General features: G+C 42.6%; 1 protein-coding gene and 2 long non-coding RNA genes across 4 annotated transcripts; 1 reads left to right on the top strand and 2 right to left on the bottom strand.

Annotated features, from left to right (window-relative positions):
* Window positions 1–17244: 17244 nt before the first annotated feature.
* LOC135444133 (uncharacterized) lies at window positions 17245–27373 on the bottom strand. Of its 2 annotated transcripts, XR_010439174.1 has the most exons (5): window positions 27061–27373; window positions 25434–25664; window positions 23015–23093; window positions 18120–18158; window positions 17245–17931 (listed from the first exon to the last, which is right to left on the bottom strand). It is a non-coding gene; the product is annotated as an uncharacterized LOC135444133 (long non-coding RNA). The 2 variants fall into 2 exon arrangements; XR_010439173.1 differs by lacking the exons at window positions 17245–17931; window positions 18120–18158 and adding an exon at window positions 20567–20772 and having other exon boundaries at window positions 27061–27370.
* Window positions 27374–27748: 375 nt separating this feature from the next.
* Window positions 27749–51958, bottom strand: PXDC1 (PX domain containing 1). Its single transcript, XM_064705359.1, has 5 exons — window positions 51440–51958; window positions 38614–38705; window positions 38210–38327; window positions 35390–35501; window positions 27749–29374 (listed from the first exon to the last, which is right to left on the bottom strand). The coding sequence occupies exons 1-5, from the start codon at window positions 51693–51695 to the stop codon at window positions 29257–29259; spliced, it is 696 nt and encodes a 231-aa protein (XP_064561429.1). The 5' UTR covers window positions 51696–51958; the 3' UTR covers window positions 27749–29256.
* LOC135444135 (uncharacterized) lies at window positions 48151–58739 on the top strand. The gene is made up of 3 exons (XR_010439176.1): window positions 48151–48267; window positions 57652–57750; window positions 58561–58739. It is a non-coding gene; the product is annotated as an uncharacterized LOC135444135 (long non-coding RNA).
* The last annotated feature ends 13350 nt before the right edge of the window (window positions 58740–72089 follow it).

Below are 72089 nucleotides of genomic sequence, written 5' to 3'. Positions count from 1 at the left end.
CTCAATGACTGGCAGAGATGTCTATCAGAAGATATTTGAGAGACAGCTACATCAAAACACAAGGGTGACACATGCACAGTGCCTTTTATGATATAAATAGGATGTCATTAAAATTCTTTGTTACATGCAATGACGAACACACTACTTCTGATTCTTAGCAATTCAGATTATTTTCATTACCACCATGGGTACAGGAGAAGAACCCAGGGCATTTCCCCTAAAAACTCCAGATGCTGACAGTGTTCTGTAGCCAGGGATTGTTTTGTATTTCTTGTGTGTTTCACAGTTAAAGAAGAAGATAAGGACAATCTTTGGAGGCCTGCAAGCTCCTGATGAGCTTGGTTCTGTGGTGAGAGTTAGTGGGGCCTGATGCCTTCCTTGAACAGTCTCTATCTGTGCAGTGTGTGCACAGCTCAGTGAATTTACTGAGCATGGACTGGGAGCACATCACACTGCTTCCCACCCTCCATCACGGACTCCTCAGAAAGTGACACCCATCCTGTCCTACATCAATTTAGGGAGAAGGTCCAGGCTGACAGACTGTTAAAAGGGCATGGTGTCTTTTACTTACTGCAGTGAAGTTAATCTTGCTCATTGAAATTGTTTAACTGTAAAAAAATTCCAACCAACCACCAAAACAATGAAACCAGAGAAGGTCAGAAGCTCCTAAATCCTTGCACCATAGACAGAATGAGTATGAGCTGTCCAGATTCTCACTTACTCCTTCCCTGACTCAACAGAAATTAATCTTTATGTCAAATCTATCACAAAGCTCCCTGCCAAGAGGGCTGTCAAAGGTGACAGATAGCAGTGATCAGTGTATGATCTGTGTTTCACGATCTAAAAGAGATTATGGCATTTTGTGCTAGCTGATGTGATGGCAAACTCAGCTTCAAGGTGCACAGACAGTGCTGTAGAGCCCAAGCCTGACGTGTGGAAGTCAGGCCCGAGGAGCCAAATTTTGGGTCCTCCCAAGCACAGGGCTGGGTGCAGGGTCAGAGCCAGTGTGGGTCTGGTACATGGGCCAGGCTCAGCTGGAGTCTGCCCTAGGAGCTTGCATCTGGTGGGGAAGGTCAAGTTGCTCTTTGCAAACAGATGATTTTGTGCCCAGTAAACCACACCTTGTTTACACCTGAACATGATAGTGAACAGTTGTTCCCATTACTATCAATATTCAAGAGGAAGTTTTGAACCCTATCCATCTGGACGCCTAAGGGAATGCTATCTGACCAATACTCTCCAAAAATGCTACAAACTGTATGATCTGTGCTCTCACTGCCACTGCCTTAAAATATTTGCAAACTTTTCCTGCCCATACACAGCAGGAGCACTGAGGACATTTTTCTGTTCCACATCACTGACTTAAAGCTTTCTTTGAAATCCTCTTATCTCTCCAAGGAAACTATACCACAGCACAATATGTGTGTGGCACAACCTACACAACTTCAGTCAGGGGACAGTGGAGTAGTATAATGCATACCCTGGTTGCTATTTCTGACAGAAACACATTTCTGTCAGAAGGAGCTGGTGCACACAATGCAGAATTTATACACTTGACATCATAACCAGATCCAGAAGCATCTTCCCAGATGGCAAAGACAAGCAATAATTGCTCTACCAGAGCCTGCTGGAAATTAGATGCTACATTAGTATGTTTCTAGGAAACTGGAAGCAACATAATTTAGCCATACTGCATTAGCAGTTTGTGTCACTTGGTAGTCAGCATTCTTGATATGGTTTATGGAAGATCTTTGTGTCTTTCTAACAACAGCAAAAGAAATGGTGCTTTGCTGACACACATTAACCTCCTTGCAAAGCAGATCTATGTGAGAAGCTCCAAACAGCTGTTGATGTTTCTCCTCAGGTACTGCTGTGTAACTCTTCACCTGATTCACTGTGAAACCTCCCAGCCCCAAGGACTGGTTTACACAAAATAGTTCCTGCCAGTTTAACTGCAATCAGTTACTAAACTGATTCACTTAATCCCTCAGGAACTCATTTGGGGACACAGGTGTAATAATTTATATCAGTTATGACTTAGAGCAATTTACCTTTCAGCTGGTAAGGTGTCATATCAATTTAAAACTTTGTTTCAGGTTCATAAACTACAAAATTAACACCTAATTGCTATCAGGCAAAACACTGTGTTTCCAAGTGATGTTTTCCACAACTGATTACAGTTGAGTCAGTTCAACTATTTGTACAGATCAGCCCAAAATCCCCTGCTCCAATTACATGGCTTTTGGTTTCAAATGTTGAGCAATGCACAAGTGAATGATCCATCTGTTCCAGTGGTAAACAAAAGGGTAAGGCAGGCAGCACTTGACCCTGTTTTTAGAACAGCTCAACATGCAGAAAATGTGTTGAGGAACCAGAGTGAAATGACAGCAGTGAAGAATTTGACACACAGACATGCCTTGCAGCCCATCATCCCACAGCTCCTCAAAGACCCCCAGCTTTAAGTCCACTGTTGGGTTTCATGTACATATTTCTCTCCTGTGGTTGTCCCAGACACTAATTGTGGCCTTGTCTGTGTGGTGTGGCTACTCTTATGATACACAAGGGAATTGGTTCATGTTTCCAGAAGCTTGGAGCTGGCATTGCTGAAAACAAGTTGAAACAAAAGAAGCAGTTCACTAAATGCTAGTGCTCCTGGTAGGGTGGTCATCCCACTAGTAAAACTAGTTTTACTTCTAACCACCAACTTGAGATTAATTACCTATAAAACCTAGTTGAATCAGGCAATAAAATTAATTTTAATAAAATTAAATAACATCAAAGAAAAAAGGTTTCCTCTAAGATTTTTAGGATGGGAGAGGAGCACCAGGGAAGATAGTCCCTATGCTCTTACCTGATGGTTCTGCCAGTGCAAAAACAAGCAGTATCAAGCCCTTTTGCTTATCTATCTGTTGTTCAATCAGACCATCACCTGTTGCAGACTCAGCAAGAAGCAGCCTGGAACTCACTGGCAACCAGTTTGGGGAGGAGGGTGCCCTCGGGTCGGGCTGGGGTGCACGGGACAGACAAGCCTGCGTTGCCAGGGGGGCAGAGCAGAGCCTGCTGCTGGCACACCTCAGGCTCCTGACACTGCCCAGCTGCTGCCAGGGTCGGGGCAGGGAGCCAAAGAGCTTCTAGAGCTGCTTTCCCTTGCAGACCTGTTCTTAGCTAGCAGAGGGAGGAAGCAAGGAGCAGGGATTGAAGCAGGCTGAGTGACAGCATGGTGCAGCACCCAGCAGGGTGGGCGCAGTCTCAGGAGGGGCTGATGCTCGCAAGAGAACAGAACAGCTTCTCAAGAGGTGAACAGCTCTGCTCGGTTGTTCTAGGGCACTTGAATTGCACCTGCCCCAGGCCAGCACTGCTGTGTAGGGTGATATCTCCACCTGCTGTCCACTGCAACCTCCTCTGCTTGTCCCTATAAAGCATTTTAGGCTTTTTTTGGTACCTCATGGGGCACTGGACTGAGTTTGACAGCTTCTTGGAGGGAGTGTGTATATTTCACTTGGGTTGTATTTTAGCTCAATGGACATATGATAGGTTCTTTCTCAATTTCATCCCCAGTGGAGGATTTTTTTCCATTTGATGGACAAAAGTTTTTAAAGCCCTCTACTATTTTGGGAGGACACCAGGTGTCACAGCTATATGCCAAGCTATGTTGAATTATTTTGTTTCAGCTAGGTCTCTTTACAGAGTTGAAGTTAGCCTCAATTTTTCCTGGATTAATTTCTTTATCTGGGGTTCCCTTTGTATAGTCTATGCTGTCCAGGCAGAGAATTCAGTTTCATTGCTACTGTTTGCTTTCCAGTGCATTATTACTGCTTGGCATGACAATTTCATGAGCTCACCAGATGTAAATCCAGCAACCTTGCTTTTGTTGTTCTTTAGCTTTTAGTGTGCCACTTAGTAGCAGTAAGTGGTCTATAAAGTTTAGAGTGTAAAACCATTCTCATTGTCTCCTACACAATGTCAGCCTGCACTGCTGGAACCTGCATTGCTTCTTACTCACCTAGTGTAAGGCAGTGTCATAGAACACTAAAGAAAGAGATGCTAAAGCTAAACCCTCTCCTTTCTCAGGGCCCCTGCTCCTGCACTGCTCTCCACACTCCACACTCTTGGAGCTGTACTGCTGAAGGCCTGAAGGATGGCCCCATGTTGGAAGCCATGGACATCTCTCTGGCTGTCCTAGGGGGCTCAGAGACCTTGGCACAGAGCCCAAGACACACCTGTGACTTTGATTTTGACCCATGGAGCAAATTTGCACCTTTATATGAAGAATTACAAGCCAAGAAAGTTTAAGTAAAATAATAGTTAGTTTGTCACAGGGTGAAAAATAGATTTTTGGAGTTTTTAGAATGGGGGCTCGGGGCCTCAAGATGGAGGAATTTGGGCATACCCTGTCCTTTCTTCTGCCTGGGCTCCATCTTCTGAGTGATGTTGGCATTTTTGGATTGGTTTAAGGTAGAAGCTCACTGTCTAACATAGGTGATAGTTATTGGGAAGTTATTGTAAATAATGTAGACATAGTTTTTTGTGTAAAAGACAACATCGCCTTCAAGGGCGGTCAGTGTGCCTCAACCTGACCTGCCAGATAAATAATAAAGAACCTTGAGAACAGAAGAATCCTGACTCCTTTTTCAGTTGCCAGGCTAAGAAAAAAGACTTCTACATATCTCAGAGTCACTCTGACCAGCAGAGATTCCAAGAGTCCCATGCCCATCCATCCCGGCCTTTAAATGCCTTTCAAAAATCAATTCAGACACAAACAAGGGGGTCCCTCATTTTGCAGGCTCAGTGGCACGTCTTCAGCAGGAACATGCAAGGTGTCTCAGGGTTAAAGCCAGCCTTGTTTTAGCTTTGCAACCATTTCATCTTTCATCTGTGACTCTTGTCAAACCTCATTAACACTCAATCCCCAAGAATGAGCCTCCATGCTCTCTCACTCTCTAATTATACATGGCATTCCCTCTCACACCCAAACCCTCCCATGTTGGTAAACAAATACACTGACACCCAGGCCAGCCTTTTACAGATCTGCAGAGACTTCCTGCACCCCTACTTCTCCTCTGCAGCCCAAATCTGCTGGACAAAGAAGAACCCAGGTGTCAGATCTCTCTGTTAAGCCTAGGCTGAGAATGGCTCTTTGATGGCAGGAGAATAAATAAGTAATACTCCAGGGGCAGGTGAACCACAGCCTTGCTGTTCCTGTCATGCCCTCTGGTCAGCCTGAAGGCAATTCCTATGAAAGCTGCCTTTGCCAGCCCTGCACAGCTGTGCTAGCTCTTCTGAAACAGGGATTCTTCCCAGAGCACTTCTGCAGCCCCTTGCTGCCCACTGCACTCACATGAACAGCATTCCCTGAATGAACTGGAGAGGTAAGAAAAGAAGAGATAAAAAAATCTTTAAGTGAGGCACTTGTACTTTAAGTGAGTGTGCAGTAAAAAATGAGAAGCTCTGTGTCAAAGTCCATGGCGGTGATTCATTTTGAGGCAGCACAAAGAGAGAGAGAAAAAGAGGGTTATTTTTCCTCCAAAAGCCCAAATGCAAAGAAATCTTTGGCTTGTGTAAGAATTCCTTGAAAAGACAAGGTGCTCAAGAAACAGGATGAAAGCCAGCAAGCAAGGATAATAAGACTTATTTTCCCTTGGAGACATAGACAGCAGATATTCCTGAAGCACCAATCCAGCATTTAACCAGCCCTGAACAGTTCTTGCCACAGCTTTGTAGCCTAATTCATAAGGCTGCCATCATTCACAGGAGGCTTTTCTTTGCCTCCTGAAGAGAAAAGCAAGACCCAACTGCTAAGTGGTTCAGTATCCTGCATTGCTTGGTATCCATTTGTTAGGTCCAAAGAGTACAAAAGCACCAAGAAAGAAACAGACACCAGAGAGATCCTTCCTAGGGGACCAGCATTGAGATGGACAGCGGGAGATACCACTGAGAGATTGTTTCCTGCTGGGGGCAGCAGTGGTGGAGGGTGTAGATAATGCCAGATGGCACAGAATGAAGTGTACTGCCTTCCCTTACAGCACAGGGCTTTGAATTGTGCCTTCAGGCCAGCACCCACCACAACACTGTCAGCAGCACTACAGGATTGCCAGAACGCCATTTCAGGCCCAGAGGCTCTTTATACAATGGCTGGTTTCTGCCAGGGCCTGACACAGCTGGAGGAAGGAGACTAAGCAATATGATCTCCTCTGCACAACAGAAGGGGTTTGTTTGCTTATCTGCCTCCTCAACAAACACAGTTTTGAGACATGATTTCTCATGGCCTGGTTTTCAAACAGATTGCAGTAGGAAATGGATCAAATGAAAAATGGATGGACTTCTGCTGATATGACTTGGGTTTGTAAGCCTTTAAAAGAATTCTAAATGACTGGCAATCCAAACCCAGCAGGTTTGATGGGGTTTCGGGTTCAAAAGATCTTGTTTTATTGTCTGTATTAAATAGGGGATTCAAATAATGTAAACAAGAAGAAAATTGCCATTGTAGATGGTTACAGCATTGGGACCTTGCAGTAGGCTTGGCTCTGGATCTGTTTTCTTCTAAGCAAAAAGTAACAACATTCAAACCAAAGGAGAAAGCATTATTCCTCACCTAAGCTCAGTCTCAGCTGCCACCCAGTGGAATTAGAAATCTCTGCATTATACCAGTGGTTCCTACTGCTGCCTCTCACACATGTCTACAAGATTTTAGTGACCAACCATAAGATTTGGTTTGTCTGCAGTGTTCCCTGCCAGTAGATTCATGTAGCGCTTCAGACAAACATCACCATTTCTATTTCTCACAAGAGAAACTGAGGCACAAGAGCCAAGGGATCTTACTGGTCATACTGCAGGCCAGGAACTATATTTGGGATAGACCGTGTTTTTCATTATAATGCCTTAAACATGGTGGGTGCTGATCCAAAGAAGATCCTGTGGATTCATGATGTGAAGCAGAGGCAACAGTGCCAAGCAGGGAGAACAGATGAAAACACAGTGGAGGCTGGAGGTGGGATGGAATCTGTCACTTAAAGAAGAATCCTGTTCTTATCCGGCTCTAATCCTTATAGAAGAAGCCAGTTCCCTTCTCTTTGTGGTGTTGTGTGTTTGCTTAAACTGAAATGAGCAGGCAGTCTGGTTTAAAAGATGTCTGCAGGGATTTTGCAAGCTGTCATGAGTTATCTTGCACTCTAGGAGAGCATGCTCTGGTTACTGCAACACAAACCTCAGCATATGGCAGGATGTAGAGGTGAAAGACAGAGCTGTCTGTACATCTGGAGGGCAGCTCCTGGAAACAAGTGGTCAGCCAGAAAGCCAGAGGTACTAGGAATGCAGAGCAAGTGCCACACAGAGGCAGGCACAGCCCTAACAAAAATGCAGACAGGAATTGTCCTTGCTTTAAGCTACGACCACTTAATATGCAAAGGGAACACACCATACCTATCAGGTCTCATGGGAGACCTGTTATTCAACAATCCCCCATCTGTCCACCCCCAATTAACATCAGTTTTAAGCCTTTATGAGTTATTTCAGTGAAAGAAAATTAGGAATAGCTGCAATGTTTCTTTGCTATCCTAGGCACAGCTCCAAGCTGCAGCTCTGTCATAGCAGGGACAAGAGCTGGTAAATGCCATAGCCTAGAATGTATGGAAAATGTACCCTAAAAATAGGTAGTGGCAGAGAGAGGAGGCATTTATTTCTAAAGACAAAGTGTATGCATGCATACACTTTAGCATATGTGTATGTATGTAGCTTGCAAGATTACAAACAGTGTCATATTTACAAGCAACAGAGATTCTGAAAGCACAAGCGAAGCCCAACCTTCTCTGACCTGAATTACAATGTCAGGATAAACACTTGAACAAGTTGTTTTTTAGAAGAGGAACACTCTGTGCCTTCTGCTGTGCTCCTGAAGAGCACTCAGCAGAAGAGTATCACGAGTAAGAAAAAAAGAACTTTTCTATAAGCTTTTATCTTGCTCCTTAAATAGCTGGATTTGAACATCACATCCCCAGGCATTCAGATCTTGGTAGCACTTAACACAAAAAAGTGACCACTGGGATTTACGGGATCCAGGGGAGACTGCTCAGCAGCCAGCAACTCAGGCTATTCCTACTCAAATGAGAGGCTTCCTTTTCAACCCACTTTGCAATTTGCTCTGCCTTTACTCCTTTTACAAGGAAGAGTGAGGCAAACACAGAGCAGGAGGTGAACACACATGTTCAGCTCATCTCCAAAGTCACTGAAGACCAACTGTAGTTTCACAATACTCTCACTTTGCTGCTGAAGGCTCACATCACTGAAAGCCTGCTTCAAAGCAAGAGCCAACAGTGACCCAGTGCCACAGAGTAATCCCAAACTGCAGTAGCATTATATCTATTTGATGGCATCATCAAGCAATGACAAAAATACCCCTAGCTAGATTTACCAAGTGGATACTATTTCAGGAGATTTCATTTTCAAGCTTTATATCTTCAGGATAAAAAATGACCTACTTAACTTTTCATCATACCTCTGGAAGAAAAGACACTTTCTAGTGCTGTGTGAGAGAATTTTAAAACAGTTTCCATAAAAAAGTAAATCCCTGACTGGAATGTGCAGCAACAACAAGCCTCCCTTGGTACTAACTACTTAACCTCATGCACCACTACATCAAAACCACAACTGGTGCAAGCCAGTGGCTGACTGATTTCACCAATCAGATGCCAAATAATACTGATAAGGAAGATGAAGGGAATGAGCTGTGGTCTGAGACACAGGCAGCCTCATGCAGCCAGATCTAGGCACAGACAAGTTCAAGCAGAGCAACTCCATGGAAGTGCCAAGGTTCAGTGTGGGGGGAAGAAATCTGTGTAAATAGAAACCCCATTTACCCAACTATCTTTGTTATCTCATCTGCTGCTCTGGTTTCCCTGCAAATTAAATCCAGAGAATATACTCTGCCAACCAATCATGTCCAGGCACACAAGCTGCTAAATTGCCACCAGCCTTCAATCTGGAGCCATAAAAGACACACAGCTGGGCTGATGGGCTTGTCCCCTCTCTAAACAGGCCTTGACAGGGAAGACACCATCATGCTCTGACTAAACAGCTGGACATGCAGGCAGCAGAGTGATGTATGTGCTTCATTTGGCCCAAGAACTCCACAGGATCAAGCCTCTTCAGCATGAGGGAATACCCCCTGTTCAGCTTGGTGTACTGGACAGAGTTGCTGCAGCAGCTGCTGTGGCTGTTGCTACAAATGTTTAATCCCAAAGCAGAACTGAGGGATCAAGACACCTCAAGAAAATGACTCCTATATCCTCTGGCCAGGGCACTGGGCTCTGTTAGCAAACATCACTTTGAGGGTGTTCCTTTCAGACCTGCAGGTCCAACCTGCTCCACACAGCAAGAAGAATATGCTGCAGGGGTCTCGGGGACCCTCCCCACCCCTCAGTCTATCTTCCCATTCACACCTGGATCCAGATTAGCTCCTTACCCTGGTACTTGCTGAGGATACTCCAAACACAGCCATTCCAAACCCCAAAATACAGGGTTAGTGATCAGAAGGAGAGTGGGGTTTCCAAACTGATTTTCTATGACAGTAAGAAGTTAGTTAAAATAAAACTACTTCAAGTCTCAAGCAATCACAATTCTCCCCAGACTGCTGTCAACTAGAAAACTGACCTGTACAGCACTACATCCTTATTTTTGTTCTGTGTCAACCACATTATAATGAAACTATAGGTGAATGTCAAGGTCATTTTAGGAGCCTTTTCTTTACAAATACTCATTTTTTCCTCCTAAAACATTAGTGGCCTTTTCATCATACTCAGACCCTAGGTATATGATCATTTGTTTATAGCTGTAAAAACTTAGAAGCTCCTATTTTTGAGACTTTTCTTCCTCACAATCTATAAACATGTTTGAAATAGCAAAAGACTGCCTCAGTACATTAGTTTATGGCTCAGCTCTCTCTATGCACTGATCCTTGAATGAGAGCTATAGATAACATTGTTAAATATACCAATGAAATCTTTTTTAAGGCAACAAAGCAGTGAAACACAACCCACACAGAGTAAACATATCTTAGATTTGAAAAAGAAGAAGACACCACAAGCATTTAACTTTCTTCATGAAGATCACCCCTTCAAAACCACTAGAGTTTTGAAGTATCTTACTTTGGTTCTCTCCATTGTCTCATAAGATATTCAAAATTGGCAGTTTAACATATCCATCAAGAGTCCAGCTTGATCTATTAATTGAAAGGTGATTTTCAACTTTACCTATGTCCAAACAATCCAGGTGGTCTGAGACTGCAGCAGCCACCCTCCTGGACCCAGTCTCTGTAGATGTGGACATGATGTATGAGGATTTCAATTCTCAGCTAAGATTTGTTCAAAAACTCTCTCTGGACAACAGCCTATGACAATTCATCTGTCCTTTCTTCTATTGTCAACCTGCCATTCAGTAGGGAACAGCAAATGAGAACAGCTAAGTGGAAGGGAAAGCTGAGAAAGTATTTAGAACATTCAGAAGTGAGTATCAGGAAATAAGAGTTTCAGTGTGTGTTTGTAACATTTTGCTTAGCACAAAAGAGTCATTCTGAGGATACAGAAAATGTCAGAGTTGCTCTTTGGAAACTCATATTCCAAATAATACATCAGTATTTTGCAGTTTTTATGATGTCCCGGCCAAGAGGAAGGACTGACTTGTATTAGCTTTGGTACAATATGATGGTTTCTGCCTCCAAGATGTTTAATGAGTCATTAAATTATTAAACAGACAGGCTACCAAGAGAACCAAAATAAACCCCACAACAACAAAAAACCCAAAACACAGGGAAAGGGACTTATTTGGTTTTGCTTTTGAAAATCAGTGTAATAAATGAGAAATATCTTGTCAACGTTAGTAGCAAATGCCAAATCTATGCCTGCATGAATTGAAATTGCTGGCAAGATTAAGAGAGAAAACTGTTTCTAAAGAACTGTTCTGGCTTGGTCCAATATAGGACCTCTATAGGAGAGTGGCTTGTGGTGGTGTTCACAGGGGTCCCAGGATGAGGGAAGAGATGAGAGCCTTGACTCTATGTTTCAGAAGGCTGATTTATTATTTTATTATATATATTATATTAAAGAAAATGATATATTAAAACTACATTATAAAAAAAGAAAGGAGCCATCAGAAGGCTAGCAAGGAAGGGAATGGAATGATGATAAAATCTTGAGACTGACCAGAGTCCCAACACAGCCAGACCTGTGATTGGTCATCAAGTAGAAACAACTCACATGGACCAATCAAAGATGTGCCTGCTGCATTCCACAGCAACAGATAATTATTGTTTTTCTTTTCCTCTGAGGTTTCTCAGGAGAAAAAATCCTGTCAAAAGGATTTTTCATAAAATATCTCCATGACAGTGGCTTATCTCTGGAATCCAGTGGGATTTCTTTGCATTTCAGGGAAAAGAAGATGGCGTTCTCTTGTAGCATTCCTATGCCTTCCCTATAAAGTGCTTGTCTGCTGGATGCAAACCAGAATACAAGATCACCATTCCTATACCTGCTTTCCCCACCTTCAGGACAGCTGCTTTGGGGACAAGCAATTGGTCAGATTCCAGCATACAGAGATTGCCACTGACTTCTCAGTCTGGAGAGCTGCAAGTGGACTTCTCAGAACAGGTTTCCTTTTTAGCTCACTTTTGCATCATCCTCAGGCCATCTTACGTTTTGGAGGTTGTAAACCCCTTTTCATCTCTCAGTTTGACACTGATCTTCATTTTTATTCAAATTACTATGCTCACAAAAATACCTGCTTCTGGTAGATTGTGGCGAGAATAATGTCACATTTATCACTGAAGCACCTGGAATGAATAGGATGATTTCATTGACTACTTGAATCAATGACATGATTGCTTTTCCTCCTACAACTCCCATTACATTGACAGTGTCCTAAAGCTATCACAAAGACCAATTCCTTCCATAATAACAACATTACCAATCTCATCTAATAAAGAGCCATCAGCCAGTAGAGGACTACCAAAACAGCCTTGCTTCTTGATGAAAGGTTACAATTTTTCTCTAAATTTCTCTGTTAAATTCCAGGTTAGTTCCTGATAGCTAAGTGCCCTCATGCACACTGCTATTGCTTCATGTCAGAGCACAAACAACCTCAGCAAAAGCAGTACCTTTGAGAAATTCCATCAGGCCCCTGCCTCTGTATGCCTCATGTTTGAGGAAAGATGTTAAGTGTATTGGTTGAGTCTTAAGCTCCCTTCCACAGGGAAGAATGAAAAGTGAGAAGCAACCAAGAAACAAACAGGGACAGAGGTAATGAAAATACTGATTTAGGTACTCACCCAGAAACTGTATCCAAATTTTCAAAATCTTCATTTAAAGTCTGAGCCTTGTTCAGCATATGGAAATGTTGGTGACTATTCAAATATAAATGTGTGTATATACACATCAATATACATGTATGTGTACATATGTTTATCAAATATTTCTAACTGTCTTTATGAAGCATTTAATTCCTTTAACCACACTAGAAAAGGGCAATCCTAAACAAATTTTCCCTAGTAACAGCACTACACCACTAAGAATGACATGGTGGATTCTTTCCAGACTGCCACATTGTAATCTTGATTGCATAATTGCAAACAAGAACAATGTGTAATCACAATATTGAGTACATCACCTAAAATGTTCAAATGTATATTTCTTAAAAAGCTGAGAAAATGTATTAGCTAGGAGAGGGGAACATTCACTCAAGAGCCCTGGCTATTCTCACATAATGGGCACAGAAAGCTGGAGGGCAAGCTAGAATGGGGAATACAACTACTGAACAAATGGATACCTGCAGCAAGGAAGTGATCTAAGTGTTTATTTTATATTTATTTAATAAGTTACTGTCCTGAAAAGCCATGTGTCAAATCAGATTTGGAATTCCCCACTTTCACAACTGATGAAAGAATGGCCATTTACAAAAACAGCTTTACATTTTTCCTACTAGGCAGCCACAGTAGGCTCAAAGCCTCCAACCTAAGAAATGCAGATTCCAATTTTCTTATGTAGTAGATTTTAATAAAAGGCTCTGTCTAGCATGAATGTGGAAGGCATTAATATTTATGCCCAGTTGAAAGAGGGCTGTTTGTCACGTAGTGCCATTCTACCACTGAACACCTTAATCTCCCTAGTCACTACCACTCATATTTCTTGTCTTTAAATTTAACTGCCTTTCTTGCTGTGACCTATTTTCTGGAGAACATATACTCAGCTAATGCTGGTAGATCAAATCAAAACTGTAGTTATGATTCCTTTGAACAGAGTTACATCCTTTTCACTTGAAACATAACACATCAGGGCTTTTTCTGGCATTTATTTCTAAATGTACATGCTAGATCTGTTTAGCCAGGCTCTTCTAAGCCTACCTTAAACTGGAAATTATTTATCCTTATTACAGCATCAGAAGCTCATTTTTTTTCTTCAAAACAGGCTGGACTACTTCTACTAGTAATTCAATTGCTATCTTACACAATAGCCACACGTTTCACAATGCTCAATAAAAATCAGATGAGAATAGCATTGCAGAGCTGATTTTTGACACATTTGAACCATTGCTCTACCTCTGTGGATTTGCTTGCTGCTTCTGAAGCCTCACCAAATATAGTAACTTAAGTGATAAAGCTGAAGCCATAGGGAGGGAATGCCTTTGCAATTTTCCCCATCAGCTCAGCACCAGACATGTTCAGCTCTGCTTCAGCACCTGGTTTCAGCTCAAAGTCTTTTTACTCTTTAACCTATTGCAAAAGATTACTTACCTTCATTGCCCAGCAGCAGCCCATAGCCCACACAAAGTGTATCCATCTGTGTGAACCCTGGGATGACCAGGAGTTCTCCCCATCAGAGCACTTTGGGGGGAGCCCCACAGGCTGTGCTGCCTCTCACTGCAGGAGGGCTGCTGAGCACCCATGGGAGCTGCAGGAGCAGATTCCAACCCTCCTGCACAGGGACAAGGTGCTGCTGCCTGGAGCTGTGAGGGGCAGAGGAGGCAGCCTGATCCACAGCAGCAGGATCCTGGGAGAAGCTTGCAGCAGGGTAGGGCAGCACAAGGTCTTCTTGCAGGGATTAAGCAGGAGATGGGATCTTACTTCCTGCTGAAGCCAACTTCTCCCAAGAAATGCCATCTTGCCTCTCAGCTATGACTTAGAGCTTGTCCTGACTTCACTGGCTCCTGGTCAAATGGTCTAAATTGTGCCTCGTGGGGATCCCCAACTTCAAGAAATCACAAATTTTCCCCAGCTCCCATGACAAGGAGGCCATGCATTAGAAATGGAGTTATGGGTTTTGGCAGGAAAGTGGGGACAAGTTTGTGTTTGGCAAAGCCAGACCTTTGTATCTCCCACTGTTGAGCTGTATTCTTGGTGATGTTGCCACATGGATGGTACAGATCCTTCGTGGCTCTAATGGAGCAATTTTTTATCATTATTTAATAACTGCTCCTTGAGCCTGTGTTTGACCTGCCTTTAGAAGACCTGCCTCTACTACTACTCCTAAAGACTGATTTTTATGGGTTGTACAGAGGTCTCGACCTCCACATATCCAGATTTGTTGTCATCTTATTGCAGGGGTTCCATACTGTTGTCTCCTTATTACAAAAGTTTGACACCTTCTTGGTGGGCAGCTCCTCAGAGCACTGACTCTTTCTTTTTTCACAAAGCAGCCAACTGAGTTCAGTTCCCTTCTCACTCAGCCACCCCACTCTTTTATAGCACTCTGCTTCTTGTGGGCTGTGGCCTGTTAAAGTTAGGCCTGTTCCTAATCTTTGATAATGGGCCCAGCTGAAACTCCTTAGGGGTAAGATTACTTTCTACACTGTCTTTATTTTCTTATATTCTATCCTCTTATATGAATTTACTTTAAAAACACCTTTTTCCTGTCCCCTGCAAAAGGGTATCTGTGTCAGACTATGAACTGCACACATTAGAAGACAAAGTTATTACACAGACCAACAAGTCAGAGCAAACCTAACTACTAAGAAAGGCTCCATTAAATCTTTTGTCATGGGCCATCTGAAGCTTTTCTCACATAAATGGGCATCTTTCCACTTGCTGCACTAAGAGCTGGATCAAGACCTTGGCTTTTGCCCAAGACTCAGTTTTCAAGTGCAACACTTCCCCAGAATAGTCACCTGTGTTTCAGGGGAGAAAGCAAGGCACAAGAAAGGAAGGAAAGGGAAAGGAATTCCACCACATCACCCCACTGATAACTAAGCTCCCTACAGCAGAATTAACAGATTTAAGCTAATCAACACTTCTAGTGCAGCCAGGCCTGTGGCCCAGTTTAAAGAACAGCCACTGCTACTGCTGCTTGCATGACATTTCAGTCCAGCAAAATGCTTCTCTAAGCTGCTTTTGGCAAAGCAGATGTAAGCTCCTCACTCACTTAGATATTACTGAAAATCTACCCTGCTCACATTAATTAAAAGGAGAATAACTTTCATTACACAGCCTAATTAGCACCAGATTCTGCAGAGGGTATCATGTATGTGATGTTTAATGAGCGTGAGGCAGATGTTACTCATCTCATTTAACACACAGCTGGCAGAACTTCTTCTCACAGAGTACTATGGTGAAAAAGAACCAGCTACAATAAACTGTGCTTTGCAGAAGTATTTCTGGCTTTCTCATTTGGGTTTTTTTTGTACCCTCCACCATCAGTTCCTGAAGATCCAGCTTAATTTTTGTGGAACTAGAAGAGCCCCACATTTTTCTGGGATGGCTGCATGACTATCAAAGAAGAAGGCAAAGCTGGAAGAGGTTATTTTTGTGAAGTAAAAGCGATAGAACACCACAGAGCCAGGCAAATGCTAGTTGACAGAGGTACACACACAATTACTACTGCACATCTCAAAACTCTCTCCAAATTCGGTGTGGCTACAGCTGTGCCCTATGACTGCCAGCAGCATTAAAAAGTTATATCATGGGCTTATCTGTCAGTGGATTAAGAACACCAGCAAATATCAGCCACAAATTCTCCCCATCAAGGGGCTGCTGCCCTGTCAGAAGAACCTTGTGGCTGGCAGGTGGCTGTTGTGGTGGCCGAGCATCAGCAGCAGGCTCTGCCTGGCTGAAAGCCATCCATCATGGCAAGCAGTCCTTCAGCCCTTCAGGACTGGCAGCAGTACAAGAGCATGCTAATAAATATGAATATCTCATGGTGTTAAGCTGGCACCCTGTATAAATAGCAAGGCATTCATTTTAATAATTTTATTGGAATATGGAAGCCTGGAAATACCTTGCTTTGGGATTTGAATATTTATTGCCTTTTGTAATGTTCTATTGCTTGGTAAGCTTCCCTAAATGGCTAGATGCTTCTTCTATCAAAAACTCCACTTTTTACATAAGAAAAATTTTATTTTTCTTAAGTACTGCAGAAATCTAGTGGAAAAGTTGCAAACAAAAAGACATCTGCAACTTAGGCATTATAAGAAAAAGACATTTTAAAAATGGGGTGGATTTTGGTGCCTATTTTGCCAAAAGGCTCATTTTTTACTAATGTAGTTAACGGAAGGATTTCTAACAATTAATGACAATAAAACAAATCAGAATAAATCCTTTGATAGTCTTGCATGGAACATCAGTTAGTTTGTCCCCTGAGTGTTTCTATCAGCATCTACGAGATGCAGCTGCACTCACCTTGAAAATTGTGTTGATGCTTGTTCAGATAAGTGATTCTGCATTAAAGAACTACAGTTAAAATCTGTGGAGGAAGAGAGCAAGAGAACCCACCAAGTTTAATTTCTAACGTAGGATTTTGCTTTGTTTATTGCTTTTTCTCTTCCCTACAGTCAGGTCTTGTAAGAAGGCCTTAACCAAAGTTACCTGATTGGCAATTACCACTCCAGAATAAAAAGTTTTCCTGAAGAGTGGCTCAGTTATCTCCTAGCTCCTCCCACCAGGCTACAAGCATATGCAGAGGCTCTGTACTGACCTTTTCAGAAAGACATGCTAATTCACCTTCTGTATTTGTGGGGAAGGCCTTCTCAAATTTTATAGCAGAGGCAGTGTGTTCTTCAGTGCCAGTCATGGGACAAGGCTGCCTTCAGTTTTACCACAAACTTTGTCTCAATGCAGCTACTTCATAAGAAGATCTTTGTGCATGCCCTGCACCCCTGCGGATGTGCCCAGCATTATTCCTGGGTTCATCCAAGTGCCCTACACAGCTGGTCAGAGGCATGAGTATTTGACAATGCTGCCAAAGAGTGCAAAGACAAGGGGAGAACCATTGCTCCTGCATTTTCGTCCATTTTATTTGGAGGAAAAACAAAATGTAAGTGTACAACTCTAATAAGAGAGAAAAACCCATTTTCCTTCTTACACAAGAAAATTGCACAACTTGGTTTAGTAGCTATTTTGCAACATAGCCTGTTTCCTGCCCTTTAGTACTCAAGGGACCACAGAAATCAGAGGGCTTTCAGCAATCTAAGACGACTTAATGGTAAAGGAGAGTGCTACATTTCCCAGTAAGACAAGGGGGTTAAGAATAACATCTCTTTTTCCAATTTCATATCTGCTTCCAACTGGGTTGGAATGACCATTAAGGATACAAAGCACATTTACCCTGTCCCAGATGCAATTGGTTTTTCTATTTGCTCTCTGCAGATTTCCCACTCCAAGAGCAGCCGTATCCCTGTAACCATGGAAACCACTCATGGCAAATTCCCTCAAAATGCAAAAGCAGAAGGATGGAAAGGAACAAATATTTTAAGAAGGCTGCACATGAACAGGAAGACAGCATTCTGTCTTGATAGATGTAAGACAGAATAAAACCACAGTATTCTCATGCTGGAAGGCTTGCCATTGGATTGGTGACCTTCCTCACCGGACAGCTGGCATTAGACAAAGTCCTCTGTTTCATCTCTAACACTGCTGTTGTACTCTGAAGATTTGCACAGTGTCAAACCTTTTCTGAAGATCTGGGAGATCAAAGAACAAAACAGTGAATTTTCATGGCAGTATATGACAACTTTGCATCATGCCTAGGACAGATGTTCTTTGAATTTAAAACAGTAACTTAGACTTTTTACTCCAAAAATAAAAAGTAAAGATAGGAGCTAAATCACAGAAAAGGTAGCATTATATCTGAGCATGTTGTATCGCAGACCTTGGTCCATCTAGTTCAGTTTTCTGTCTCCAACAGTATCTGTAAATGAAGTAAAAAACAAGTGCCACTTGGCAGATACTTTCACACTAACATTCACCCCAGCCTTAAGGGACTACTTTAGCCTGCTGTGGTTTATCTAGATAGTAAGACTCAAAGAAGCTCTATTCCAAACACTTTTCCAGGCTCCTGTCCAAACCATCCTTTGGCAACCAGTACAACAAGCCTCATTCACTTCCCAGGAACAGCCACCTCCTGTTTGCACTGAGCCTGCCTCCCACCAGTGTCACTTGATGGGCCATGGTTCTCATGCAAGAAGAAATAAAAAGTCAATCTCCATTCCCCTCGTCTGTATCACTCATGATTTTGTAGATCTCTATCACACCATCCACCCATCCTTGGAAAGGGGCAATGTAAATTTCCTACTTAACTGTTCCTTGAAAGATATAATCTCATACCTTTGCTCAAATTAATTACCTTTCTTCAGATTTTGCTGTGATATATTCGAGAGGAGAGGATCAAAACTGCATTGGCGGGGGAGTGACCCTTGAAGTCAGACTTTTTTATTCCTGCTCTCTTCCACAAAGTAATAGTATCCAATCTTTTATTCCAATGCTACTGAGTACTATCTGATGGTTTCATGGAACTACTACAAATCCACAGTTTCACTCTTACATAAGAATAACAAAGTGTTAGCTCAGAATGTTATATGTGAAGTTAGGATTAATTTTACCCAAGAGGTACATTGACATGCACCAAATTTCATTTCCTATTTTACTATCCATCTCTCAAATTCAGGAGATCATTCTTCAGCCTACCCTTGAGCTCCTCCAGAACACCTGGGTGATTAGTCCCAGCCCTGGCAATCTGCTAATTTTCATGTTGTTTATTTGTACCTCAACCTGTTCCAGAATTAGTTCAAATTTCAGGCTGGAGGTTTGCTGAATCATTGCTAAAAAGAACAGAATAGGGAATCGCCCCAGCTTCTCCTACAGTGAGCAGACACAAATAATAATTATCTCTGCAGCAGCCTTATCCACATGGTTAACAGATGGCCCTACCAGCCTTCTGGTGAAAGTTTTGTTCTTGGTGTTGAGCCCTGCAGCCTCTCCTCCCCCTTAGAGGGCCACTGCTCAAGGCTGGCTCTGAGATGGTCCAACTGCATGACCTGACTGCTGGGAGCAGAGATGGAAGACGCTTTTCTAGGGCTCTCTGCACTTTCCAGTGTATTAAGCACAAGCCCTTGCTCTTGGTCCCCACCCAAGCTATGCTGTAGATGGCCCTGAGCACCCAAATCTGACTCAATAATTTAATTTCCCAACCCTGTACCTCCCTGTCACAACAGACTCGTGTATCCAGCTGGACTCCTGGCTGGCCCTGGTCACCATCACCCAGTCCATTCTGCTCTCTCTGCCTGGGACCCACCATGAGGGCACTGTCCCATCTATTTTGCTTCACCTTCACTCCTGGCTCTGTGCCCTGTCCAGTAGCCTCATCTCCATTTCTACTTGGCAGACAGGATGGAAGGACAACCAAGTCCTTTTCCTATCTGAGTCTCATATTTGTACTATAGTATTATCATAAATTTCAAACCCATGACGAGCAAATCTAAAGAGTGGTTTTGAAAATAGATGTGGAGAGAAGGGAAAAAGGGACCTCCAGTTTATTCTGGTGTTACCAGAGGAGGCTCAGCCACTGCATACACCACACACAATCCCTGTGTGTGACCTCAGACTGGTTGTTTAACTGCTCCCTGTCAGTTCCTCTTGCTCTTAAAGGGGATTAAACTTTTCTACTGAGAACAAAAGAATGCTCCTTCCTTCCTTCCTGTAACAACAGCAACAGCCCTGACTACAGCTAGGAAAACTTGGAAGATTGCCATTAACTTCAGCAAGTCAAGAAAGAGGCTTCATTTACAGAGCAGGGACAAGATGAGCTTTTCTGTAGAAAATCTACCAAAAATGGTCCTCCTCTGTGTTTAGCATGTATAAATAAACTAGCACATAGTTAGGCATCAGATATCCCTAAGTCTTGTCAAGATATACTCAGAAACTTGAAGAAAATAGCTTTTCATGCTGAAACACCTAAAATATACTCATGAATATAATACATCATATTGTGTCAATGTAGCCAGCTAATAGCCTCAGCTAGCACATCTTCCTTTTTAAAAATCTCTATTTTGGCAACAATTTTACTATGCCAATCTACAAAGGAGATGGCATTTAGTCTTCCACTGATTATGCTTTAGAAAATTCTCCTCTACAATACTAATTATTAAATAGCTTTCAAAAAGAATGCTAATGTAGTATTGATAACTCTGTGTTGAAATACATACAGAGGTACAAAAAGTTAAAACCAAAAGTCAATCTAAGTTCTATAGCCACATCTCAACAAGGTATAGGTGAACAGCAAGGGGAGCAGAAACAGGAGGAGCACCTCAGAAAGACAGGTTTTCAAAACAGCAGGTTTTATTGGTATAAAACCCACCCCGATACTAAAATATCTTCTAGTTTCTCCTGATTCTATTTAAGAAAATTAATGCAGTTTTATGGTGCTCTGCATTTTAAATTTAGTTTTCCCCCCTTCTCTCCTTCCTCTGTTTTGCTGCAGCCTTCTTGGTGGTAGTGACAGGAGAACAGCAGGGAGAAAAACAGCCCTACAAACATCAGGGGAAAGAAAAATCAGAATATATCTTATAATGAAAATATTTGGAGTAAAAATTGCCCTAAGAAAAGCCTTGCCATAGTGGCATGTATAGAAATATATAGTAAACCAGACCAGGAGGCGGAGACAATATTTGTGGCTTGTTTTGTTTTAAAACCATTATGTTGGTAATAATTTTAGGAACATAGTAATTCTTATGAAGGAAGACTGTATCTAAAATTTCACCCTCCCTCCCATCCATATTATTTCCTGTTAATATAACTAATCTCTGTATAACTTTTGGCTCCTAAAGTTGTCATGCCTACTAATGTTTAGCTCAGCTGCCTAAAATTTTGATCTTAAATCAGATTCCAGTGCCATCTCTAAGATTAAGCAGCACTGGTATTAACAGAGTAGAATGAAAACAAACATAGTAATTGTCTCACTTTCAGCTTTTAACATTAATCCTGGTTTGAATGTCCTGACTTGGCTTCTGAACAGGGAATTTCATAGTGTCCACCCAGAGGATAGGAAAGGTTATTGATGATAATAGTTACAATGGATCACAAGACACTCCTCAGCTCTGAATATTTAATGGAATAAGGACTTGGAATCCTGGTCTAAAAGGCTCTCAGAAAGGGCTTTTTCCACATAAATGCCTCAGACTACATAAACCTAGGGTACAGGCCACAGTTAAAGGACGAGAGCCTAAGGAGTCAGTATTTTTCATTGCACATCATGTCCTTTCTCCCAGGTCCTTGCCATTCAAAAGGTTTAAATTGTTGCGCTGGACCTAAAGAGGGAGAGATACAAAATCCATACCTTGTATCTGCAGGCTGGTGCATGAAAGGTAATGCATTTAAATTGGATGAGTAGCAGATCCTGCTACAGGACTTGTGCTGACACTAATTTAGAGGCGAGTTACTTGGGAATAGCTTGGTATATAAACACCATGCAGAGCAGAGCCATCTCGAGTCCTGACCTAAGCAGAAATTCAATTTCACCTCTTCTTGAAGTGTGGCAACAGCCAGGTGGGAAGCTGCTTTTCCCACCTGGGGAAATCACTCCTATGCTCTAGACAGCTCACTACAGGCTTTAATTGCTCCAAGTCACACTTCTTCAGCTGTGTGCTGTGCACATCTGCTTTATCCAAGAATTCCACATCCAGGAGTGCTGTAGAAGTCTGTGTGTCTAATCTGCAGTCATGCCCTCTGCTGCAGCAGTAAGCAGTGGGCAGCTATTTTTAGCACAGCAGCCCCATAGGATGCGTGGTAGGTTGGAGGCTGCTTCAGTGACTGGAATGACAACAGGACTGTACACAGGGAGCATAATTTCCCTCTTCAGGCTAATTAAGTGCATTAGGGGAGGCTTCCAAGTGAGAGCATCTAACTGCATATAGAATGAAAGATATTAATCTTCCTTTGCAGCTATTAATGAATTACCATTTAGATGCCTAATAAACTTGCACATTAAATTCTAATAGCCTCCTGCTTCCTTCATTAACCTGAACCACTCTATTGGTGAAAACCCCCTATTCTTCTACGAGGCACTACAGTGCCTGATACTCCCTGATCAGGCTAAAACCCTAAGTCTGTATCTGCAATCTCAGAGCCACCTAAAGTGGTAATACCATTTTTTCTATTTATCATGTCCATTTAACTGCTCTGCACCTCTCCTCTGACTCACCGAGATATGAATGTTGAAGCTCTGTTGCATGCTTCATAAAAATCCTGCCTGGCACTGTAGCCCTATAGAAAATAATACCTGTTTTCCACTTAAATGCCTGCAAGGTCTTGAGCCAAAGCCCTGTAGGTTCACAATATATTGCTATAGTGCCTGTTACTGTATCCCTTGACTGGCATTCTTGCTCCTGTTCTGCTGGTGTCTGCTTACACCTATTAGCAGCCAGCCTTTCCTCCCCTCAGTCATGCATCCAATCACCCATCCTCCACAGCTGGCCTGCCACCTTCATCATTGCTCAGGTTGTTAAACACAAAGGAGACAAATTGAATTACAACTCTTTTCACAGCTCAGAAGCTGCAGTTCTGCACGTTTCAGTGCATATTGAGTAAATGCCCCTGTTGTCTCCTCAACTTGAGGAATGGGACCGCCAGCCCTCTTCACCTGTCCACAACTAACCTCAAGGATATTATGATATTAAGTAGAAAGGAGATGAATTTTTTCTTTCTGAGAAACTGATTGCTTGCACATTGAACACACCCAGCACCAGTGCAGGCACCATGGTGATGCCCCACCTATCAAACACCTGACTTCCATGGGTCTTCTGCCAGGGAACACCTCCAGTCATCCTCTGGTAATGATCATATTCACCACCTGGAACCACAGGTTATATGACCAAGATCAGTTCAAATTTGTAGTTATAATAATGTCAGCTTGTTTATTGGATTAGATATTTACTAGCTTTATAGAGGGAAGGTGTCAATAAAAAATTTCAAGTAAACTGCCCACTGACTTCTGAAAATGGTTGGAATCGGAGAAGAAACACAAGAGAATCCCATAGCCTTCAAAGCCTTGTAACGTGATTATTTTTGGAAACTACACGTGAATAGAAGTTGTTGTTTTATTCTAAAACCCAGGGCAACATTAATTTATCATAAACACCAATGTCACATCAGTGCTTTCTAGCAGCTGAGTCATCAAGCAGCTATACTTTCCAGAACAAACTAACTTATACTCTTAACTCACGTGTTACACAAAGAATGTATCCCCAGGCATAGAGTCTCTATGGACATTTCGGGAAAGCATTTCTCTAAAACAGGAAAAATCATTCTAATATCAGGAAATGCTTGTAAAGATGAGGCTTCTCATAATAAGCAAAACAGGGGAACTCACTGTGAACAAAGTAGGGTGATCATCAGTCACCCAAGTGAGCATCAGGCATGACACAGATCATGCCAGAAAGCAGCCCAAGGAATCCCTCCAACAACTCAGGAGCAGGACTAGAAGAAACCACTCTTGTAGTCCACTTAAAAAAATGCTAAAGGTCCTGGATGGAGCTGAATAAGAGCCCCTGGTTGGAGGGTGTGAGTGAGGTCCCAGCTGATGCTGGTCAGGGCAATCCAAGCCTGTGAGGGCCCCCATGGCCATCACCTGCAGCTATCTGCATTTTTAATCCTACACACATGGGCACAAGGGCACGCAGAGTAAGGTGCATGTGGGAATAATTAAAACAGAAGCTGAATTCTTAAACCATTTACATGAGCTGTGCAGTGCTTTGAAGTGGCAACCACAATCAATTTTGTTGCTGCAAAATATCTGTTTCCACAAAGTTCAGCATATTCACTTTATACAAAGGCACCTGATCAGACACGGACATCTCCTCTCAACAAAAGCAGCCAGGGCTGGCAACATTCCTTGCAGGATACTGGGTGAGGAGCAGTATGATTCAGCACCCAGACAGTGCCAGAGCAGAGCTCTCTGACAAAGATGAATTACTTCAGCTTCAAGACTGAAACTATCCCTGGAGACCTCCTCTGTTTCTCTGTTTGCATTACAATCCTTCATCTATTTCTCATTCCTTCTCCTTCCAAGCTATGCCTGTGCCTCCTGCCCTCCCTTTGACCTACACCCACCACTTGTTTTCCTCTCTGAAGGCCACTGTGACATAGCTGGATGTACCATGTGCTATCACAGTGCTTAACCACTGACGCCAGCTCCCATAAGACAAAGGGAAACTTCGCAAAATTTGGGATATTTCTCTTCTGAAATGAGCCCATGGTCATTCAAAAGTCATGGAAGCTGTTCAACCTAATTTTAATGGCTACAAGGGAAAATAATAGGAAATGGCTGCTTTGCTGGTGGTGGTGCTGATGGTGAGGGTTTTTTTCCCATTTTACATAACAGAGTTGGCTTCTGGTACATGTAATTATTTCTATTTCCAGCCTGCCCAGTACAAGGTGATACAGCTAAACAAGATTACTTGCAGATGGTTTCCAAACTGCAATGCTAAATGGAGCTAACTTACTAATGGAAATTATCAAAGCTGCTTGGAACCCCCAGAAAGCTGGAGGAATTTTAATGTGGCTGCACAGAGATTTGTAGAGTTGACAGGTGCCTCCAAGGAATTGAGAGTCTCCTGTGAGTTGCCAGGGGATCCAAAGGAAGCTCAGTACTTCACACACCTTACAAACACACTTGCTGCAACTGTGGCCAAGCATTGATTTTTACCAGGTTGTGTCAGAAACAGGTGTACCAGAGGGACATGCAAGGCCTTATACAGAGTGCCAACAGATGCTGTAAAACATTTTAGTGAAGAATCTTCTCATTTTTGAAGTGTACTGGAAAATACATACACAGAGCTGGTGCTGGGATGCTTTCAATCAAGAATCCCTGTTCACATTTGGGTTTTCTTCTTGCCAGTGTATCAGTTGCCATTTCTAACTAAAAGCTTCTGAAAATTGTTTAGCAGAATTTGAGGACTAAAAGAAAGATGGTTAAAGGCATCTCCGCAGCCCAGGCCAGGGCTGGGTACTCTAATCCAATACTTTTTGGCAGAAGTGGGCATTTGTGCAGCTGAGAAATGATTTCCTACCAGCCAGTTCTTCAGTTCAGACATGTAGGTAGCCTCACAGGACAACAGAAAATTAACTTTACTACTCTGAAAAGTTAGACAAGGCATCTTCAGAAAATAAGGAGATTTCTCTAAATCCTTACCTGAGCAGGTTCCCTTAACAGCAGTCTGTGAAGAATGACAACCCAAACCCCTGCAGCAACTCCTATCTTGCAGTGCAAGGCATCTGCGTGCTAGATGTCCTGCTTGGACAAAAACTAAGCACTCCAAAATTCTGTCTCAACTAGCTCTTGGTGCTCCATCTTCCCTTCTGTGATACCAAAGTTCAAGCTGTTCTTTCTCCCAACAGAGCACAGTGGGGTTATATACATTAACTGTAAGAAACAGAGGCATGATAACAGAGTTTGAGAAAGCCCAGGAAAGTCTGATTCATACAGCTCAATTGGAAATGCATCCCACCAATCTTCACAGCTGCTTTTAGGTAAATAGGAATTCTCCATTTCTTACATCTAGATATAGTATGTTTATTACCTTGGTATTTTGCCCTTAGCTAAATCCCCTAATGTACGTATTACTAACAGAGCTAATTAGAATGAGAATGAGTTTAGAGCAAGAAGAAATTATCTGACAGCACTGAAAACAGGAATAGTTTGTGTGCTATAAAACTTGAGAACTGCACTTCAGGGTGTGAATATTTCCACAAGAAAGCAATTACATTGATGAAAGCTGATCAGTAAAATAGCCTGAATAATTTGTGTATGTATAGGGAAGGGAGTTCAGAGATAGCTGACTAGAGCAGGAATGCATATAACAGGAAGCAATTACAAAAAGTTATTTTTTCCCCACTTTTTTATTTTAGGGTTTGATACTGAGCTACAGATTATTGCTGCTATGTAGAAGTATGAAGAATGCACATGGAATCCAAGACTGAGTTTTTAAATACTAGTTGATGCAACCAAAAGAAAAAGAGACTGGTGGACAAATCATAGCATAGTGTGATACACTTTGTCTTCCCTAATTCTCCTATGATTTGGCAACACTATAATGTCAGCATATTTCATGACTCAAAAAATAAAAACCAAAAGATTTTGTCATTGCTGCTCCTGCCAAGAGACACATGCCTCCCGCTCATCCCTAGATACCAGCACACTCCAGCCCTGCTCAGGCAGCTCATAGCAAGCACTGGTACACATGATCCCCACGATGCGTGCCAAGGGCAGAAGCCAAAGGTGCAGAGAAAACATAGACCAGCTTTTCAAGGATAAGCCTCGCACAGGAAGTATCTTGGCATGGTGTGGAGAGGGGTTTGGGGACAAAATCCTTGTGCCAATGCCTTCCTTTAGAATCATGAATAGGTTAACTAATTAATAATGAGGCTAATTTTTTACATTTAAAAATTAACAATACTTATCTATTTATTTTTTAATTCATGCAATTTAAAGTGTTTTAAAAGATAAGTAGCTACCATGTGGTCAATAATTCATCAGAAAATTCATATGAATTAGGGGACAACATTGCATCAAAAGCCAACAACTCTGTTTTACAAAATATCAGTCAAGGAAAACTCGGTGAAAAGGAGATGAACTAGAATTACCCAAAGCAATGTGGTAGGCTGACAGCAAGGTCAGGCATTGAAATAAAATATTCCAGTATGCAGTCCAATACACATGTCTACCAGATGCTATTTCTACTTCATCATGGTTAACTAAGAACACTAGCAGAAGAATTAAAACTAATGAGCATTGTCATCATATTGCAAAACTCTCATACCTTCTTGGTGATTTCTCATGGGCCATTCCTCACATACTGACCCCTTCACAGCACAGCCAACAAGCTCCAACTCACTCCTCACCCAGCTAAACCACTCTTTTGTAGCACTCTTCTTATTGGACACAGCTGTGGCCTATTAAGGGCAGGCCTGTTCCTAATCTTTGGTGATTAGCACTGCTGCAACTCCTCAGGTGTGAGACTACCTTCTGCACTATCTTTAATTTCTTACATTCTATCCCTCCACAAATGAGAGTAAAACAAACAAAATTAAAAAAAAAATCTTCCCAATTCTAATTGAAGAGGCTGCTCAGAAAGTCTTTGAGTGAGTAATGACATATTCCTTTCCACTACAGAAATTTACCTTGTAAGAATCTGCTTCATCTTCAAAAGCAATCATGTCCAAATTTGATTTCACTGATGATAGTGAAAATACGGAAATCTTCCTCTAAGCTGAGTGGCATTTAACCACATACACCTGGACCTAAGATCAACAGCTAGGCAGAGGTTCCGTGGGGATACACACCACGTCTACAGTATAAATAACACGTGGAGCTCAGAAATTGCTATTACTGTTTTTTTCAGAAACTATGTGGAAAAGAAAGAGGATGCAAAATATTTGGGAAAGTGTACTCAAAACAAGACAAAAAAAAAAAAAAAGAAGGCACTGTTTGAAGCTGCAGAAGTGTACTGAAGGTGAGTTATATTTTATTTTATTTCATTAAAATATATTTTAAAAACATACTGTGTAAAAGAATTAGGATTCTCAATAATTTATTATTTACATTAACAAATTCTGCTTGACTGTTACTCTATAGATAGAAATGAAAAGTCTGCGGAAGGGAGTTGTATAAGCTTCTTGTCCAAGAAACATGTCCCAAAATGCATTTCTTTCCATTTCAGTCCCTTCAAAATAATATTTGCAAACAGATGGCAAAAAGCTCAATGAAAGGTCATGCTGGTGAGTGTTGAGCACTCACAGTGAGAGCTGGGAATTCAGGGTGCTCTCAAGGGAGACACCCCAAGGAGACATTAACATTGCACTGCTCAACAGTCAAGAGGCTGCAGGGTCCAATCCCTGCTCCCACTGTCCTATCTCTGCTGAAATCCATGGCATTACACAACAAAGAGGCCTGCACGTGACCTCTCCAGGCAGATCTCAGAAAGCTGGACAAACTCCTTGAGACAGGGTGGCAGTGGAGAGACTGTTTTTCCTACCACTGTAGGCACACTGCAGCTTATCATTCTTTTTCAGTCCAAACACAACATAAAACTCAGTGTCTTCCTTCCCATCCTCTGGGAAGAAATATGCATAGGGAATTATCTCTCTGATGTAAACATCTGTAAGCACCATTCACAAATGCTGGTCCACATGAAAAGAAAAAATATTATCAAAGTGCCTGCTGCAGCCTTGACCCTTCTTAGTGGAGCAGCTCAGCTTTCCCATCGGCTTTCCAGACTTCCGAAATCATCTGGCTACCCAAACATCATGCACAGGTCATTGCATTGCCAGTTGCTGTCTGCTTTACTATTCCAGGAAAGAGCAGTTGCCCTTCCAGTGATTATACAAAAGCCCATGATTAAAAGAAGTAAAGCTGTCAGCTCGTGTGTTCTGTGTCCTGGAGGCACTCAATGGTATTTCTGACATCTCGTGTAAGGCACCAATCATCCGGTAGCTGAGCAAAAAGTGACCCACGAGACCTCCATTAAGCAACTGCAGAGGGAACTGACAAAGTTCAGCTGGTTTGCTTGTCTTCTTGCTTACAAAGCATAAAAAGTGTGGTCACGCCATCCGAGGAAGTTTCTGGTGATATCCTAAAACGGGAACTCAACTTGCAGCACAAGGAGCACGGGTGACTTGCGCCTGCTTCAGCACAAGTTTCTGACAGCTGTGTGAGGGTGGCAATTCTCATAGACATAGCAGAGATTTCCTTGATCCCCAGGAAGCCTCTGCTGCCTTGCTTTCACAGAAAGTGGGTTTGTTGTCAGCAGCAAAGCAGATACCTCCTCACAAGATGTCTCCATAACACACACAGAGGACCACACCTACAAAACCAGCTTTGTGGTGCTCTTGCTGCAGCTTCCCTGCTGTTGGTGTTGTCTGCCCAGCCTCATTCACAGAGATGCAATGCCAGAGATAGCAGAACCTATGGATGAAGAGGTTGGCTGGATGCTGGCTGGCTGCACCCCTGAGCAGCCTCAGTCCAGAATGTCAGTCTCAAATGGGACCAGGTGGTAGTATGTCAAATTGGTGACATAAGCTGTTGGATCATCACTGTCTTCCAGCTCTGAGGTAAAGTCACTAACACTTTCAAACCTAAGGAGAGATGAAAAAAAACCACCAAAAGGCATTAAGTCATTTAGAAAATCAAAGGAATTGGGGAAAAAAGTACTAAGGGAGTGGGAGAAGCACTTGGAGCTGATTTCATCCACACCTCCGTCATCTCCTATACTCATGTGTTTATGACTAAACCATGGGCCAGTGAGAACCATTGTGAATGTAAGCAATTAATCTTGTCACCCCTGACTTTCAAAGCTACTAGTGAGGAAGGAAGGAAGGAAGAAAGCAGCGAGTCTTGTAAGAGTGAATCACGCTGTTGAAGTCCACATCTTTCTATTTTGTTCCCACAGCATGTGTCAACAACACATGATGCCTGAATTCTCACATAAAAGTGAAAAAGAAACTGCCTTTGTTTCACATCTGAATTTGGACTCTCAGTCTTTCCCTTCACAGGCACCTTCTCTGGGATTAGCTTTTTAATAGGCCAAGTATCTAACATAGGTAGGAAAAAATGACTAGACTGTCCTTCTTCCAGAGTCTAGCTGTACTTCCTACGGTACAAGGTTCAGATTTTGACAATCAAAGGATCTACAAATATAAAAAGATTCCCAAATTTAGTTTCACTTGTTTTGGTATTTTCCTCCCCACTTCCCAACACCGGTTTCATAACCTGCACTTTTGCAAGAATTACCTACTGTCTCATACCAACTCTCAACCAGAAGGCATTGAGCTGTTAAAACCTACACTTCTCACAGTTACACACATTCCCATTTCAAGAAGGCTTGAATTTCTGCAGTAAGAAACATTATCTTCTTCCTAGATAGCCTAACAGTTAAAGGCAGTCACTGCAGGCCAAGGACTAAATTTCACCTCAGTTGTAAAGGGGATTTGAAGAACTTTCAAAGTTATTTTTCAAGTTTCAAACTTTTCAAGTTTCTTTTTCTCAAACTCTCTCTTTAATATTTTGAAAGAAATTTCATTCACTATGACAGAGTGAAAAATAAAAGGAAGTAGAAACTGAAAAATTGTACAAGACGGAAAAAGAAATTCTAACCTAGCTCTCACTTTTACATGTGTCTCTAACACCTTTATCAGCCCAGCTGGCCTACTGAAGCTCTCTGAATGGCAGATAAACAGATGAGCTTTAAAATAATTAATATTTAAAACTGCATCTCATCTATACATGAACTAATTAGACTCTTTAGATAAGTCAACTGTGGACATCCCTGTAACCTCATCCTAGAGGGGGACTTAAGAGCTGAGTATTTCAGAGGACCTGAAGAAGGATGGCAGGGCAAACAAACAGATAAGTCTCCCACTCCCATCTCTTCCCAAAACTTTATTTAGAACTATCATGGGTTATAGGATAGCCTGGTCTATACATCCTGCAATGTATGGCCACAGTTCTGTCTTTTTCATACTCCTTCCTTATCCTTCGGATCTCTTTTTTTTCAACTATGAGCGCCAAAATAGAGAACATTTTTTTGAGCAGAAACTCATGGATTTTCTCCTGCAGTGCTGTGGCTTTGCTCTTCACTTTAAATGAAATGAGACTGAACTTTCAATGTTTATTACCCTCATTCCTCTAGTCCCTCCAGGCTGTTTACTTTCCTGCGTGTGTGGGAACGAGTGCACAAGGGAGTTGACTTGGTATCTTGAAAATACTTCACAGATCACGTTGTGTTGTCTTATGGACTGCAAGTGATCCAGAAACAACAGATTATGAAATACCAGAGGGGCAGATAGAGTGAAGAAAGTGGAAGAGGAGTCAAGAAGGCTATTCAGATTCTGCTCTGTTTCTCTTATCAGCATAAAGCCACATTATTACATCTGAAAGGTCCCACAGATTTTGTGGTTCTCCAGCCTCACTGATAGGTTACTACAAGCAGAATGTGAGGAGCAAAGCAGTGGACATCAGATGCTGTGGTTAAGCAGAAAGCTTTTATTGCCACCAAAAATGAAGTGTGCGCACAGCAGTCTGCAAAGCACTGCTCTGGAGTGCTCACACAAAACCAAACTCAATAAACCAGGACTGTTTACCACAGTCAGAAGCTGTGTATGACATCAACAGTCAAAACGCTTTTGTGCTGTTACCAACAGCTCTTTCTCTCAAAACAAATTCTGCAACTCTACTGTGGACCTTCAGATTCCTAAATGCCTGAACTGCTGCCCTTATTTTTTTTCCTCTAAGTACCTTGATGGACACACTGTCTTTTGCAAGAGCCTACTTCTTGTGTTGTAAGACAAAATTCTTTATCATTTTAATCTATTTGGTAGTCTTTCACAAGTAGTGTTTTCCTGGGCTCAGTTTTGGGGCCAGTCCTGTTGAATATCTTTATTAATGGTCTGACCATGGCGATCAAGTGCACCCTCTGTCAGTGCGCAGGTGACACCAAGCTGAGTGGGAGTGCCAATGTGCTGGAGGATAGGAAGGCTTTCCCAGAGGGATCTGGACAGGCTGGATTGATCAGCTGAAGGCACTTGTATGAGCTCCAACAAGACTAAATGCCGGGTCCTGCACTTGCGTCGCAACAAGTGACCCCATGCAGAGTTACAGGTTTGGGGCAGAGTGGCTGTAAAACTGCCTGGCAAAAAATGACTTGGGTGTGCTGGTCAGCAGTGGCTGAACAGGAGCCAGCATGTGCCCAGGTGGCCAAGAATGCCAATGGCATCCTAACCTGTATCAGAAATAGTGGCCATCAGGAGCAGGGCAGGGATTGTCCACCTGTACCCAATACTGGTGAGGCTGCACCTTGATTCCTGTGTCCAGTTCTGGGCCCCTCACAGCAAGAAGGACATTGAGGGGCTGGAGCACGTCCAGAGAAGGGCAACAGAGCTGCTGAGGGGTCTGCAGCACAAGTCTAATGAGAAACACCAGAGGGAGCTGAGGTTTTTTAGCCTGGAGAAGAGGAGGCTCAGGGGAGACCTTATGAGTCTCCACAGCTGCCTGAAAGGAGGGTAGCCAGGTGTGGGGTTGGACTGTTCTCCAGGTAACAAGTGACAGGGCAAGAAGTAAGGGCCTCAAGTTCTACTGGGGAAAGTTTAGATTAGATATTAGGAAAAATTTCTTGACTGAAAGTGTTATCAAGCATTGGAACAAGCTGCCAGGGAAGGGGTTGAGTCACCTCCACTGGAAGTATTTAAAAGATGCATGTATCACAGAATCACAGAATGGTTTGTTTTGGAAGGGATCTTGAAGATCATTTAGTTCCAATGCCCCTGCCATGGGCAGGGACACCTTCCACTACGTCAGTTTACTAAGACCCCATCCAGCCTGATTTTGAATGCCTCCAGGGATGGGGAATCCACAACCTTGGGAACTTGTTTCAGTATCTCACAACTCTTATCTAAAGATTTTCTTCCTAACAGCTAATCTAAACCTACTCTCCTTCAGCTTAAGGCCACCCCCCCTTATCCTATCACATGCCCCCATGAAAATTCCCTCTACATCTCTCTTGCAGGCCTCCTTCAGGTACTGGAGTGAATTTGCCAAAAAGGCAGCTTATCCAATGCCACAGACTCTGCTGCCGGCCTAGAAGACAGAAGTGGAAACAGTCTTTGCAGAGAAAGGTACCTCTGTAACAAAACCAAACCATGAATTCAAATGCATTTATTTACCACCTTTTTCTTTCAAAAGGACTTTAGACTACAGTCCAAGAACCACACACAAAAGGACTATGCCTTTAGTTATGCCACATGGATGCTGAGCACACTGGCTTCAATACAGTTTACAACAGTGTGGTGTAGTGTCAACTAAAATCAGAGAGAAAGTGAAGGAAGCAGAAAAGACTTACTTCAGAACAACAGAGAAAGCAACTGCAATTTGGAAAAGTGCTGTGGTTTCTTTTGCAACAAGTATGAGACTTTTCAGCTGATGGATCACTGGGCAGGTAGCTCTGCAGGCTACACAGCTAACCAGTATAGGGAATGAGCACTTCCTGCTGAAGCTTCAAGCAGTTTTTCCCAAAAAATACAGGTTTGCTCTGCAAAATGTCTCATTCAAGTCCATCAGCAGCCAAAACCCAGAAGTCATAAAGAGTTTAATGCAGCTGAAAGGAAAAAAATCCCATCTGAGGATATCAAGTCCACAAGGAATTAACTCTGATTTCAGGGTAGAACACACCATAAATCCAATTTTACTGAAACTGAAAGGGAGCAGCATAGGATTTGAAAGATTTTAAAGTTTCCTTTCTGGGCTAATAACATACATTTAAACCAACAGTATAGAAAATCTCTACTTTTGAAAAAGGTTCAATTTTTACAAAACAGCTGTGCTACACTGGTTCCATTATCTCCTGGCTATTATGTCTTGGCTATAAAACACAGCTGCAGGATGGGAAAATTTAGGGCACCGTATCAAACACACATTGGAAATTTATTAACTTCTTGACTTCACATCCTTTGGAAAGTTAAACTAAGTCAGGCTACACAAAATCAGTCTGTTACCCTGGATTCATTTCTTCCACCACAGTTTATGGGAAACTATGCCTACCATTCAGTTTTTGTCACATTAGTATTTTCTGACCTTAACAGTCTCTGACTCCAATGGGATGACAGTTAGACGATTGTAGTTTCTGATCCTAGGCTGGTAAGTTTTTCTTGGGCTGGAGCACATTTTTAAAATCAAAACTAGCTATAAATATTTTTTAAATAATTTTTTTTAAAGAATCAAAGTAAGGCAGGAAAATGCTTTCTTTGGTAATTTTCCTCTATAATTTGTCATTCTCAGTACAAAGAATGATCCACTGTGAATTATAAAAATTTTAATTTCCAGGTATTGGCCTTACAGAATTACCTCTAGTGTGCCATTTCAGCCTCATTATTACAATCTTATAAGCTTAAATGCTGTTAGCAAGGTCAAGGTTCAAAACACTAAGTGATAAGTTAATAAAAAGACTTCAAGAAATTACACTCGAGCCAGACATACTCTCCAGCCTCTGAAAAAATGTTGCCAAGCTCTAAACCTTATTACAGATTGGCATTTCAAATATGACAAGACAGATCATCGCATTCAAAGGTAAAGGCACCATTAGTCTTTCATTATTCTCTTTCCTTCATTCAACTGCTCTAATGAAAAAGTAGGTCATCATTTCTCATCAAAAATATTAAAATGGTTCACTACCTGAAGCTCACTGAAATATCAATCACCTGATATAACAGAAATCTGTAAGAGCATATTTCCATCAATACCCATCTGTGAATACAGTCACTGGCTTAAGACCTACATGTATCACAGAATGGTTGGGGTTAGAATGGACCTCTGGAGATGATTCACTCCAGCCCTCTGACAAGCAGGGTCACCCAGAGCGAGTGACACAGGAACATGTCTAGGTGGGTTTGGAATGCCTCAAGAGAGGGAGACTCCATGACCTCCCTGGCCAGTCTGTTCCAATGCTCTGCCATCCTCAATGTAAAGAAGTTCTTCCTCGTGTTGAGATGGAACTCCTTGTGCTTTAGTTTATGGCCATAGAAGACCTCCTGGTTACAGGTTTCTGACCCCAGAATACCTATATGCACTAGGAATTAGAACTTTGCAATGAAACCAGTCTAACTTGCCTTTTCCCTAAGGATATACACATGCTACACCAAGTCCCAGCTGTGCAGCTGTTGACCTTTGTTCAGTTTTTGACCTTTCAGGGATGCATTCCCCTCTGAGAACAGTGTTTTGCTTTCCAAACACTCTACTATCCTTTGCAGCAGGATATGACATTTGTTAGGCTATTTGAGTTTCCAAGTTTGGGTTCAAACCAGCTCTCATCATAGTCATGAGAGAAAGAAATAATTCTGTTCTCCCTTTGCAGCACCCCCATGGCAACCTCAGTTCTTTTTTCATGCACAGAGGATTGATCACTTTGTGGTCAATCATTCTCCCATTTTACCCACTTTAACAGGCAACTGCTCTGAAGTGTTAGCAATCAGGCCCAGTAACCTTTAACCAGTCAGGATGACAGCTGTACCAGTCTTGCTCTTAGGCAGACAACAACATTTTGCTAGGGGCTGGGAAAGCTACAGTGAAGGTGACAGCATTGCTCCTGCTCAAACTCCACTTACAAATGTTCTGCTGAATCTACATCCAGGTGCTTCTCTTTCCCATTAGGTATACTGTGGTCAATGACTATTGTTTCAGTGTTGGCTAAACAGAATCCATTTGATCGCATGATTTCTGTTGGGAGAAGAAAGAAAACAAGATTAAAAAAAAAGCTGGAAAAGAACTGTGTATCATATGTAATTGACATGGCTATGAACTGATATGTGCACATGACATTGAAAATCTGCACAGGAAAGCAGGAATGAAGAGTTGGTTTCACAGCTTCTTAAATCTGCAAGCTGACAGTGCTCAAGTAATTTTATTCACCTAACCAATTAATGACACAGAGCATCTGAAGCAACTACCGCTACCAAATCATAATTGTATTTTTCTTAGACAGTCCTAGGCTTAAGCAAAAATAAAAAAGACATAACAAGATCAAGTCTTAACCTTACAAGTTAATTTAACCCCTAAGACATATAAAGAAATACCATGTTTTACACTGCCCTTGTTACTGCTTATTTGTTTCTAACTGTGTTAGAAGCCTCCAATACAGTATATCTAAAATTGACACCTAATTCCACTGACTTACTATCGTGGGGAGAATTGATAACTAAAGAATAGTATCTGATGTGAATAAGAAGTTAATCACATCTGTGCTCTATGGAAAATCAAACTAGGCAAATCACAAGGATTTCTTTCGAATAAATGCACTTTTTAAAAAAAATCAGCACTAACTTAAGTAGGATAACTCTTAATCTGCCTCAAGACACTATGACCTTGTGTTACAGCCTTGCATTTTCAGCACAACAACAAAAAAAATTAGCCTGTGGTACAAAATATGGCAGGCAGAAAACACACCAACAAATTTCACCTATATATACAGTCCAAGCAATGAACAGGAGATGGGGCATGAGAGAGGAGGTAATTTTTTTTTAACATGACATGCTCCTCATTAAGGCAAAGTCAATACTCACTTTGAGACTCATCTTTGACTTTCATTCCATATTTTACTGCAGCTCACTTTAGCAGAATACATTTAGGGGTTGTGAAAGCATTGAACCCCAGCAGAATCACCTTTCACATGACTCATCTTAAGCCATCATTGTGTGATAGTGAATTTATGGTGTACAATAAGATTTCCACCATAAATTCAAATTCAGCTTTCATCTTCGAGGGCAGCCCTTTCTCTCTCTCTTCTCCACCACCTACCACTCTGAGCAGGACCTTTTGGGGAACAGTTTGTTTTTTCAGAGAATACAAAACATTTTTGCCTGCTTTTCCAAGACTGCAAGCCAGGTAGAGAGCTGTACTATGAGTAACAGGAATGTCAGTATTTTCCTAGTGTCCTTGACTTGACCTAAGAGTTACAGCATTTCACTGCTGCATGAACTGCTTTACCCATTATCATTTACTGCCATCTACTGACAGTGCTGCCAGACACTGAAACATTTCCATTGTGCAACATCCAGATGAGGCAAATATCAATTAACATCAAATTTCCACCTATGTTCTTAGCATTAATTGCAGCAATCACTTGAATGATGAAATTAATTACCACAAGATGCTTCTGGATAGCTGCATAGGTAAGAGAATCTTCCTCCAGTTAATGAGATATGACTCGTCACTACCAACAATAATTTAGAATTAAAACATGCTATTATTATTCAGCTGAGATAGTTTTGCTAGTACCAAAGAAAACTGATACCAGCTCCTTGTAATATTATAAACCTTGGAGGACTATGTAGTATTTAACTTCAATTAACTGTAAATAAGCTTTTCTGGTGTCACAAAACCAGGAGTTGGCACTAGGTTTAAACAAAGTGTTTCAGTACAGAAATACAAAACCAGGCACACCAGAAGCTCACAGACCTTTTGACAATGGTCAGTAGCAGATGAAGAGGGGAAAGGCTGAAAGAATAGGCAAGGATAGGCTCTCCACTTCACTCACTAGCAATCTGTGGTTTAGAACTTCCTATGTCTCCACCTGTGACAGGTTTCAATGCACTTGTCCTCCACTTCCCTGTCTAATTCCCTTTTGAAGTCACTTCTGCTTTCAGTTCCACCATATCCTATAACAGTGAGTTCCACTCCTTAACTGTGCTTTGTATGGAAACAAAACAATATTATAACTTTTCTTTTGTTTGTTTAAAGCCTGTTGTCTGTCAATGATATTCGATAACCTATAGCTCTTGTTTCAGAAGAAGTACAGGGTAATTGACCTCCTTTATTCACAGCTTTGTAGACTTCCATCATACCAGTCTGTCATCTCATCTCACCTCACAGGTGAAGGTGTCCTTCTTTAATTAACCCCTTTCTTAGACAAGCTGTTCAACAACTTGAATCCTCTCTGTTTATTTGTATAATTTTAAATTCTATTATATCCTGAGATGAAGAAACCAAAATTGTGCATATTGTATTGAAGAGGGAGCTATGCTTCTCTTCTCTGTTTCCCTCTCCTTTCCTAATAATACCTAATGTCCTCACTGCTGATATTGCCCATTGCTTGGCACCAAGCTTACCCTTTCACAGAACTGTATCAATAGCTTCAAAATCTCCTTTCTAAGTGCTAACAGCACTATCATATGTGATGATGTGTAGAAAGGATGGCATTTTCCTCACATTGACTGCTTTGCATTTGTCAGCCTCCCATTTCACCTGCCACTTTATTGTCTGAATGCACTTTGCACAGTATTACAAGGAAAATTATATGCTCTGTATCACAAAGCACTATTGAGAACTACATCTTGAATTGTTGATAGAGAAATAATAATGGGAACAGCAAGGAAGTAATTTTCATTTTTCAATTCTTGTGTCAACTGCGGGTAGATAACAATTCTTACCTGATATTTTAACTGGACTTTGAAAGCTTGGCTGAATTTTATGGACATTGTCATTTTTTAGAACTTGGTCCAAAGGAGATCTCTCAAAGAACGTGAGGACAACTTCAGATCTTGAGTACTTAAAAAGAGAGAAATAAAAACAGACATCCATTTTTAACCAGTAGTTTGCTTTGTCCCTCTTCTCCATTTCCACCCCTTCATAGTATGACAAAAAGACTTATAATAAGTGACAGCTTGGAGGCATCATTACACAGTTCTGGCACTCAGCATTCCTCCAAGTTACTCAATAAACTGCTGCTTCTTTCAGAGTTTGGCAAAGCCCATCACATTCTAATCTGCATGAGAGTGCATGTCACCATGAAGGAGGAGTCAAGCTGGGCTAAATTGGAACTTGGCTTACACACCTTCCAGGGCATGTTTATAATAGTCTTCAGAAGCTTTTCCACTTCATTAAGTCTGGCTTCTATATCATGGGCTTCTTTTATTGTGATGAGCCCTAGAAACAAAGTAAACAGATCATAAGCATAAACAAAAGCTGGCACACTTTAGCAGCCAGAGGCAGCCCCTCAGGAAGATGTGGAACAACCTCAAATATGCCTTCCAAAAATGTCTTTTAAACCAACTGATGATAAAGCATGCACCCCAAACTGAGGTGGGTGTAGTTTACAAGCAGAGTTGCAAGCCTGACACAAACGCAGCTGTTTATGACCATATGTAGGAATTGCAAGACAAGCAGAAGTAGAACCACCTACTCCCTCACCCACAGTTTCACTACACAGCATTCCCAGCAGTGATAGTTAAACAGCCCACTTTCTGCTTCCAAGAACCATTATTCATCCTTTTTTCTGTAAATAAAAAGTAAAAGAAAACCCAAGAAAACCAAAAGACACATCCTACAGATAAGACAGAAAAAAATAAACACAAGCTAAACAAAAGGCTTTGAGAGCAGTTTTGTATTTCTCTGACTGTAAGCCCCAGTGAGTGGCCCAAGGAAAATTTGTCAGTATCATCTTTTTCAAGTGCAAGATAACTGTTAGGACTTTTTTTTCATCTATTCAGTCACTGAATTATCACAGTGCTGCAGAAGGGATTAAGACCAAAATTTCACTGCCCAATATCCTGAATGAAGTATTTCAATGCAATATGGAATTGCTTGGTATGGTGATCTCAAACACTGATACTGTATTTTGCATGTATAACCTGCAGGACATCTCTAACTTTCCCCTCCTCCTGCAGACTGAAGGAAATACAGCACAGGCTGGATGCATGTATGGGGCATATGAGGATAATTAAATCCCAAAATCTCACATCCCTCTAGTGAGTCTTTTATTGCTGATATTTGCAACCTACTTTTTCTAATCAAATCACCATTTAATGTCTACATTTGTGCATCTTTTCTAAGCAGCAGGATGTACCCATGAAAATGAAATCTTTAAGAGAAATTATTAAATATGAGAAGCCACAGTAAACAAACAAACAAAAAACTGAACAAAAAGCTGGAACAGGAAAAGACTATCAGTTAGAATCATCAAAATAAAAAAATCTGCAAAGCAGTCTGTGAGAAAGCACTTTGATATACTACATTGTGTTAAGTAAGTGTATCTGCATCTTCCTATTCAAAAGACAAACACTGAGCCATCAAACACGCAGAGTGTGGGAACAGCTTCCACAAACAGTTTCAGTCTGCACCAGTCCTTGTTGTTTGCTACCAACGAGATACAATCCCGCAAAAACTTTCCAGACAAAAGTGTGACTTGGAAGCTGTCAGCTCTCCTCCAGTTACAGCTCTAAATAAAACAGAGATTGTCTCCAAAGCAACCAGGTTTACTTGACAGTTGTCCCACAAAAGTCCCCTGTTTGTATAAGCCTTTCTCTTGCTCGAGAGTGCTTCGTTTTGCCTGTTTTTCAGCATGGCTATCCCCTCACCCAGGTACAACTCGCCCCCTCTCCTGACAGCAGAGCAAGGCACACCAGCAAGCATATAAGGGAGGTGCTGTGTGTCTTGCTTTGGCTGGTGTACATTACAGTCGGGTAGCTTCACTTGGAAATTCTCTGAAAGGCTGTAAATGTGAATAAACTCATCTGCATGGGTCCACAGACTGCATAGTCGCTGGGCTGTGCTGGACATTACAGACCTGAATTGCATTCCAGCGCCCTTCATCATCCTAACTATGGGGTGCAGGCTGGGTGGATTTGCTTGGCCACTCCACAAATAGTTCCCATCCCACATTTGGATTGAGCTCAAATTTTTCAATGAAAGGGCTGTCATTTTCCCTAAAAGAAAGAAGAAGCTGCCAATGGCCCCACAGCTCAGACACCCATCCATGATATTAGCAACACACTGCTGGCCATGCTGCAGTCCACATCAAAAACACAGAGAAAACAGAGCCAGCCACCCTGGTGCCAGCTGCCATGGGGTGCTGCTCCACTTCTCCTGCTGGTCTTGATCCATTCTGCATAAACACTGATACAGCCAGAGCAGAGACTGCCCAGCTGTGGCTCCCACCTCACTGCTGATCCACCAGAGATTCAGCTTTCAGCTGCTCCCTCCCAAATCTGCCCTCGATCTCGGACCATTTCCCAGATAAGCATGCACTGTTGGAACTAGTATTTTACCAGGAAGAGGGACACTTTTAAACAAATGAAGATATTCAGTCTAGGAGGGGGAGAAAAAGAAAAAAACCAAAACCACCTCAGCAACAACCCTGAGCATTCATCCCATGAGGAAAAGCAGCCAAGTGGTCAGGACTTCTCTCATTAGTAATCAGGGAAAGCATCTGCAGCTCCACATGGTCTTTTTATGCTTCACCAAGAAGTCAGACAAGGCTGTCAGCCTGTTGCACAGTCACAGATCGCCCCGTGGGAGGTTTTACAGCTTCTTGCATTCACAAGGAATTTCCAGCCCTGGTATATTATCTCCTTCCACCTCTTGGAAAGACACCAGCCATGCAAATCCACACTCCAACCTGGAAACTGGCACAGAAAACTTGTAACATCTGACACCATAGAAGTGTTTCTTACTGAAGCTTTCAGTAATATCAAAACCAAAAAGCAGACAGCGTAGGAAGGAGGGTGATACATCTGCCTGGACAGCTTCCTATATATGTGCTCAGTGATTGCAGATGTGCAGCTTTGGGATGTAAGGCTGCTGACCTTAAATGAATTCCCCATACAGGGAGCTCAGTTTGGCCAGGCTAAAGCCTTTATTTTCATACATCTGCAACCCAAACAAACAGAAACCACTTGACTGGCTTCATATACATATATTTAGGCCTGTAATTTCTTCTGCAATTGTCATGAAGTTTGTAAGGCCCTCATTTATCTTAATTCTACAAGTCTCGGTTTTTAAAAGGTAACAGATGCTCTTGTGGTTTTCAGTTAGTCATAGACCATGATCCCACAACCTCAGAGACTGCTCCCAACCACACAGCCACGCTGACCAGAGTGAGGCACTGCCTGCCCAAGCAGCCAGGAGGAGTGGAGGTCCTGGTCCTTCCTTTCCATCCCTTTCAGAACTCTCTAACTGGCTGCTGTCATATCCACAGCACCCACATGCATGAGGAACACTGGGGTTTCACAAGGTAAAGTCTCTGGTGTCAACACTGGCTTAAGTTGCTCCCACCCTCCCCTGCACCTCATTTCCTCTCCCACACCACAACACAGAGCTGTTTCTGCTTTGCCAGCACAATTAGGTGAGCAGCATGGAATACCTCAAACCACTCCTGTCAGAGGCTTCACCTCAGGAAACCCCAGACTCCACAGAAGAAGCAAGAGACTGCAGGCGAGGATGCCCCATCCAAGCTCCTTTCTCACCCAGGCACTATATTAAGTTTGAGCAGACGCCAGAATTTGTGTAAAAAAGGGCCACAGAACCTCACCCAAGTTTCCAGGCCTATCCTTCACTTTGTGGGGGTTTCTCCTTTGCCTGTCTTCTTTTTCCTGTTTGGAAGATTTGTCAAGGCAGAAAGAAAGAGGAAAAAAAATGCCAGAGACTGATGTAGGATCTCCAGACACTGGAAACGCCTGAACAAACAGACACACAGACATGCCAGCTGACACTGCAGACAGAGCCCAGCACCCTCACCATTCATTAACCCTGACACAAATGCACCAAAATGTGGATGCATCTGAAGTGTGTGGGACCCCCATGCCACATATGAAGCACCCATACCAGCAGCTACAACATGTCCCGAGGCTATTGTCTCTGCCCATGGGCCATGAACACATGTCTAGCCTGTATTTCCATCTGGGAAATAGAATTTACTACCCAAGAACCCTTACTCTGTTTGATATAAAATAAAAATAAGATACCAGTAAAGCAGCCAGTATCTTGGAACCAGTTGTGCTTTCTTCACTTGTTCAGTCATGCAACAGAGCTGAACTCAGAGCTGGGAAATTTGTTAGTGAGGTCATGGTGAAAGGCTGTTCTCATGCCTTTTTCTCAGCTCTGGCCCTTGTCTGGACTGCTAATGGAAAACATGCACAAACTCCTCCCAGGAAAACTTTGCTGTCTTGTTACCTACACTGTACTTGGACATATAGCTGTTATTCCAAGTGATTTAAATGCTATAAACACCTTTGTTTATAGGGTTTGACATTAACTGGGGTCCTGCTGTCTCCTTTTTTTTGCCACAAACCCTGCTGCCAAATACCCCAAACTTGTAAGATTCCTTCACCCTGCACACAGGGGAGCCAAAGGCTGGGTGACAGGAGGGATGACACTGCCTAACCCAGTGTGGCACTCACCTGTGCCTGGGAGACTGCTTTATTTTTATTACATAATCAGTGACCTCACTCAATCCTTTTGACATTTTCTCTGCCCCTTTCCAGACCAAGAGCCCTGGGCAGAACCCTTAAAACTGAAAAGGATTTGCTTTCTGTTTTAGGCCAAGCGTAAGTAACAACTCTGCACAGAGCAACATGTGTCTGGAAAAGTATGGCACAAGCAGCACCAGAAGCCTGCAGCTTTGCTCCTCTCCTGGCTCCCTGGTGCTGGGGCAGCTGCAGGAGGCTGGGAGAGCAGGCCAGCAGCTGTGTACCTGGCACGCTGGCTCACAGCGTGGGAGAGGGGCCCAGAGCTGCACACAGGCAGGAAACGAGCTCAGCAGCAGGGGAGAACGCACAGAGAGCCAACTCCTGATGTGAACACACAAGCCTTGGTAGGGCTGTCCTATTACTGCTGTGAGCCACCAAATCAGCAGCTAATGACATTCTGAAAACCACAGATAATGCACCCCATGTTTGTACCACAGGAAGCAGGACAGGAATTGCAGCATGTGCTTCATGGCTCATAATGAAATCACAGAGCAGTCCTGACAGTCAGCATACACAATGAGCATTGTCTCAAAAATCCTCTAGTGCTCTCCAAGGAAGAATGAGTTCATGCCCAAGTCAAGTATGTATCTGTAATATCATGTCAATGACAACACACAGAAGTCTGTTTCTCTGCAGATGTACAAGTCACTATGTATACGTGATACCAAACTGTGGGCAAACCCCATCTTTTCAGTCTGAAGGACTACACCTCATGTTTTTGGTCAGTACAGGAGTAAAGAATGTCCAAAAGATACCCTATTTTCTCAAAATCAGTTCTATACATACAGGAAGCTGAACAAGAAGCCAAGGTGTACTTCCTAAGATACATGCAAGATAGAATGCCAATAGTCCTAAATGCTGTGTGTTTCATGAAGATTAAAGTTGCATTGAACCTCTCTCATCTAATTGTCTTTCCACTCCCTATAGGGAGACTGCAGAGTAGGTATCAAAGGGAAAAAATGAGTAACAACTAAATCCAGAGAGAAACCCTACTGTGTTCTGCTAATCTACACTGCAAGAAAGCTTTGAGGCTTATAGATTTAAATCATGAGTCCATTCTTCTCTCTTTGCACAAGACTCCAAGCAGCAGTTAGGGATTTCAGATCTTTAGGGAAAACATATAAGCTGCCCTGCATGGGAGACTGCTACTTTGCTGTCTCTCCTGACCAGACTTCAAAGGGAGATGTGCCCCTTTTCCCCAGTCACAGCATTCATTACCACTGCAGTGCTAAAACTTCTTTATCCTTTTCCCTCATTCCTCCTTTCCCTTACATATGTTCTAAGCCTTGTGCACACACACAGTCCAGGATGCAGGTAGATGGAGCAATAGAAGGAAGGTCCTAGTCATTAGAGAATAATGTTAAATTAAAGAGTCTAATTTGTTTCATCCAAAGTAGGGCCAGGTCCAAAGTCTGATCAGGCTGTTAGGGACCACATCTAGACAACTTCTGAACAGACCCTACGACAGATATTCCACAGAAATATGCAGAAACTGAAGCTAATCAGCTGGCACATGGATCAGGGCTGAAACATGACAGACAACTCAGCCCCATTTTTTCTGCTGTTTTGCTTCTTTGCACTGCTTCCTATCTGCTTAACTGGGTCTTCTCAACACCATTTCAGCTGTCATTTTCTCCTGCTTCATGGCCACCATACCTCACTCCTCCTAGCAGCTGCCAGGTAGGATCCCTCCTCACCCCAAACACTGTTCCCTCAACCTTGCCACCTGTGAACTATGGAATTAGCCACCTCTGGCTGGATTCTGAAAAGGCCAAACCAGCTCCCATTAACGGCTGCCTCCTCTCTGATGAAGGAAAGAAGGATAAAAGATTGCTAGAAGGGCAAAGGAATACTCAGGGGTATGTAAAGGCAGGAAATGAAAAAAAACCCCAGCAGATGGGAAAGCTTGTTTCACACAACTTTTCTTCAATATCTGCAGAAATAACACCACAGGGATCCCTTAAGTCCAAAGACTTGATAAGATCCAGAGAAAGGCAGATAATTACAGGCAATCAGGGATGTCAGATCTTCTATTACTAGAGACCAGGACTGTCATTTTTTTTGTTCTCTGCCTTTTATTTATGCTGTCTTCTGCAGCATCTGGTTCTCATCACCAGGGACAGGATCCTAAAGCTAGCTACAGCACTGGTCTGACTTAAGTCTGGCGGTTCTAGCAACTCCTCTTTGATGCCTCTCTCCTAATTCTTCAACACATCTCTTTTGGGGCAGACACATTTGCCCCCTCCCCTTGTGGGGAAGTTCATCCATCTCATGTGACAGGAGTCACTACAGCCTTTACAAAGGATTTGCTATCAATGCAATATCGCTGACAAGATCCCTCTTGGTGGCATTACTGAGGGAGCAACTAAAAGGACACAGCAGAGCTGAAAAGAAGGGTGGGTGTAGGGAGGTGGACTTTTGACATTTATCACATTGTGCTGCCCTTCTTAAGCTTGATGATGAGGACCAAAATTTTTAAAGAGGTATCAGTACACAAAATGCATGTGAGTCACTCCACATTTTCAGAAGTTCCACAAGGTAGTAGCAAACATATTGAAGATATTAAGATAAATCTGTTTGATGCAGAAAGAGAGACAGCTTTCGAAACCCTGCCCACACCTTTCTTCTTTTGCAGTTCATATGAAGCAGATTCAAGATGGGGAGAAGTCCTGTCCAAACAACAGTGACTGCAATCCCCCAAAGCAAAAGTGACAATGGCCTGAGGACACTGGCATACTCAAACACCCATGCAAAGAAAGGAGGCAAGTTAAAAGCTGAGAAACCCAGACCCTCAAGATGATGCTATCCACACATTGTATTGTTAGTTATGGGATCTTCCAGGATCTCTGGAATGGAGAAGGCATGTTTTGGTGGCAGAACACAGCAGACAGGCTTTCCCCATAGAATTCCCTGTCTCGATGCCTGATGAGCCACAAGAAAGAAAAAGATGTCAAAGAAACATGAGATAGGAGGGAACAAATCAGTCAAAACCTGCTGAAAAATGCAAGCTCCTACAACCATTTTTAGTGCTGATTTCTTATCAGGTGAGAGCTGTCATGAAAACCACACCTCATTTCCATTAATTTCCACCAAAACCTTCCCTGACACATTGCCTTGGTTCACCACAAAAAGGCAACTTGTGTCTAGCTTTATTACAACACAGTCAGCTCCATTTATCTCCATTATTACAAATGAACCATGAAATTCAGCTGATAAAAAAACAAACCCAGAAGCCACAAACTTAATTTTGGTTATACAGTTCTGCTAGAGCCTGATAACCAAGAGCTGCATCTTTTGTCTGCCAGACAGAAGCTCTGAGCAAGCTCCACTAATGAACTGTTGACAATGTCAACAATGAAAAGAGCACAATAGATGCAGTGTATTTATCTGTATTGTCACAGCACCGAGAAACAGCTGCTGTCTGTGGAAACCACTATGCTGCTTCTGTAGAGCTCCCTCTTCTCATAAATCACACTCCCAGATGGTCTTGTAAACAACAACAAGAAAAATGCAGCATATAGAAAACGAAGTTATGAGTACAGCATTTGCAAGCAAACAATGTTCCTGGGCAGGCTCCTTGGGAACTGCCCTCTGTGTTGGGCACATCCCTCCAATGGCAGCCCTGGAGGAGCTTCCCTGCACAGGCACTGGGACATGGCAAACAGCTGATCACCTGCTTCCTGCAGGAGGATGGCACCCCAGAGGCAGGCACAGGGCTTGGAGCTAGAGCTCAGCCTAGCCTCTGCGAGGGACTGCTCAGGTCTGCTGCAGGTAAAGTGACTGCTTCTACGCTAGGAGGCAAAATAAAGGTGCAAGGTTTCTACAGGAAATCTCCACCACTACTAGAAAACTTCTATGGATGGACAGAGGTTGAGCACCTGCAAGGTGGAAGGGAACAGAGAAGTTCTGCAGAGCCATAAATAACCACGGATGGCACCACGCCTGTGAGGGAAACCTGGAGGCAAAGGAACAGAGAGGAAATAACAGAAAGAAGAGCAAGGGGAAAAAAGACACGACAAAGCAGAATGAGTCAGAGGAGGCATGAAAAGGAGGAAAATGAGAACTTTGGGAAGAGAGGCCCATCTAGTAATAAAATAAATCTGTCAGAGGGCTTCTGATTTGGCAGCTCAGAGTATCAAAGCAGGACCAGGCACTACAGGTATGTACAATATGAACAGTTACATTGGGAGAGCATCTGAGCCTCTGCCCTGGTAACAAAGGCAACAAACAAGTGCAGAGGAGGATTGCCAGAAACCACCCTGGCTGGCACTCCAAAGGCAAAACAAATCCCAGTTTTGAAAGGCTGCTAATGTGCTCTTTTGGCTTCCTTAAGGGGTTGATTCTGCCTGCACTGAAGTCAGAGGTGAGGGAGGTGTGTGACTGCTGACTGTATTGAAGCTGGCTCAAGTTCAAGGATAAACCTTAGATGAGACCTCCTCACAAATGGTATTTAGAGAAAATAGGAAAGGAGTGGGGCAGGGAAAGCAAGAGTCCTTTTCCAGATGTATACCTCAGTTCTGGTGTCTGTTTGGTCTGCTGCAACTATTTCTATTTCCATCAATTTTAAGTCAGCTTCTAAGTCCATAGCTCTGCCTTTCTCAAGAAAACTGATTAAATTCAAAAGTAGACTTTGCATAGAGAAACAGACAGTTTAGTAACATTAGGCTGTGTTCTTTGCAGGAGTGAACGAACCCGTGTTCTCCTGTGATCCTCTTTTGTACATTTGCCTAGAGCAAGGGACAGGCAGATTTCAAAGACAAATAAAATACTAGCAAGTTACTGGCAACATCACAGTGAATCATACTTAGTCACCCTGCAGGTATGCACATATCTAACCTTGTTTACCAGCTTCCCAGTGAGATGCCTTGTGCTGCTGAACGTCCTTGGCCTTTAGCACCAGTGTACATTCCAGAGAGTGCACTCTGCCATGCGTTCCTACTAGTTACCAAAGACAAGACAAAACGTGGGAATGCCCTACTCCCCCCTGGGACTTCCCCTCCTCTCATATCCAAGAAAAGGTAAGATGAACAGCCACTGCAGACAGCTACACCTCCCATCCTCTCCCCTGCAATCTCAAAGCACTCAGCAGCTCCAGCAAATAAGGAAGGGGAGAGCATTGTGGAAGCTTGTCCGGGAGGATGAGGGGTCAAGACAGGAATGGAGAGAATGGTTTCCTCATGCTGAGCAAGAAAAGGAGCACACTCCTGCACAGCATGAACCGACTGCTGAAGCCAGCAATGAAGGTAACAACCAACTCTTTCTAAAATTGCTGACGTTTTTAAAATAACTACAACCTTCATTTAAAAAGTTAATAACATCAAATAGCTCAAGCTTCCCCTCTCAGTCATACCCCTTAAACATTCCGCACTGCAGCTTGACTGAGCTGTAGGATAATGCTAGTCCTTTTAATGCTCCTTAGGCAAATCTGTAGGGACTTTGGAGTCCTTCAATGCAATGCAAATTTGGCTTGCAACACTTTATCACTTCCTCCAGATAAAAGGCACAGCTGATATTCACCTTCTTTCAGGAAGCCCAAGATAAACACACACACACACACATAAACTCACATACATATGCAAATACATTTGTATATATATAGATATAAATACACACAAATGTATATGTCTAAATGGTAACACACACAAGAATGGGCTTTTGTCATGTGTTTTTGTTGGTTAAAGTACATTGAGCTTCACTGTAGACAGCAGGACATCTGCTTTTAAACATGGCATTAAGAAACCATGCTTACCCAATTAATTTTTTAAAGACTGGACATGCCTCATGCAATCTCTTTTTACATGCAAAGCTTTGCATCACTGTCACTTAGTTAAATGAGATTTTTATGTTTCAACTTTGTCAAGTTATCAGAGGCTGTGACCAGCCAATTTAAAATGTTGGTTTGATGAAGTGTTCTTTAGGCAGAGAAGCATACTCTGCAAAGTAATTTTCTTTAGAGCAGGAGCAGCATAATTTTAAAGAGAGAATTGCTGAAATTGTGACGCACGCTGTAATTGCTTAGAAACTACTCCTGATTTTTATTCTGCCTCTGTTGCAAAGTTAACCCCCACCCTTTCAACAAGCTAAACAGATCATAATCTACTTATATTAGGTTTCGATTTTTCAAATCCTGAACCGATGCTTTGCTCATTCCCCATTCTACTGAATGCAGTGTGCCTGTTCCTGAGATAAAGGTAAGCCAAGGCTCCAGGTTTTAGGCAGAGATTGAGCAACACAGGCTGAGGATGGTTAATCTTTCCCAGCTGCTCATGCATGAATGGTGTATCTACCTGGGACTGTCAAGTAAAGCCAGTGCAAGGGACTATAATCCCATCTGGCTCAAACCGCACAAATAATGCTTTGGAGAGAAGTGAAACGAGTTGAACACTTTGCAAAAGCTCAGGCAGGCTTTAAGACGGGAGAGGAACCATGCTCGCTTGAGAGAGGCGCTGATGAATGAGAAGGGCTTTAGGATAAGCAGCAGCTCCTGTGAGTAACCAATGGGGAAGGAGCACTGGGAGGGGCAGCAGGCCAAGGATCGAGTCCATTTACAGCCAGACACAGCACACACCCCAGTCCAGCTGCCAAGCCACTCTTCAGAGCCCATAAAGCCAGCAAGAAGGACTACGGGCACCCTGGCACGTCAATTTCTAGTCATAGTGACTCTGGTAGGTGCTGTGCCCTGCAGGACACAGCTCGCTCCAAACCTACCCAGCATCCTCAAAAGCCGTGGCCCAGGTGCCACATACACTTGAAGGCCATTATTACTGAGAATTTACTGCCTCTCAGCACTAGCAAAAATCGCACCCGGGCTAAGAGGTGGGGTCTGGCTTCCGCAGGAACAGCCCCATTCCCAGCCTGCACCCAAGCGGGACGAGCCAGCCCCCTCCGGCACCCAGCCCTGCGGACATCTCCCCTGGCAGCCCGGAGCGAGCGGGGCTGCGGAGCCGCGGCTGCCCTGCGCCCATCGCCGCCGTCTGCAGAGGGCACTCGGGGCCCGCCAGCGCTGCCGAGCGCCCGGGGCGGCGGGGCCGGGCCGCCACCTCCCGGCAGCGGGGCCGGGAAAGCAGAGCCAGGGGACACCGGCCGGGGACAGGGCTGCGACTCCCGCCACACGAGGAAGCTTGGACAGGGAAAGGTTTTAATATACGGCACGTAAAAAAAAAAAAAAAAAACAACACACCAAGCCCACCACCAGAGGTTAGGGATCCGGCAGGAGCATGGAAAAAGACCTGTATCACTATAAACACCTGTCAGAAAACCTCCACGGGGAGGCAGCCCGGGAGAGATCGCCACTGGCAGGGAACAGAGCTCGCTGTCACACAGGGACGGCCCAGGAATGAAGTCCGGTGGGTTTGCTCCTCTACGAGCGGTGGAGACCCAGTTCAGAGAACAGCAAAACGCAGACCCTCTCCAAGGGGGTCCCACTAGCAAGGTGAGAGCTTGGGAAAACTTACCCACCCTCTCACAGAGAAAATTCGGCACAGAATATCGGCTTTTGCCCGTTCCTGTCAACCAAATCATTTACGTCGTAACTCAAACAAGTGGGGGGACCGGAAGGGCTAGGTGTACACCCATTTTCAGATGACTGGATGCTCCTCACCACTCTACACACTTGAAATACGTCAGAGTAGAACACGTAACTCTACCTAAAAATTACCCCAACAATTAAACAAACTAAACCCAACCCCGCAAAGACATCTAGGGTACATCCTGCTTCTGCAATGCCTGAGCATGGACAACATCCCTCGAGTTTGGTCAATCCACTTCAGAAACTGGAAGAGAACAGACGTCTCTACTGAGCGCTGTTGCAATTCCCGTTTCACAGAAGTTATGCGAGGAATTATGCCAGCTCCCAGAGTTGCTCCGTCCCCTGGCAAGAGCCGCAGCCCTTTTTTTTGCCCTCTCCTTGTGGCAAACAACATAGCAACATGCGGAGATTTTTCAGCTACACCCTTTTCCTTGCCAACCTCCCCCAACCCTTCCTCGGGGAGTCCGGAGGCACCGGAGAGGGGCAGCGCCAACCGGGATCCCTCTGCTCCCCCAGCCCAGCCTAGCGCGGAGCCGCGCAGCTGGAGACAGCAGCAGCGATACTGGGGTCACCGTCCTGCGTGGAGCCCTCGGCTCCAAATGTACAGTCAAAAAAAAAAAAAAAAAAAAAAAAAAGAGAAACACAAATCAACATCCCGGGAGGAGTTTCCGACCGCAAAACGCCCCCGCAGTTTTTCTGCCCCCCCCCGCCCCGTCCGGTTCTCAGCTGCTCCAGCTCCTCTCCCCCTTCCTTCCGCCGAGAGGGACCGCTCGCTCGCCCGCCCCCCCGTCCTCCCCGGCCACCGCCACCCCGGAGAAGCGGCGGCCCAAACCCGCCCGCCCAGCACAGAGCCCGTCCACATCCAGGGCAGCGGAAGCCGCTCAGACCTTGGAGCAAGGGGGAGCGGGACAGCTCGGGCCGGTCCTCGGGAAAGGAGTCGAGGAGCCGCTTGAAGAGGCGGCCGAGGTCAGAGTAGCTGCGGTGCAGGTAGAGGATGTTGCGGTCCGACCACTCGGTGCGGATCTCGTAGAACTCCTCCTCGTCGCCCCGCCGGCTGATGATGAGCCGCCGGATGCCGTTCACCCAGCAGCCCCGCACGTACATGTTCACCAGCGAGGTGCCCTCAAACACGGCCGAAGCCATCCCGCCGCCGCCCGCACATCCCCCGCCGCCGGCGCAGGGCGAAGCGCACCGCCCCGCGCCGCCGTGGCCAAGTTAAGAGGAGGAGGAGGAGGAGGAGGAGGAGGAGGAAGCGAGAAGGGGAGTGCCACCCGCCACCCGGGCTGGCCCTGCCCGCCGGGGCTGTGTCGCCTCCCGGCGCTGAGGAAGGCTCGCTAGTGCCTCATAGACGGCGGCACCCGCACCCTGCCCCGCCGAGCCCACGGCGCCGAGCGGGACGGCCCTCACCCCCTGCGGGGCGGGGAGCAGGGTGGCTCGGCCCCTTCTTCTCGGCTCCGCAGGAAGGCACAGCCCCTCCCGTCCAAAGGCGGGGGGACGACCCGGTCCCGGAGCCAGCGGCCACCCCTTCGCCGAACCCTGCGGTCCCCGCGGGGCGAGATCCTCCTCTTCCTTCTCGGGACGTTTTCGTAGACACCGCAGACATAACGAGGCATTTTTTTTCTCCTCGCAGTGACCCCAGAAGTTTTTTTTTCGGTTTTTATTTTTTTCCTTAAGCCTCCGTCCCGGCCAGCTGAGGGAGGAAGAGGGAGACTGCCAGGCTGTCAGCCGACAGGGCGGATCAGCGCCCCCGCCGTGCCCTCGGTGGAGCCCCCGGCAGCCGAGCCTGCACCTCCAGCGGGAAGGGGCGCCAGCACAGAGAGGGAAAACAGGAGGAAGGGAGTACACAGCTGGTGCCTGGGACTCCTTCGGCCTTTTAATAATAGTCTGGCGGGACGGCATCCCTGAAGGAGCCTCCAGCAGCATCGCGTACGGCACGGAGATGGGGAGGTCTGTGCTGCACATACAGTCCCTCCTTCCCGCCGGGACCACATGCCATGCGGTGCCCGAACGCCCAGAGAGCGGGGCAAGGGGAGAGCTGGGGGGTCACAGCAGTCGGCAGCAGACATCTGGCAAAACCGGAGCAGCACTGCAGAGCAAGGAAGTGTGTGGGAGATGCCTGGATGCCTGCAAATGCCTTGGAGCTGCGGGGTTAAGATATGCCTACTGAAGGTGAAGCAAATGACAGCGCAGTGATGTAGGATGCATCATCCAAAACGGGATTCTGCTGGAAGGCAGTGGCCTCCGGCATCAGGCTTTCTGAGGGAGAAGGGCTCGGCAGGGCCAAGGGAGGCGGGGGGAACTTCCCTGGGTCATGCCATGGCCCAGGGCAGGAGAGATCCTTCCTGTTTGTATAATTTGGGGAGGTCAGAGGTCGATACACTCACACTACTATAAAATTTAAGCCAGTTTCTGCCAGAGTGACATCTGTGGCTCAGGAGACCAAGAATTCACATGGTAAAAATTCAGGTGCTGTTTAACCTCTCAGAAAAGCCAGCAGAGCCCATAGGAAAAACCACTGTTACAAGGATCAGCCAAAAAGCAGTGCTTGGAGAGCACCACGGCTGGATCAGCTTGGGGTAGCACAAATAAGCATGATGGGATGGCACAAGGGTGAAAGATAATAGGTTTTTGTAAAATGCATAATTAAATAACTAAACCACACTCTTTTCAATAGATAGCATTGCAGGTAAGCTGCCTGCATCATTCAGGTTCCACATGCCTCTACGTTAAAGCAACTCCAACAATTGTAATGATGTCCCAATTGTGTATTTTCTGTTTTGCTTCTACATAATAGAACTGGGTTTAGCTCTCTCTGAAGCACAGTCATATACAGAGAATGCAAACAAGCAACTGAGCCTCATCTCTGCAAACAGAAAGGCACGTGACTGTTTGCTGCAGCCTTGCTCTATTGCACCTGCAGACATTTCTTTAGAGAAATCTGTGGTTTTGAGAACAGGTGGGCTGTACTTAAGATGACAGAGCAGATCCTATTCCTGCTAAACTGACTTCACAGAGAACAGTACCAGGCCCAGAGCTGTTGTACAAAACCAGAAAAAGCAAACAACCTGAAGGCACTTGTTTCCCCTAAAGAGATGTGTAGCCTTTCACAGAGCAAAACATGTGGCAGAGAATCACCTTGGATCACCACAAAAAGAGTTTTCACATCACTGTCAGGTTAGACATGGCCCAGGTACCACATATTAGCTGTTCAGAGAGTTCAGTGTGGCTTTACAGGAAAGGAATTACTGTGAACCTTTGTATTGTAGAAAGATTTCCACATAGCTCCTTTTGTTCAGGGTAGGCTTTTGTAATCCTTCCTCTTGTTCAACTACATGGTGGTCTTTCCTGTTCTTCAATATAAAAAAACCCAAGCAAATAAAATGCCTTCTCTTCTGGCACTTGTTGTGCTAACCTGAAATAACCACACACCCAAAGGAAGTGAAACTCCTAGGAAGAGAACCCTGAGAGTAACCCCCCTTTTTTTAAAGATACCAGCCTTGCACTGCTTCTGTTTAAGCAATGAAAGCACTTGACTTCTGCTCATTCTGACTGATATTTTCTGCATTTGCAATAGAATGGTTTTTGCTGTTGCTGGCCTTCCCACGACCTGTGTGTCACTCAATAAACCTCTGAGGCTCTCAGCACTGAGTAGGAGCTCTGGCTTCAGTTGGACTCCACAAGGTCGTAGCTGGGGGTTCTCAATTTGGGCTAAAGTCGGCATGTGCGATCCTGTAGGTTTAAGCATTAAGTAATTGGTTCTGTTTTTCTCTTAAGTCTGACTGGTGCTATGCTTCCAACTTACTGAAAATATTCAAGTCATGCAAACCCCGGTGTACCTGTCACTGCATGCTCACAGAAAATGAGCCTAAGCTGAAAATTCTATACCTAAAGGGCTTGAAACTGTCCCCCTGATGCCAGATCCTACTGAATTTTACAAGTGTGAAAGATAGAAGTACTCCTATGCCTAATGCTGAACATGCAGGGTCAGTTTGTTATTCCCCTAAGAGAACGATCCTGTTTCAGAAAAACATTAATCCAGTAAGTCCAGAAGTACAACATCCCCTTTTGGAGTGAAAAATAGAACTGTGCACAGCTTTAATCCTGCCACTGAGCATTTCTGGCACTTGTTGCCTGGGGCCAAGTTGGAAACCCACTACAATCTAATCTCAGTCTCAGCTCAGGTGGCAGGACAGGCACATATATATGTCCTGTCTCCTCCTAGGTCAGGAAAGCCCCTATTACAGTAGTGTAATGTTGACCACACATTAAATATGAGCACAAGAGATATTCATGAAAGTTGGGTTAGTAATAAACATCTATTACTCTGTGGCTCCAGAAATGTTTTCCTTTTTTTTTTTTTTTTTCCTTCCACGCTTACATGTGGAAAAGTTTGCTTTAGACTAGCAGTGTGCTGAGGAGGATGGTGGAATTCATAAGCTTATCTGCTCCATGGAATGTAAAATGGATGTTCAGGAAGGCCTGACAGTCCCAAAGGACATAGACATCTTCCAGATGAAAGTATATTTTATTATTAGCTCTTTTTATTGTCAGAGTACAACTTTTAAAAATACTGAGCTTTTAAAAATACTGAGAGGCTGGGCCTTTACATTTGAGAAGTTTTTTACATATATGCAGCATGGAAAAAGGCACTGTGCCATGGTTGCTCCTCAGCAGAAAATGGGAAAATGTATTTGACTTTATTTAAAGTAGAAAGATATGCTTTATTAAAATACATTTTATTCCTTCTTGTGTGACATACAGTTTTATTATTTTCCATTTTTAAATTTTGAGACAAAAGCCATTACTGGCAATTGCACTTCAGAGAATAAAGAGCTAACAACCTATGTTTTATCCACTTGCATTTTTGTGATCTTACTGTCTCACTGGCATCATAAAATGTTATGGGAATGCATGCATTTGCTTGGCCATTTATTAGATTGATTTTAACCTATCAATTTTATGGTCTTGCCTTTTACTTTCACAAACTTGTAAAGGATTTCATTCTTTTAAAATGAACGCAGGGTACCTTCCACATACTCTTAATAACCTTGCTGAAAGGACTCAGGCCCTGTAAAGGTTGCTCTGACCAAACCAATGCAAACACAATCGAAGTGATGCAGCAAAATTGCCTGGATTTGAAAACATGCCAGGGCCAAATTATGGTGCTTAAGAAGCTCAAGGGCAGGTAAGTCTTGGCTCTTATAACTGGGTTATGAACTGGGGCTAGAAACACAAATGAAGTCAAATGAGCTTGTAGCTCTAACATTGTCCTGTGACATGTCAGCCCTACTTTTTCAGGTTTCTTCATCAGTGTAGTGGAAATTATAGGGATACTCACCTTCTGTCATATAAAAGTAGGCTATGAAGACCTCTAAAGGCTATTTCTGTACTATCTACATTTTTCTTAACATGTCCTACAGCCTACAGTCCACTGCAGCACTTTCTTCTGCCCTCACTATAGTCCTCAAAAATTACTGTCTCCAAAAGTGCATCGACATTTAGGAGGAACTTTATCTTAATATCTAAGAAGATCTCTCCCTGTCATTGTTTCAAAGTCATTTTAGAACTCCTTTTTACCATTATGGCTTCAACACCCTCAGCACAGAGGCATGATGATTCACCCTCTTTCTGTCCACATCTATGAACTATATACTTCTCAGGGGGGGAAGAGGATTTTCTACTATTTTCATAATTAAAGTCCTCATTTTTGGCATTTTGGCAGGCTTTATATTAAGTAATAAGGAGAACTGCAAACAAGGGATAAAGAAAATTTTCACCATAAGGAATAAATGAGCCATATCTTTTGTGAGCATGACCTGACCAGTGGAACTGGCAGGTTTCATGACTTCAGTTTGGATCATTAACCTCTTTAAAGATTATTGTAACGGTGGCAGCCACTAACCAGCCAACATGCATTTCCACCTGAAACCAAGGTGAGTGTCTCTGGGACAGGGACACCTAAAGGTGAAGCTCCTCATGGAAAAGCTGAGTTGGAACTCAAGGATGGAGGCAGGCTGTGAACTGCAGGCAGCCTGGCTTTGGCAGCACTGTCAGAGTTATGGTTTCTGCACTACAGAGATTACCTCTGCCAGGTGATCATGCTTAAAACCAAATTACGGAGGTACAGAGCAGGAACAACCAGACAAGGGAAGACAAGGGAGTATTTCCTTTAGCTGCTACTGCCACCAAAACTCAAGGATTGCAAAATGCTGATCTAAAAAATCAGTCTAAATAACTTCTGGTGCATCACCCTGGAAGGAGTCCAGGAGGGGCAGGAGAGTGACAATGCCTGCCATGGGTTAAGAGGCTCTCTGGTTGTGCACAGAGTTCCTTTGCACAGGGAAGCAAAAATTATATCCAAGCTGCCTGGCTCCATTAATAATTACCACTTACTATTCAATACCTGAAGTCATTTAAGTCAAAAGGCCACCACAAGTCCCAGGTCTGGAGTCGTCTGTCAGCTTTTGTCTGGTGCCTTTTTAAAATCTTTCTGTCAGAGAACGTGGATGGCCTGAACACTGCGGTGAAGAATAGGGCAACATTTCCATCCTCAGCTATCAGATTTGGTAAAACAGGAGACTGGAGTGTTTGCAAAGAAGTTCAGTTAGCTCATTTGCCTCTGTTGCCAGTGCAGTGCTGGAGTAACAAAAATCTTAATCAATTGCTCAACAAAATAATTCGTAAAGCAAGAGGGATTTAAATTTTATACACTTACTCAAGCAGTGGAAGGAAATTACAGGCTTTAAAAAGCAGCCCTCTCCTCTGTAATACCTGCAAACAACATGGAGTGGGTGGGCATAGGGTTTTTTTTTTCTGTTCTCCCCAAATATGCACTATTCTGTTAAAAGGTTTTTTTTTTTTTTTTGATGTACAAGCCAAAGTCAAAGCAGCCTCTCCTGTTTTAGCCTCTAGTTCACAGGACATGATCTATTCCTTCTGAACACCTCTGTTGAGGGGGAGCCCTTGATTAAATGAGCTACAGACTGAAACATCCTTTCATGCTCCTGTGGGGAGTTTTGACTGCAAAATGTTTGCATGCATAGCCAGGGCACTGCTGGGACTGTGTATTCTCACTTTGTTCTCCTTCCCTCTCCCTCAGGCAGATTCTGTGAAGTACTGAGACCTCCTGGAGCCAAGGGAGTTTGAAAAGTCCTCAACATCTTTCCACTTTTGGCTACCTCATAATACAGGCATTAATGTATGCACAGCCTATTTTTAGAATCTGTAACATGCTTTCTGAGTAAAAAAGCGCTTGAAAGACCCCTTCTTCTCCCTTAGAGTTGACATTGAATTGGATTTAATAGAACAGCCTAAAATTCCTTCCATTAAAAAGTGTATTATAAATGCTCAAGGAGCTGTAACTGCAGTTGAAAGCTAGGTATATTCCTGCCAAAGGGTAAACTAACTTCATCTAATAGGAGAATATTTCTAGTGGGACAATTTACCCTTTATGAGCCTTTTTCCTGGAGACAACACAGAAAATATGTCTTCACTATGTTTCTAGCAGAGCAAAATAAATTAAATGTACCTGTAGGTTGCTAAGAAAACCATTGGCATCAAAATATGCAAGACAAAATTTATCTGTGTTTTCAGACTCTTAGCCTAGTGCAATCAGCCATCTGGGCAATAAAAAGGTCCACAATGCTGGCCTTCACTATCGTTTGTAATGATCCTTCAGATGGCTTAACACTGCAAATTTGTATTGCATTTTGAAATAGGAAGCCCTAAAGTGTTAAAATAGATGAACATTGTTATCCTGTGTCTGCAGAAGGGGAGACTGAGACACAGAGAAGAGAAAGCAGCTTGCTTAGGACTGCAGAAAGAGGTCATCCTAAAGTCTGAAGTATTTGTAGCATTTGGCATGTGAGTTTGTATACAGCCCTTAGAGAACATACTGTTTTGCAGGGGAAGGAAACCAATCGCAGTGCATATGACTACTGGAGGTGTGTACATGTCCAACAGAGCCATTTGCACATACTAACAAATTATTTTTTGGTTTTTTTTTAAGGGATGAATGTTCTAATGTTCTTCCTTCTCCCACCTCCCCCCACCAATCCTGCGAAGAAAAATCACTCAGTAAAAATGGTAGGCTATGGATAACAACTTCAAACAAGGTATTTTTTTGCTGCTATTGTTAGCAATTGAAATGAGTCCTTTCTTTGCTCTTGCTACACTACCCAGGAGAAGAAATTGCCCTTGTTTTAGATTAAAACTTTATGTCTTAACCAGTGATAACTCTCCTGTAAACATTTGAGCCGTCCTGCTGACCTGCAATAGGCTATTCATGCTCTTAAAATTAAGGGCACACAAAGTGCTCAGCTGTGTGAATAAGGAGCCCTCCAACATCTGCTTAAGGCAAAGAGAAGCTCTCAATGAAAGAAATACATAAGGGAGTCACAGCAACAGGAATTCTGAGTATGACAGACATGCAGGATTGGACCCTGAGCCTGAGGAAGAAGTACTGCTGAACTGCACTCATTCACACGGCAGCATCCATAAGACACAGCTCATCGGTGTTTGTTGCTTCAAATAGTTGAAGTCAAAACAAGCGTGAGTGATTTGATGTGTCTACACAGCATAATTAGAGATGTAAACAATAACTGCCACTGCAGAAACTGGAGCAATATGCTAAGTAATTACCTGAGTTATTTTGGCCTGGCTACGTTCTGCATCATTAGTATAATTATGGGAATTGAATTCAAGCCCATCATACCTTTGGTAGTTCAGTTTGTGCACAACAACCTCAGCCTCACTTTTTATGAAGTTTCCCTGATCGCCAAGGGTGGCCCATGCTCTCTGCCATTTTTTGTCATCTGAGCTACAAAGGGAAGACCCATTAATGAAAACAAGGTTAATTATGCTTTCATCAGAATGGCTGCAGAAGAGATTTCTTCTGAGAAAGAGCAGAGCGGGGAGTCCATTTGTTCTATTCCCTTCCTTCTTAAAAATAAAGTAAAACCACACAATGAATGTCTCTATTTACATTTCAGAGTTCTTTTCATGCGTAATATGCCTGTGTGAATGTACCAAACACAAGTGAAGCATGAATAATATGTGACTATTTTTCCCTTTTTCCTTATATTGCTAGCACTCTATTTTTTAACTCTTCCCAAGAGCAAGAAGGTAACCATTTCCCTGCCCCCTTCCTCTTTGTTTATTTTTTTTTGTTATTCAGGACAGGGCTTGTAGTGAATCTGTTAGGACTATTGTGCTATATTCATCAGTTCTACTTGGTGCGGCTCATGTGTGAATTGAGGCTTTTTATCTCTATGAGAAAAAATATTTCCCTTTATAGCATTCTAAATCAAATACTGTGTTTGCCTTATGGGTTTTTTCCCCTTCCAAGCAGACATATGAGAAATATGTTCCCTAAATTCCTTATTATTATTTGTCACCTCATAGAGGCCAGAGATCTTAAACATCCATATGGTTTGGGATCATGTACACTTAAAACACACTGAAAAAGGTCACAAAAGGTAGCAGAGCACCCTCTCCTTATAAAGTCAAGATCTGATGGACAACTCTTGTCACTTTCAATATAATGAAATTAATAAAAAAAACTTAGAAAATCTGTGTGTTTGCATAGGACACTGTTAATTCTTCTGTAACATCAACTAAGGACTCTCAACTGAACCCACTGTGAAACTTTAGATAAACATGAAGAATGAAGCAAAAGACATGCAGTGGTTTTAATGTAAATTGCTGGAAAAACAACTTCTACCCATGTTAAAAAGACTCTGGACTTGACTGCATAGATGTTTCAAGTACAAAAACCTATCAGGTTCAGTATTAATGATATGTTGCTTGTTTTATTTGGGAGAAGATGGGATGCAAAGCCAGTGCCTGTTCTTATTTCCATACCATGCAGGTAAAGGCCTGTTGTATTCCAGCGCTAATCCCCCTGGACACCAACTTAATTTTCAAGTGCAGTGAGCTCCAAATTAGACCAGCTAAAAAATCTACAGAAGCATCCAGTTTTCAGCACACAATGCTGTTATATCCCATGGGTCAGAGCCAACAGACAATGCAACATGAGGCACCAACCCAATTCATCTTGTGAGAGAGGGAGGGTCTTCACTGTCAATGTCAAAAATACAGATTCTCAATTTCTGCTGAAAGTGAGGGTTATGCAGCAGGAATTGCTGAAATATCATACCACAGGATTGCTGTAAATGCAATGCATGTTTTCTTTAGGCCCTTCCAGCAAAATTTACCCCTCGTCATCACTATATGATCCCAACACAGCCCTTAGTCCAAGACTATCTCTTCTGCTGCTTCAGTGAAACTTCTGCAAATAGAAATTAATTATATTAGAAGTTGACAGTGGTACATACAATCAGTGATCCCAGAAATCAAGTGGCCATGAAAGGAGTTCAAGAAGCCCTCCTGGAGGACAACTAGGTATTAATGGGGGTAGTTAAAAACAATTTGACCTAAATAAATTAAAGATTTAATACAATGAGAAAGCAACAAATGATGAAATGCAGACTTCTGATAGAAAATGCATATTGTCTGACTGGAATAAAAAGTTAACAAAAGAAGAAATCTTAATCTAAATACAAAAGAAAAAAGTTTCTGAAGAGGTTTAATAGGGAATTTACTCATGCTGGTTCAAAACCTTACTTAACTCAATTCAGTGTCTAATTATGAAATACATTTTCACAAACTCTGCAGATGGGAACTTCTGCATGACGAAGGGGTTCTTTGGGTGGGAACACTATCTTGGTGCCAAACTCTTCTTTTATGCTGGACCTAACAGTGCCATCACTAACATCCAGTGATTTAATTATATAAGGCAAAGAGATAGGATAATACAATCTTATCTTAAACATATGGTAAAATATGCATCTGTGAGCTAGCCTGTTGATCAAGTTGCTCCTCTTAGTTGTTGCCTGACAAATATTAAGGCTTGTTTTTCCACTCCTACCACTTAGATGTCTCAGTTTTGTTATTTCCTATCATTCTAACTCAAGATGAGGTGACAAACACTGCCTAGAATGGTTACTTGTAGCTGCTAAACTAGTACTATTTTTTTCCTCCTAATCTTTGGTGAACTTCCTGTGTAATGAGGATCCTATTCTTCCAGTCAGAAAGGTCTGACCTAAATCCCAGTCCTATGTCATCTTGTGGTGACTGCTGCAGTTAGAGCTACTAAAAATAGGGTTAAATGAGAGGTATGCACAGTTAGCTAAGTGCCACTATTATATGCCATTTTCTTTAACTTGCATTTGCTTTTGGAAAATGTATATTGCCAGTACATCTTCTGTTTATTAAAAAATAAACCAGGTAATTGTGGAAGAGGTTTTACAGTGACTTCTGTGAGCCAGAGAGAAGTTTGATGAGAGGAAGCCTGTTTACCCCTGAAAGAATTTCCTACCAAGATCGTTGACATAGTAACCGAGAAAGAAGGAAGGATAAATAAGTGAAACCTGCAACTACCTATTCCAATAAGCACTTTCTTTGTCTTTGTGACCAATGAGTAAAGTGTAAACTTATGAGTTTTGTAAGGATATATAAAAAGCATGCATGAAATAATATAACAAGTTTGAAGCCTTCTAAAAATGGAGTGTGCTGCTTTGTACCATCTCTGTCTCAACTAGGACAGGTAATGGTTCTGTGAGGAACTGTTGGGGATTTTTTTTGCTTTTAAATTGTTTTCTTTTAATGCTTGTGATCAAAACCTCATAATGCTGCTTGTGCAATGAACAAAGAGACCTGTAATTAAAGGCACTATTAGTAATTTAAGGATACTGTTTGTTGACAGGGTCCCAAACGCAAAGCAACATTTGTTGGATGTTCCAAGAAATTTCTAATAATTCAGCTTGGGGGGCTGGATGGGAATAGAGGGGTAACAGTCTTTGTTAGGGCTAAACACAATGAGGGACAACTTTTCACTCATCCCCAAAATTATTCCCCATGAACTTGGAAGTTTTTCTGAAAATTTTGTATTGATGTAGCTCCACCAGCACAGATTCACTGGTGCAAAGCAGCAGAGAGCTCTGATCACTCCCATGTACAGGCATGTGTCAGCACAATTAAACACAGAAGCCAATGAAGCCCATGCAGAATTAGGCACGGAATTGGAGCTTTACAGCAAAATGTTTCAATGGGACCAGAATTTCAGGTTTCTATTCCTCTCTAAAAAGAGTCACCAGGAAGGATCTAGTGAAGACAGAGGCATCTGCAGAGATGAAAAAGAGATGAGAGACCTTGGGAAGACCTATGGGGAATAAGAAAACTGACAGACTAAGCCCTGAAAAGCACAGCAGCTTTCATGTCTTTTTAGCTGCACAGGAAAATCAATACTGGGGCCTTGTATCCTCCAGTCCTGAAAGGAAGCAACGAGCACAAAGGAGAAACAGCATAAGCATCAGCCATCTGCTTGTGGGGAGCTGCCGCTCCTGTGCTTTCCAATAGGTGATGGACGGATGCAAGCCTGTCCTGGCAGGTGGAGCAGCAGCAAGCTTTTGTTCCTGCCTTGCCACAGCTCACAAATGTCACCTTCTTTTGAGTGAAAAGTTGAGCAACTTCTCCCTTTAGATGGCTTGATAACACCGCATGCCAGAAGAAGCCCTGTCTACAAAGCAGCTCAGAACATAACTATGTTACATACAGCCAGCCCCTTGCACAGCACCTGAGTAAAGCAAAGGAAATTCTTCTGACTTTTTCCTCTTCTCCACAGTTTGTAATTTTAAAAAGTGTATGTTTGTTGGGGAAGAGATTCAATGCCTCTTAATTATTCCCTGGCTTCCTGTCAAAAAGGTCTGGGCCTAAAATCCCAGGAAGCTTCTCACTCCCTGTCTTAGGCAGGATTCAGGAGAGCAATAGCTGGCTACAATCAGTGGTGCTGCAGCAGAGTCTTGTTAAAATGTGTGTTTGCATTGCTGTCTTCTACTGAGAAGTGCCAGTATGTCACAGCACACATAACTGTTACAGCAGAGAAGTATTAGTAGTGCTAAGTGCTGAAAATCACACACATTTATCTTCTATCTTCTTTAGCAATTGCTAGAAGGATTTTTCTTCCTCTAAAAAGCAAACCAGATGGATAGAAGGTCTGCAGAGAAATTTACCACAGTACAACTCAAGTACAGTGTGTTTTAAAACAGAAAGCTCATTTTTCTCCAACAGCGCATTTTTTATTCTCCATTTAGTTCCAAGGGTTGCTGATGCCATAACACCCAAGAGGGCAAAACTGGCTGGCCTTAGAGTAATTATTCTTAACATCACTCTCAATGCTATATTACAACCTTCAAAACTGATAAGCAGTTTCTTCCAGTGTAAGGCCAAAAGTTATCTATCCTGTAGTAGTTTTCCAAAGCCAAATATTTGGTACTCAAATGTCTTGGCTTAATGTTCCCAGAAAAAGCAACCACTCTTTGCCTACAGAAGCAATGACAAAGTTGTCCAGCAAGAAAGACTGAGCCCAAGTAGCTACCCTTGCACATGGTTGCCTCTACCAGGCTAGAGACCCCAGCACAGGACTGAGGGAAATAAACATAAGAATTTATAAAACATACAAGGTTGCCATTGCATCCCACTCCCTTCCCGCCATTTTCAGTACAAAATTATTAAAAATACATAATGCTTCCCAGACTGGTCCTTTTCATGTGATGAGACTTTCCTGAAAAGGTTTTCCTCTTCAAATCATGCTCAATTTCCTTAGATGCCAAGGGATATAAAAAAAAAAATTAGTAGATCTGAGGCTGAACTCATTGAGAATATAAAGTGCCATCTTTTATTTTTCTCTCAGATTGCTGACACTCAGTTGAGTCTCCCACTCAGGACTCAGACAATCCAAAATATCAGCTGTGTCCACTGATTCAGAAACAATTGAAAAAAACAATTTGGAAAACAGTAAGCAGGACTGGAGGGCCAAATCCTGTTTGCCTGGCTTTAAGGCAGAACCATGCATTGAATCAGTCCTTCTTTCCTGCAAGAAAGCATGAAGCACAGATGTGGTTGTGGAAGCATCAGCTGCTTACTTGGGGACATCCAGTAAGCACATCAGATCAATTGGGAGGCCAAGCAGAGCACATCAAACTAGAAGGTTTGATGATCAAACTCTCTCAAAATCAGATTGCTTACAGGAAGCATCCCTGCATATGCACATCTGGTGCCCACCCACGGGTGCTCAAGCTTGACCAAGTTGCACACCCTAAAAATGTCAAGATCACCAAGGAAATTCTGTGAAGAAACAGGAATAAAACCCTTTCTGTCCTACTACCACAAGGCTTGCTTTCTTCCTTTGTTGCAGTAATTCATTTTGTACAGATTTAACAAGCTAAATTTTAAAGTCCTTCCTAAAACAGATTTGGATCCAAGCTGCACTGCATACTAGCTGGCATAACTGAGCTCAGAATTCAGACTTTCATTTTTCTTTATTCCTTTTCAGGCAGCCTTCCTTCTCCTTCAAAATAAAGCACAGACAGCAGTTACAGAATTAAGAGTTCATCTCTGAATAACTAATTAAAGGACATTCTTTTCTCTACTTTTTGCCTTTTTAATAGCACCATGGTATTTCTGAAAAGTAGCAGTGGTTTTAACAACTAATGATGATTTTAGAAATAGAAGCAATGCTTTGCTTTGCTTTCCCTAGTAGGATTCAAGAAACAGTGTGGTGTAGAAACCCCTGTTGTGCATATCTGTCTCACACAGAGATCATTACCTGGGTGCTTGTTTTTAACAGACACATCATTACCAACTTTCTGTTCCCAAGGAGAGGAAGGGCCCCTGGAAGGAATTCATCACAGTTATTAGGTTGCAGCTTTCTTGTGCTCAGAAAGGGTCCCTGAGCTTTTGACTCACTAAGAGATGGTCTTCAGAAAGCTCAAGGGCTTGTTTCTGCTCCAGGGAGGAATAGTCTGATTAAAAATCCCTGATTTCAGTGCTGGCTGGGGAGCAGTGCTGCTGAGAAGGAGCTCAGGATGGAGATGAATAGTGACCTGGGCACCAGCCACAGCCTGCCTGATAGCCAAGGTGGCCAGCAGCATGATGGGCAACAGATCACTAATTATTTCTTTTTACTTGGCATTCATGAGACTACACCTAGAATATGGCATCCAGTTCAGGCCCCAGGGGTGAAAATACGTAGAGTCAGATAGGACAAGTCCAGGAGGGCCAGGAGTTGTCACACAGGTCTGTGAGGAGACACTGGTGGACCATGACTTGTTCAGGCTCCAGAAGGGGTAACTTTGGGTACCTGAGAGTAGACATTCTGCACTTTTGAGAAGAGATAAGAAGGGAGGTACATAGCAGAGAGATGGTGACCACAAATTGAAACAGGGATGGAAGGGGGAAACTCCCCATTGGGGCAGTCAGGCAGCGCCTCAGTTTCCAAAAGGTTGTGCAATCTCAGTCCTTGGGGGATTTCAGGACCTGACTGCATAAAGCCCTGAGCAATGTGGGCTGATCTCATTGCTAATCCTGCTTTGGGCAGGAGGTTGAACTACAGACATTCTGAGGTCCCTTGTAACCTAAATGGTTTTTGCCACAAATTAACAAGCAAGAACATTTGCAAGGTATGTACCCAGAAAAGTTTAAAATAAAACAACTCACCCCTTGCCACAAAAGAGCTGAAAAGCTTTAGGAAGCAGGATTTTCAGATGCAATGTGCAAAAACAAAATCAACCCTCCCCCATCTTCCTCAACCATGTGTAATATTGAGCAATTATGCTAAAATCTACTTCAGATATCATGACCTGACACTTCAACTTTATCCTGACCAGTCACTTCAGAGATTAATGTACTTGGGATTCAGAAAAAAGAAACCCTTTCCTTTCTTCCCGCAGGTATTCATAACAAAGCAAAGAAGGGAGTGTATTATCAAAGCTTAACTGCTGTTGAAGCTTTTGAAATAAAACTTCTGCCCTTTTCTTCCAAGAAAACATCTGCTCTACAAATACAAAATCAGACTAAATCCACTAGTGTCCACAGAGATTCTTATCCTGTTTACACTGGCCCAAGTTTGAACAACTCCCCAAGAAAGAAATTTTTCTGAATCTACACTATAGGTTGAATAGCTGGATCTCAGCATAAACAACTGTACAAGGAAAACAAGCAATCCATTTATGTATCGCTTGAGAAGAATGAAAAGGCAGCAAAAGAAAACAGGTAGTGCGTATCACCCTTTGTTGCCATATATAGGAAGCTCCTTAACACTCTCAGCTCCTAGATTTATATGTCCAATAAGGTGGCCAAAGGGGCTGTGAAACCTGAGCAGGAAAGGCTGCTTTCCACCACCTGCACCAGGACTTGTGAAGTCCTCTCAGCTGCATGGGGTTGTGCATTAGATGTCCAGAGCGCTTACTGTGAGTCCCTTCAAAGAGCCAAACACGGTACCACCTTCCCACCTAAACGAATGCAGTCGGAAACCACATGCTCATCCTGCTCCTCCTGCTCCATGAGCTCCTTTAACATCCAAACCCACGGGCCTGGCTTTATTCTTCATAGCAGCCTGGATTGCTGACGACCAACACGTGAAAGATGGGCAGGATCAGCTTCCACATTAAGAAGAGTTTTTAACTGGATCCTGGGTTCATTGAAAGGTTTTGGATCTGGAAAGATCATCTATATGGCAACTTACAGGGTTGGTGAGTAAGTTCAGTGCTGAAAACTTACCTCATTCCATGCTTTGAAATGCTACACTCTGTTTTCAAATTAACTCCCATTCCTGCTTGGGTCATGCAAGTTTAAATACTCCTTCATACACATCTGTATTTTAAAAAGCATTCCAGAATGATCCCCCTCCATTCTGCAAGAAAAATGCTTTGGGGAATTTGTAGGAGGATTAGAGCTTTAGCTACAAACTGCAGAATAAAATGTTGAAGTATTATAATGCCTTTTCAGAAACCAGCTTTACAAAAATTGGCATTTTCTTCAGCAGTTCTGTGGTAAAAACTCCTGCCCATGAGTCTTCTCTGCTTTGAAGTCTTAGCACTTCTGCAAAATAGAAAAAATTGAATGTGGAGCACAGGGACTGTAATTATGCTCCATCATTCAAAATAAAGGGGAATAAAAAGCTCAAGCTTCTGTGAATTTTAAAGTTGAAATGGTCATGACCATGAAAGAGATGGTAAAGCCTCAGGATAAAATTCCAGTTTTGCTGAATTTGTCAAAGGCTCTACTATAAGGTTTCACACTTAGAATTCTACTCCATGGGCTTGAACCTGGCTTTATACTTGTGTAGGCCTTGTTTTAATGTTAGTATGAAATTATACACAATTCCCATATTTAAAAGGAAAAATGTTTGAGTGAAAAAGTCTTCTTTTCCTTTGCTTTACTCATACTTAAGCATTCAAGTCTTTAGTTAAGTAAATAATTCAGGAATTTTCAATAAAGATGAAAATAATTTTTGTATGTTCAAGGAGAATAAATTTCAATGCTAGATAATATTTAGCAGCCTGTAATTACAAGAGGTTTACAAAGCTTTCCTTGTAAACCAGAAGGATAATTAAACTTTTTACTTCAGAGAAAATGTGATATTATTCACTATAACCAAAGTTATAAATGGGGCTGATGAAGAATTTATTACATATACAGACTGCATGCTTCTCAGGAGAGTGCTGTGTGTCTCCAACATATCCTTCTAGACAGAGAAAGATGTGCCAGAAATAAAGATGTGCCAGAAACAAATCTAGTGTTATAATGGGAAAGAAGGCAAATTATCAAAAAACTGTCTAAGACAAAAGTTAAAACCAGTATTTTCACATTGTATAAATCCTCACAAATGTAAGAAGGAACTATTAGCACTTGAAGGATTTAATTTTTCCCTTTCTTGTAATGTTTCCAGTGTGAATTTATGGTGGTCCTACTAACAATCAACAACAGAAAAAAACCTCAAAAAAACAAAAAAATATTTTAAAAGTGAAATTGTGTTTCACTGAAAAAAACCCCATATTGCATATAAAGGAAGACAAAGGAAATTAAAAAAAAAAAAAAAAGGAGATTATTTTCTTGTCCTGGTGGAAAGCAGAAAATCTACAGTGTATTTGCTGGCAACCCCTGGCATACAGTCCAAAGAGTGATGTAATGGCAGTTCACAACTGCATTTAGGAGCAATTTCACTTTCATTACTCTTGAAGTGAACACTTTCCCAAGCAATGCCTCCTGACAACGGATTGCTGTGCCTACGCAGCATCATGTGGCTGTGTGGGCATGCTCTGTCATACACTAAAGATCAGTCATGCAGCTCAGACATGGTAAACATTTACCACTTGGTTCAAAAGGAAGCAAGGAATACTTTAGGGCTACTGCTATCAATTCTTATCCCATATATTTTGTTACACATTCATATCTTGCTTGCAAATTGTGTTTTTAGCATGCTTGTAACCCTGTAATTCTGGTTGGATCAGATCAGCTGCCATAGATTGTTGCCTAGAATTGTACCAAAGTAGCACACTTTTAGAAAAGCTTTTTAAAAAGTCTCTCAGGTCATTCCTTCTTATCTCTCATCACTTCTGATACAAGACTCTAGCTACAACCCAAGAACACCAATAGATCAATACAGTGCATTGCACTTGCCAAGTAATTTACATACTGTTGAAACAGGCAATATCATGTTCTGTTACGTTGATTGTGCCCTGAGCAAAACACTGCAAACATTTCCATTTTAGATTTATTCTCAGACATTCCCCTTGTGTAGTTCTCATGCCCCATACCTCCATTTTCTACTTTCTACAAACCTACTTTCATAGATTAAACCTAAAGTGTCCTTTTAACAGCCAAAGAAAATTAAACATACCAGAAATGCAAAAGCCTGCAATAACACCATTTTATCTTCTGCCATGTTTATGGTCAGTTTCTGTCCTGTGATACATGATGGAGTCATTCTCTTGAAAGTCAGTATGGGAGAGTGTGAGCAGGAAACAGGTTCTGTTAAAACTATTGCCATGCTTTAAGTGATGTGTAACTCAAGGTCATTGACTGTGAGCATCATAGCAGTCATTTAAGTATCAGTCAATCCAGGTTTTGGACTAAGCTAACTCTTCCAGAGTCATTTGGCCTAATAAATGAAGGAAGATAATTTCTTGACATCTATTTCACTCCCCCCACCTCCCCAGCCCCTCAAAATAAGAGAGATCAAATCATTTCAGACAAGCATAATAGGATGTTATTACAGGATGTTGCACTGCATCACCTAACACTTCCAGACGCATGCTCTTCCTTTGCTGCTCCAGTTCCCTCCAAAGTAAAGGGGCCAAAAACCTTTGGTGCAAGATATTCCACCATGTAGAATACATCCACATAGTCTTAAAGCTGATATCTGAGAATGCACCCAAACTCAAGAACTTCAATAATGTATTGCTGTTCAAAATTAAATTATTTTTGTACCACACAGCAGCAGGAAAAATGTGGTCTCAAAGAAATTTGAGAACAGCATCTATTGCATGCTTCTTGTTGCCATTTTAATTAAGACTGTGAGGATTTCTTATTTACCTTGATAAACATTAAGATTTCCTAGTTAAAAAAAACCAAAACCAAACAACAAAACCATCAGAGGCTAGAGAAAGAAAGAAAAGAAAGATCCTATTTGCTGTGCTTTTTTAATTATAAACAACCCCCTGCTCTTTCCTTGTTTTTTAATGTTCTCTAATCAAGAAAATTCCAGTATTTAAATAACTTTCTTTAGTTTGTGACTCTGGAGTCAATTTCAATGCCACAAGCTCTATAGTGGATTAGTAGAGAGAAAGGCTGAATGCTTTGATATAGATCAAGAACCCAGGATATTTTGTGGGGGTGCAAACGACAACTGGCAATTGGTCTTTCCCTTTGATAATTCTATTCTGTAATCAAGATTTTCATCCCAATATCAGACTCCCACTTCTAACATTTCAGAAGCACAGATAATCTGAAATCACTCTTCAGTTCTATTCCTGCAGAAGCAGGTGACATCTTGTTGTCTTTACAACCATAATACCATCAAATAAGCATTTAGCTTTGCCAAGGCAAAATGCCCCCAAATATGACATATTCAGGACCTCACAAATACAGCTCCCTTCAGCTGCCTACAGAGCTCAGCCCAGTTAATTACAATACTTGCCCGCACAAAGCAGCTCATTAACCTCTAGGTCATCCTAATGAAAATTCTTGTGAGATCAATCCAGATTTCCACCTGGACTAGGTAAAAGGAAGACTTGGCTTTGTTTAGAAACCCAACCCAAATGAAAAAGGTGGTTTCACCTTTCTGGTTGCATAGCATGGCCCCACCAGCAACTGCTCTGGCTCCTGTTTGGAAGAGGAGGGCAGGAGGAACAAGTACATTCTCATTTATCTTGTCCTGTCTTCCAGTTTCATTTAGGTCAGCAGCAAACCTCACATTTACTTTATGAAATCTTCAGGTTTTTACATGTTTGCTTCTATTTGTCACTTCAAAAGCTCAATTTGTCATAACTGGCTCCTACTCTGAGTTTCCCCTTGAGCACTTCAATGCTCTCTGTCTAGACATTACTTCTATGTATCAGGTCAAAATTATTTTCTCAGTTGTGCTCAGCTCTGGGCAATAAATCCCTCCTGTGTGGTAAATGCTACAAAGACCTTCCCCTTCAAAAACTGAAAGGAGGATAAAAGCAACATTTTCCTTACAAAGAAGCAGCCTCCCCTCTCTTTGTAGATCCAAAGGAAAATGTTTAAAAATTAATTTTTGTTTAAACTCCTCTCGCTTTCATTTGCTTACATTTTCATTTCAAGATGTGTTACAAAGGAAGCAGAGAAACAAGTTTGTCTCTTTGGTTGGCTGTTCTGAAACTAGACAAAAGTTTTTCTTCTCAATTTCATATCCAAAATATTTTCCAGAGAAAAGAGCATGAACTGTAGCAGATATTAAAAAAAAGAATAAAAAAGGAAATAATTGTCTCTTTAACCCATATATACACTGACTTTTATCTTCTCCATTAGAAATCTAGGACTTTCAAGAGCATTTTAATATCCTGTTCATTTCCTTTCATGATTTTATTCATGTTTGCAGAAAATTAATTCTATTTTCAGACAGCATTCTATAAGAGCAAAAGAATTAGAAGAGTTTGTTTGGCAGCACACCTTATGAGAAGTGGCTCCTGTTCACAGGAGTTAGACTCGGCATCCTGTCACGGTGTAGCCTTCTTCTGAAGCAGATCCATAAGAAAAGAAAAATTCAACTTTTTCCACTGCTTCTTTCTTCAAGAAAATTAACTGCAGGGCCCACATTTCATGGGTTGGTGTGTGTTCAGTCAAGATTAGTGGGTGATATCTGCCTTCATCAACAAGGTGGTAATTTAACTCTTGCCAATCCTGGTGGTTGCCATCAGAAATGAGTCTGGAATATCTTCTAAGTCAGGCTCAGCCTTTCCCTCATGAATGCAAATCCAGAGAAAAGCCATGTATCCCTGTAATTGCATTAACATCCCATGTAGGATGAAGGGATTTGGAACACGTACATCAATAAAAATATTCTCAAATTGAATCTTTGTTACAGAGGACAAGAGAGGTATTTATCTGGCAACAACAGGAGCCCAGCACAGAATCAACCTGGGCACACTGGAACATAATGAACACCTTTGTGAG

Source organism: Zonotrichia leucophrys, chromosome 2, assembly GCF_028769735.1.
Source record: "Zonotrichia leucophrys gambelii isolate GWCS_2022_RI chromosome 2, RI_Zleu_2.0, whole genome shotgun sequence".
NCBI classification, from domain to species: domain Eukaryota; kingdom Metazoa; phylum Chordata; class Aves; order Passeriformes; family Passerellidae; genus Zonotrichia; species Zonotrichia leucophrys.
Note: the sequence above shows the minus strand (reverse complement) of the source record. Positions and strands in the feature narration are given on the sequence as shown.

What these genes read in the sequence shown, in the direction of transcription:
- PXDC1 (XM_064705359.1), bottom strand. Translation starts at nt 51,695, where the DNA reads ATGGCTTCGGCCGTGTTTGAGGGCACCTCGCTGGTGAACATGTACGTG. An exon ending in AAGTCCAGTTAAAATATCAG is followed by an intron (nt 35,502 to 38,209) that starts GTAAGAATTGTT and finishes TTCTCCCAACAG; the next exon opens with AAATCATGCGATCAAATGGA. An exon ending in GTAGATTCAGCAGAACATTT is followed by an intron (nt 29,375 to 35,389) that starts GTAAGTGGAGTT and finishes ATCTCTCCTTAG; the next exon opens with GTTTGAAAGTGTTAGTGACT.